Source organism: Magnolia sinica, chromosome 8 (genome assembly GCF_029962835.1).
Source record: "Magnolia sinica isolate HGM2019 chromosome 8, MsV1, whole genome shotgun sequence".
NCBI classification, from domain to species: Eukaryota; Viridiplantae; Streptophyta; class Magnoliopsida; order Magnoliales; family Magnoliaceae; genus Magnolia; species Magnolia sinica.
In genome coordinates this window covers 17,015,364-17,087,452 of record NC_080580.1, presented here as the reverse complement: position 1 = coordinate 17,087,452, position 72,089 = coordinate 17,015,364, and the positions used below count along the sequence as shown (strand labels likewise).

The 72,089-nt window shown below is 39.6% G+C and overlaps 1 protein-coding gene across 1 annotated transcript; it reads left to right on the top strand.

Annotated features, from left to right (window-relative positions):
- Positions 1 to 26,097: 26,097 nt before the first annotated feature.
- LOC131253004 (diaminopimelate epimerase, chloroplastic) lies at positions 26,098 to 63,169 on the top strand. Its single transcript, XM_058253821.1, has 9 exons — positions 26,098 to 26,407; positions 26,842 to 27,009; positions 28,436 to 28,506; positions 40,121 to 40,178; positions 41,369 to 41,548; positions 51,463 to 51,547; positions 59,367 to 59,426; positions 62,704 to 62,777; positions 62,899 to 63,169. Exons 1-9 carry the CDS (start codon positions 26,159 to 26,161, stop codon positions 63,013 to 63,015), a joined length of 1,062 nt encoding a protein of 353 aa, XP_058109804.1. The 5' UTR covers positions 26,098 to 26,158; the 3' UTR covers positions 63,016 to 63,169.
- The last annotated feature ends 8,920 nt before the right edge of the window (positions 63,170 to 72,089 follow it).

Genomic DNA, 72,089 nt, shown 5'->3' with positions numbered 1-72,089 from the left:
GTTATAAGACTCTCGGATATGCGGAGATTGTCTCACATGAGTACACGGTATGCGCATGATTGATGCATGACTGGATTGTATGACTCATGCATCTTACATTGTGTGTTGTGATTATTGTACGCCCTAGAGACATCAGGGTCGTAGCCTCCACAGGTATTTCGTGGATGGCCAGACGGGACACCGAAAATCTGTTCTACATGGGGTGCTATAGATATCCCTGGGTGAAAGTCCCTAAACCCTCTTGGTTCCAGAGGTTGCTCCAACGTCTAGACCGAGTGGATGCATGAGCGCATGAGGGCCGTATACCGTTAGGCCGCGTCTCCCACTGTGTCGTGGTCGGTTGAAAGGGGGTGCGGCCTTACCTGCCCGAGAGGAGGGGGCAATGCTAGGCTGAGTCTGACCAGCTCGAGGAATGGGTCCGCTATTGACTAGCCGAGCCCGATATTGGCAGGCGGATAGTGAGGTCTCTTCCACTCACCTTGTTGCGCGCGATGGGGCGGCAATCTGGTTTGGAGTGTAATAGACCCCGGTGATTTTCCAGAGAGTAACCGTACTGATATGTGGACTTATTGAGCAGGAATTGCATATTCATTCATTCATTCCTTCACTATCCACTCGGGCTGGTGGTGCGTAACTATTTGTTACGTGTACCTTCGCATGGCCAGGATTTCGGTTAGGCGCGCGACTAACCTGAGATTAGGAGTTTATCACATTGAGTCTGACTATCCAAATTTAGGTATGGGACTGGTTTGGATAGAAGTCTCTTGTGGTAGACCCCGTAGTCTGCGATACTACGTACTATCATCCCGACTTCACACTCCAGCATGGTCATTCCATTCGCACCGCATATCGCATTACATTCGCAATATATGGTATTTGGGGTTACTATGTTTATGCATTTATACGGCTTAGATACGACTGGCAGTATTCGTGGACTCATCAGGATTTGCATATTGCATTTGCATCATCGGCATCTGATATTTGGCTTGCTGTCTCCGCATTGCATAGCTGATCTGCATTGCTTCATCAATATATGATATTGTTTTTATTATATTTTTGCATCGCATAGTCTGGATAAGGCTGATGGTATTTATGGGCCTATCAGCATGTTTTCGCATTACTCTGATATCGTATGATTTATGATATTGCCAGTATTTATGACATTGTATGATTACGGGCTTATTAATATTTCCGCTTACTCTGATTACTCTGATATTGCTTACTGGGCACTTACCTTGCGCACACACTTTCATCACCCACTAAGCTTTCTATAAGCTTATGCACGATAGATGCGTGCAGGTGGCGTTAGGTTGCAGCAGCATTGAGCTTGGAGCGTGCAGCGGGCTTGTGGAACTTTGATTTTTGACATATGTATTTCCCTTTCAGCACTGTATTCAACTGTTTATATTAGTGGATATGTGATGATAATGTTACCTTTGTGATTTGGGTAAACTTGTGGTTATGCTTATTACGAGTTAAATGTACATTTGAAAATCCTCCTTGTAGAATCCCAGGATCGGAATCTGGCGTATGGACGCTGGGAGCCGAGAATGGGGTACTACGGAGGCTGTCGGCACCGAATTCGGTGATCGGGAATTTTATGAGCCCGGTTTCTGAGTTTGGGGTGTGACACTCAGCCTGCGCAAGACCTGCGCTGGGATGATGGTGGGGCCCATGATCAGTGTCAGATGACAAATCCACACCGTCCATTAGATTCAACTCGAAAAACCAGTTGGAATTGACTGGTTTTGGGTTATATTCGATGTGGTCCATGTGGTTTTCTGCTGTGTCGTCCGTCTTGTGTTTGGACAGTTGAAATCCGATACATTTTGCTTCTTAGAAAATTTTCACCTAGGTCATTGTTAGTGGACCTGTATAACTCTGATGGACGGTCCGGATCGAACCTTTGAATTGCGATGGTGGCCCACAACAATGGACCGGAGGTCCCTGTTTCAAACAGAGAATGGCACTGCTATTTTTGAATTGTAGTCGGTCAACACCATGTTGACCGACTTCACTTTCTTGGTCCACGGCGAGTCCTCGTATACATGGTGTACACGCACTGCAGCATAAGGTCCACTTTGATGTTTTCGTGAAATCTTCTCCGTCCATCAATTTTGTCATATCATTTAAACCTCAAGACCAATTTTGAAGCATATCCAAATAACAGGTGGGCCCAAAGTCAATGGTTTATGGGCCAATCTGTCCGTTGGGCCACTTTCATAGAGATCCAACAGCTGAAATTCGATGTGTACGGTTAATTTATGATCTACATGCCCTGTATGAAGTTTAGAGCCGAATGGATGGTGGGAACCTTATGATCTTGCATTCTGGCTGACTTTCAGGCCACTTGAGTTTCAGTTTCTCGATTTTCTCGGATCTCTGGCGTGTAAATCTGTCGATCTTAGTCCCCTGGGGTCCATCCCCTGCTTTGGTAAATTCTGAGCATTAAATTCATACTTTTAGCATTCTGTTTTAGTCCCAGCTCATAAATACACCTTGCATCACAAACACGATTAAATCAGACCGTTAAACAGTATCATGTTCATAAAATTAGGTAATAATTGGGGTCTAATATGCAATATTTGACCCTTAACAAGAATATAATGAAAAAATTCATAAATGATCAGTGTAAAAAAAAACCATAAAATAAAAGAACAAATGAAGAAACAAAAGATAATTTCATTTCTCATCTCCCGTAAATCCCCGCAAACCCTAGATCCTTACTCTTGTTACCGAAAATGTTTAACAAGGAGAAAAATAAGAAGAAAATTACAACAAAAAAAATGGCTAAGGGAAATGCCCCATTCATAAAAGTGAAAAATTTGCAAGACTGCAGTAGTATCAGGAACATGTGGATGCGTGACAAGAAGTACAAAACCAAGATGAAAGAAGTAGAAAATTGACGCTTGCAGCGGCAGCGGAATGTAGTCTAGTGAAAGATGGTTGTAGCGATAACTGCCCCTATCTACTTCAATAACGCTCCCATTTATTTGTTGTTTGGTTACTCAGACCATATCCTAACACACTTGTTCCTCTCTTTTTTATCATGCTTCTAATTTTATTAATGTGAGTTGAGAGATACTTGCAGTGATCACAGTCCCCAATCCACTTCAATATTGCACTCTCCCTACACAGCTATATATATCTTTAATACGAGTGTTAGATGTTTCTGATTTTATGAATACTTAGATTTGATATATAATATGTTTGCTGCCTAGATTAGATTGTAGTTTTCCAATCTAACCCAGGCAGTTAACATGTATTTTCATGGCATTTAAATGTTTTGTTAAAAGAAACTAATGGTTTAGTTCATGCATAGAATATTATGAAAAATCTCTTTAACGATTTGTATAAATAAAACAATACCTCAAAAGAAAAGAACGAATGAAGAAAAAAGAGTTAGATCCATTTCTCATCTCCTACAAATCCTTGTAAACCCTAGATCCTCACTCTTCTGACCGAAAATGTCTAACAAGAAAAAAGATAAGAAGAAAATTTTGGCAAAAAAAATCGGCTACGGGAAATGTCCCGTCTGGAAGAATGATAAATTTGTAAGACTGCAACAGTATCGTGAATATATGGATGCGTGTGACAAGAAGAACAAAGTCAAGATAAAAGAAGCAGAAATTTATCTCCTACAACAGCAGCGGAATACAGGCCAGTGAGAGATGGTTGCGGTGATTAACACCCCTATCCACTTCAATACCACTCTCATCTGTTTGATGCTTAGTTACTCAGAACATACCCTAACTCACTTATCCCTCTTTTTTTATCATGCTTCTGATTTTGTAAATGTGGATTGAGAGATACTTGAAGTGATCATAGTCCCCCATCCACTTCAATACTGCACTCTCCCTACACAGTTATCCATATCTTTGATATGAATGTTAGATCTTTCTAATTTTATGAATACTTAGAGTTGAGATATAATATGTTGCTGCCTACATTAGATTGTAGTTTTCCAATCTAACCTACACAGTTAACATGTATTTTCGTGTCATTTAAATGTTGTGTTAAACGATATTAATGGTTTGGTACATGCATAGAATATTATGAAAAATCTCTCAAACGATCAATGTAAATAAAACAATACCATAAAAGAAAAGAACAAATGAAAAACAAGAGATAGATCTATTTCTCATCTCTCACAAATCCCCGCAAACTATAGATCCTTACTCTTGTGACCAAAAATGTCTAACAAGGAGAAAAATAAGAAGAAAAATACAGTGAAAAAAATTGGCTAGGGGAAGTGCCCCATTGTAAGAGTGATAAATTTTCAAGAATGCAGCAGTATCATGAACATGTGGATGCGTGTGACAAGAAGAAAAAGGCCAAGATGAAAGAAGCAGAAAATCGTCGCCTGCAGCAACAGCGGAATGCATGCCAATGAGAGATGGTTGCAGCGATTAATGCCCCTATCCACTTCAATATCACTCATAATTGGCGATAATCTGGATATAATTATCGCTCAATAAGTCTTTATAGGTAACCGGCCAAGGCTCGGGGATAGTTGACAGTAATATAAAAATATTTCGTAATAGCCTTTTCAGAATATATAATTTTGAAGATACTTTTTAAGGTTGTAGCAATAATCTCATTGCAATAATAATCTCCGGCTTGAGTGTTAATATATAATAACTCGACCACGGTAATGATTCTGGCCTCTGTATTAACCTGCAAAAATTGATATCAACAATTATCATCTCAAGAAATCAACAATTACCCTTTTCAGAATCAAAAGATCAAGAGTTCCGCACAACTGTTCAGAAGGATGTGAAAATTGTATCTTTATCTGATTTCTTTATTTATTGATCACTCCTCATTATTACTTCACTAGAGAATGAATGTTTATGAAAACATATGATTGAAATACTACTTGTTTTATTACTTTATTGCATAACAATCCTGTTTCCTTCTTACGCATAAGCATGATGGGTTGTGCCACTAATAAAATAACGCCTTATTTCTTGAAGGGTTACCGATGTCGTGCTTCAAGTGGAAATTATATTAACTCGTCATTCCTTTCTTTCAATCATGTTCTTCCATTCCAATCTCACCATTGTCAATCATTCTTTGGAGTATATCTTTAATAACATAGCAATCTTCAATCTAATGCCCGAAGATACGATGATAATGACAATATCCCTTTTTTCTCATTTTCTCTGTTTCTTTACGATATTTTGATGGAGGTAGCTTAATTTCCTCTCTAGCTAACAATTGATTCATCATAGGGAGTATATCTACTTTTGTGAATGCCCATTTCTTGCGAGTTTTATATTGCCTATATTTTTCATATATCATCCCAATCGTATGACCTTTCCAATTTTCTTCACCGCTTTTTCTTTCTTCCTTCTGATAATCTTCTTTCTTTTCTTCTTTGCTAATGACATTGGATGATGTTTCATAAAGATTCTGATATAATGACTTTATGTAAAAAATGAACACTTTTTCAACCATCTTTTAAAGAGTATGAGCCTTAGTAGCAAGATCATGAAAGGTTTGCAAATCTACACAAATCAAGTTACATGCCACATTTGGTCTTATACTTTCCAAACATAACTTCACCTGATTTAATTCTCCAGGAAGATATTGACATGATGCCCCCAAGTCTTTCCATTGACTGATGAATTCGTCAACTGATTCGTCTTCTCGTTGGCGAGTAGAAACTAATTCAGTCAAACTGACTTCTCTGTCAGAAGAGAAAAAGTTTGTCATAAAAGTATCTTGCATCTGTTCCCAAGTATGAATAAATCTCGGGGTTAAAGCTGAATACCATCTAAAGGCTTTCCCTATCAAAGATGACCCAAATAATCCACATTTGGTCTTATACTTTCCAAACATAACTTCACCTGATTTAATTCTCCAGGAAGATATTGACATGATGCCCCCAAGTCTTTCCATTGACTGATGAATTCGTCAACTGATTCGTCTTCTCGTTGGCGAGTAGAAACTAATTCAGTCAAACTGACTTCTCTGTCAGAAGAGAAAAAGTTTGTCATAAAAGCATCTTGCATCTGTTCCCAAGTATGAATAAATCTCGGGGTTAAAGCTGAATACCATCTAAAGGCTTTCCCTATCAAAGATGACCCAAATAATCGCAAATAATACTGAAGAACTCTAGAGAAAATTTTCATCATTGTTATGAAATGCACCATATGTTCTTCTAGTGACTCATCCCCATTAAACTTTTGAAAGTCTGGGTGTTTGAAATTAGTGGGAAATGACATTTCTTCTATTTTAGGGGGATATGGTGTCTGGTAGCGAAATTTTTTATTCTGACCTCGTTCCTTCTCTAGATAAATGGTTTTGGTGACCATCTGTCGAATTTCTCCTTGTGTTACGATTTGAACAATATTAGGCGTCGGTTCATGAAATCTAACCATTCATGGTTGTGACCTTTCTACTATTGTGGTTTAATGTTGTTTAGAAAGTCATTGTCAGAAGATTAGGGACTTCTTCAGCCACGTGCTCATTTGGTGAAAGCCAGTTGGGTTGATTAATATCTGCCGACAAGTTTTATGTTTCTTTATACTTCCATTGCATTGATATTGAAGGAGGAAGAGAGCACTGTATTGCTGATGCAGTTGAGGAAGATGAATTGTTATTTGATTCGAAACTAGTATACTGCCACTTCGAAGGACCAACTGACTCGAATCGCAATATCCTTAGTGTATGAGTTCGTGTTAAATTCTTTGAGGGGGGGTTGTAAGAGAACATTCACTCGTCACAATGACTTTTCCTTTCTTCTTCTGAATTCGTAATGATTCTGTGGAAGATGTCTTTATAGTTGTAGTTGGTGGTACTGGAAGACATTCGAGAGTGACGGACTTTTCAGTCCTTCTTGAATGAAATGATTACGTGACTGAGGTAACGCTGTGCCTCGTGACATTTCGCATAATCGACCCTCTAACCATACTTGGCGGGATGGTATTCCTTGTGGGGACGGATCGAACCCTTCGTCTTTTGGATATCACTATTATCCATCATTATCTTGTTGCGCTACTGGTGAAGCAAAAACCATTATGGAAATCACATGACATCGCCTACTCCTGATCGTATCTGATTTTACTTTATCTGGTGCTTTCTGTAATAGTGATCGTGTATTGTTGATGTAATCCACTGTGAATCCGTTGGGTGTGATGTAGACAACCACGTTAGTCGGGAGAAAAGCCATTGCGGTTGTATAAGGACGGAATACCTGTTATTCAAAACAGAGTATCAGTTATTTTAATTAAATAAAATTGTACTTTATTTTAGAGATGAAGGAGATGATGTTCCCATTAAGAGTCGCCATTTTGACTTCTATACAATGCCAAACGGTGATGAAAATCCTCTAAATATTTTCTAAGTTATCATTGAATAATAACAGATCCCCAATGGAGTCACCATTTTATTTCGACAAGAAATGAATGTGTTTCGATAGAGATTGTATCATTCAATAATAACAAAGAAAATAGAAGAACGTTCATCATATATTTTATTTATTCTGAGTTTGTTTACATACTCGTATCTCCCTTGATTTTGAAATAAGTACAAAGAATTAGTGCAATGAATGAAAAGGAGAAGTAATTGAATGACTATATATATATATATATATATATATATATATATATATATATATATTAGAGGTCGGAACATGAAAGAATCTATAAAACTGCAAATAATAGAGTTGTGGGGACACTTGTAGTGCCCATGTACATTTTTGTTGCGCGGGTCCGCATAACACACCTTCTCTGCACCTGCTCCTCTCTCTCTCTCTCTCCTTGCTTGTATTTATAGGCTTTCCCACATGTGAAGCCTCGAATTATGTGTCATGGGCCCATTTCCGCGCAACAAACCTGCGCAATAAGTCTATTGTTGTGAGGATTCGCGTAACATGGTTATTTGTTGCGCGGGTCTGCGCAACAAGTTTGTTTGTTGCGTGGGTTCACGCAACATGGTCGTTCTGCACGCAACTGCATCTAGGAGGTCATTATGTGTGCAACTGCACTCTGGGAGTTTGTTTCTGCACAACTGCACTATACGAAGTTTGTTTCTTCACAACTGCACTCTGGGAGTTTGTTTCTGCAACAACGAGGATTGAGAAGTCCGAAAATGCACTTTTTTTAGTGCACCAACAGCTGACAAACTCGTATAACAATCATTTGTTTATATATTTCGGCATGCTTTAGTTTACTGCAGTCATTAAACTTTGGGTTATATTCTTATATGATCTTTTCTTGTTCCAATGCATTGTTTAAATATATCAGAAGGTTTTTGTATGCGATATGGTACCATCCAAGTTTCTCAATAGGTATGTGTCATATAACTTTATGTATTACTTGATACAATAATGTTATGTACTATTACCTATCACATGCACTCTTCTATGAATGAAATATTGTATTATTTCATTTTTTATATAATTTGAGAATGTGGTTTAATAAGCCAAATTTAATTTTGATTTTTGATTTTATTTATTTATTTATTGTAGTTCTACGATGGCCTGCAAATATTATATAGTCACTGTGGGGAGGAGGACTAGAATTTTCGATGATTAGAGCGAATGTTAGTGACATGTGAGTGGATATTCCGACTGCTCATTTCACGATTACAAGAAATGTGATGATGCCTTGATTGCATGGCATCAACACATACAAAACCTCACCCAAGCTGAACCCATGACTAACCATTAGAGCTACAACACCATGTCTGTCCAGGCTATGTTGCGCGATGCAACCACAAGAAGCTCTAAACTCCCCACACCCCCAAGTACAACACCCATGTCATGCATTGAAATGGGGGACTCATTCTCGAGCACACCATGTGCTTGTGAATGCGGAGATATCGACCGTCTCCTTAAGATGATGCTTGCGTCTTTCATTTTTCAGGTCGCGTTTTATGTGGTCTTCTTCCTTTAATGATTCTTTTATGTTTTTTTGGACCGCCTTAATACACTTTTGCATGTATTTTATGTTGGACTGGTATTATATTTTGGACATTAGTTATAGATTTAGACATGTCAACTAATGGCTCCTTGCATAATAGTCATAATGCAATTAAAATGAAAAATTGTTATTAAGTTAGTAGCTTCTAATGTCATTCTCATATAGTAGTTTACTGCTCATGCCCATCAGATTGTGACCGCCCAGATCCGTTGTCCCGGATCTTTGCTACCCCCAGTAATGAATTTCTGGCAATAGGCACATAGTCTGAAAAAGAGTGATAACTATACTATTCAAGAAATTTTATCAAAATTGAAAAGATGAAAAATGTACCTGTATATGAATACCATCGTGGACTGTTGATTCCTTGTCTGAGATCCGTAATCAGGTTCAATCTTATCACATTAACAACTGTATATTATCCAAATAAATATATGGATGCTGTATATCAAACATGCACGTAACGTTACGGTTAGAGGTTGGAATCGAGTCGAGTCGGACCAAGTTAGGGCTAATCCAACTTGATCCGATTTTGAAATAGGCTTGACTTGAACTCGACATGATTTGGTATCCAGTCCAGCATGCCTAACCCAATCTGAGTCTAGGTCTGGCCTATATTAATTTGGATCGAGTCTAACCCGGTCACAAGTACTGAGTCGGGTCGAGTCGGCACCAAGTCGGGTTGGGAGCAGCGGGTATCTATGGGCTGAAATCACAACTCAAGACCTAGATTCACTTGCAAGAATTGCAGCCTCTCCATCAGCATCTCAGATCTGATAGTTTTTTTTTTTTTTTTTTAATAATATATATGTACGAGTCGAGTTTCAAATCGAGTTGAGTCAGTACTGAGTTGGATTTCGATTTGAGTCAAGTTATTAAGTAACTTGAACTCAACTCGGTTTAAGTTTGTATTGGATGAAGTCAACTTTATTCAGCTCGACTCACTTACTTGGTTTAGATCGAATCGGATCTAAATGAGTAGGACAAGACGAGTTGTCTCATGCCCGACTCTAGTTATGATGTAAGGAGCCAATGCATGAGTCATTTCCAACCATAAAGGAGTGGTTGCAATGAGTCACAAATTGATTTCTGTATAAATATATCATAAAATGGGTGCTTGAGTACTATTTCAAAAAAATACTATTCATGTACGATGTCTCGGTGAAACCAAACGGTGGTTTCATTAATCGGTCTTGTTTCTGCCCAGTAAATACCCGGCATCCAAACACCCGCTAGAACCTATTTCCATTTCCACCAAACCCTTCGTAACACTTGATTTGACATACGGTTCCAACCAAGTCAGAACAATACAAGAGAATCGAACAATCTAAACATGCCCTAAAGCTTATCCTTTGGTCTTCATGAGATTAGAAGAAACAATGATTTGACCCTAATTACTCTATGCCATTGATTCTTAAGTTATAAAGGTAATTTGATTAATTCAGTTTATGTACATCAGATATTCAAGATTCAGTCCATTCGTCATGTTGATTTTAGGTGGATGTTCATCAAACTATGGTTATTCTGATTAATCGATGGTAGGTCGCCTAGATCTTAATCCTTCATGGATGAATTATAGAATTAGACCCAAAATTTAGGTAACGCGTGTAGTCAACAACTTCGAAAAATAAAATAAATCAAACTTGTATAATTCTTTTAACGATAACACCCGTCCATTTATTAGAATTGAATATTAAAAACTTCTGGATGATAAAATAAATTATTTTATTTTATCCATGAAACTTGAGTGAGTAAGATTGTTGGTGCATGGATCATACAAAGTGGGGCTGTAATATCAACTGTTTGGATCATCGAGCAGCGGGCCCCACTCCCCAACTTACACCACCTGAAAACGGAAATTCTTGGGGACGGCTGAGGTCGGTGGATCCCTTACTGTGGGACCCACTGTGATGCATGTTCCTTACATCCACGCAGTCCATCCGTTTTTACAGCTCACTTTAGGCATGACCTAAAAAAATGAAGCAGATTCAAGTCTCAGGTGTACCACACCACATGAAAAAGTGGTGATTGACCATTAAAAACTTCTCGTGGGCCACAAAAGTTTTGGATCAACCTGATACTTGTGTGATCCCTTCATCCATATCTTTGTGACCCTATCAACAGGTTGGATGACAAATAAACATTTCGGTCGCCATCAGGAAGTTTTTAACGATGGGCATTCAATCACCAGCGTTTCCCGTGGTGTGGTCCACCTAAGGCTTGGATCTGCTTCACTTTTGGGATCAAGCCATGAAATTATCAGTAAAAACGAATGGGTGGCGCGGACATAATTCACATACATCAAGGTGGGTCCCACAGTCAGTGATCAACTGAAGCCGCCTTCGAAATTCTTCGTCCTGACCATCCAATTGTCCTGTTCCCGAGTGGCCCACCTGATCAGCAGATATGATTAGTTATTCGGGACATTCCGGGCCCATCCAATAACTCGGCGCGCACGTGTGCCTTATCGGCTGTCCTGTCTTGCCCCCACATCACCCGCACGTGAGTACGAACCAGATGTCCACCTCCCACGTGCGCATCTCAAATAAACCTGGCCAGTTCCACCGCGCAGCAGTTCAAAGACACTTCTCCCACGTGCGAATCTCAAATGAACCTGGACGCGGATTTCCTGCAAAAGCCTGTGCAGGAAGTTCCTGCACTCGAAACCTAGGCGGGGCCCACCGTGTTTTTTGTGAGAAATCCACCCGTCCATCCGTTCTTTGAGTTCATTTTAGTACACGAGACCAAAAGTGAGCAGGATCCAAGACTCAAGTGGGCCGCACTAAAGGAAAAGATGGGTAGGGAAATTCCTAACGTTGAAACCTCCATAGACTCGACAGTGATGTTTAAATGCCATCCATACCGTTCATAACGTCATTCCTACCGGGATGAACTGAAAACACAAATATTATCCTGATTCAAAACTTCTGTGGCCCCACGAATATTTCAACTGTGGACGTTCAATCATTACGTTTTCGGCCCATTTTAGTATTGGATCCAGTTCTTTTTTTCCTCGCACTCTAAAATGATCTCACAAAATGGATGGACGGGATGGATTTCTCACAAACATCATGGTGGGCCCCACCTAGGTTCGCAGCGCACGAACTTCCGGCAAAAGACTTTGGCAGGAAATCCGCGTCTAATAAACCTGGAGAAATTTACGACTATGGACCCTACCTTTTATCCAATGGTTTTTATGAAACAATACAAACTTAATATACGCACTTAGACCTCCTCGTACGGCCACCGAATTTGAGGACGAAAATACCCCTGCCTTCCTCTGGCTGGCGTGCAGAGACGAGCGCTGACGGACGGTCCGGCGATGGGGAACTCAGGTGGGACCCACTGTGATGTTTGTGGGAAATCCTCCCCGTTTAAGTTCATTCATAGGGTCACAAAGACCTGGATGGAAGATGAAGAGGAAAAACAAATTTCATAATGATCCAAAACTTCTGTAACCCCGAAAAGGATTTCAATGGTACACGTTCAATTACCCACTGCCATTTACAGTGTGGTCCACTTGATAGCTAGATTTGTCTTATTTTTCATCTCAAGCCTTAATACGAGTTTACCAAATAGATGGACGGTTTGGATATAACACATACCTCATAATAGGACCCACAAAAATGGGGATCACAATAGGGAAGAAAGAAGGAAAAAAAAAAAGGATCTAGCTGGTTGGGGTCGACCGGGTTGGGGGCCGGTCGACCGGGTCATAGCTGGGCCTATGGCTACGGATTATAACCGTAGCCATAACTGTAATGCTATGCACTTTTTTCTTATTCTTTTTTTAAAATTTAAAAAAAAAAAAAAATTTTACATGAACTTTTTCCCCCTTACATTTATCTCTAATACATAATTATGTAAATATGTATATGTAAGTATATAAAAATATTTTTCTATCTTTTAATTCATTTCTTTGTTTATTTATTTAACAAGCATATCTCCTAAACTAGAATGATTTACTTAACTTACCACATTTGATTTTAGGGTAGGAGAAGCTAATTTAGCCAACCAATCTAGTTATCTCCTAAACCTCTTGTCAGTTTCCCCCGCTGATTTTCTAGCTTCCCCCACTGATTTTTCAATTTGCCCTGCTGATTTTCTAGTTTGCCTTGTTGATTTTCTAGTTTGCCCCGCTGATTTTTCAGTTTCCCCCGCTAATTTTCCAGTTTGCCCCGCTGATTTCCTAGTTTGCCCCGCTGATCTTCTAGTTTCCCCCGCTGATTTTCCAGTTTGCCCTGCTGAATTTAATGATTTGCCCTGCTGAATCTCATGTTTCCCTCGCTGAATATCAAGTTTGCCCCGATCAATTTCATATTTTTCCTACTAAATTTCATGTTTTCCCCATTGAATTTAATGTCTCCCTCACTGAATTTCATGTTTGTCCCGTTCAATTTCATGTTTGTCCCGCTGAATGTCTAGGTTCCCTCCCTCAATGTCTAGGTTCCCTTCCACATATGAGGTTTTGGTGTATACATATTGCGATGAAAACGGAAGGGTATTACATAATCCGATGAACATGATGTATTACAAATAAAACACCATTGTGGGGCATAGCAAGCGTAATCGGATTATGTACTGAGTTAGTCAGCATGCTCCCATTGTACTAAGTAAACTCAGTTGGGCCCACATTGAATGTATATAGTATATCCATGCCATCCATCCGTTTTTCCATTTATTTTAAGGGGTTTAATCCCCAAATTGAAGCATATCAAAAGATCAAGTGGATCATACCATGGGAAACATTGGGCATAATGATTTCCACCGCCGAAACCATAGTTGGCCCAACAGTGATGTTTATTTGTTATCAAACCTATTCATAAGATCATACAGACATGAATTAATTGAAAACACAATTATAAGCTTGATCCAAAACTTCTGTGGCCCCTAAGAAATGATCAACATTAGAAGTTCAATTCAAAATTTCATGTGGTGTGGTCCATTTGAACATTGGATATGTTTACGTTTTTCGGCTCAAGCCACGAAATTATTTGTTAAGTTTGCCCCGCTCATTTTCATGTTTGCCCTGCTGATTTTTCAGTTTGCCTCGCTGATTTTCTAGTATCCCCCGCTAATATTCTAGTTTGCCCTGCTGATTTTCTAGTTTTCTCCGCTAATTTTCTAGTTTGCCCTGCTGATTTTCATGTTTTCCCCGCTGATTTTCATGCTTGCCCCGATGATTTTCTAGTTTGCCTCGCTGATTTTCTAGTATCCCTCGTTGATATTCTAGTTTACCCCGCTGATTTTCTAGTTTGCCCTGCTGATTTTCATGTTTCCCCCGCTGATTTTCTAATTTCCCCCGCTGATTTTCATGCTTGCCCCATTGATTTTCTAGTTTGCCCCGCTTATTTTCATGTTTCCCCCTCTGATTTTCTAGTTTGCCCCGTTCATATTAGTTTGCCCTGCTGATTTTCTAGTTTGCCCCGTTCATATTAGTTTGCCCTGCTGATTTTCTAGTTTGCCCCGCTCATTTTCATGCTTTACTTCATCGCTTTCACCTTCTCCATCAACCCAAAGACACATATTACCCGAAATTATGTACATTGAGTCTGGGGCTTACTAAAACTGAATTTCATGAGTATGGGGCATAGCCTAACACATGTGCATTGATTATGGGGCCCACCAAAACTGTATTTCAAAGTGTGGGGCCCATTAAAATTATTAAATCCACTTGAAATGTGGGACCCACTTGAAAATTCATGCTTGACCAGCTCATTTTCATGATTGACCAGCTCATTTTCATGCTTACCCCGCTGATTTTCTAGTTTGACCCGCTCATTTTCATGATTGACCCACTCATTTTCATGATTGACCCGCTCATTTTCATGCTTACCCCGTTGATCTTTTAGCTTGCCCCGCTCATTTTCTAGTTTCCCCCGCTGATTTTCTAGTTTTCCCCTCTTATATTTCATGGGAAATGGGAAATGAGATGTTTTGATCTTTCAATAAAACAGATTTTTTTAAAAATGATTTCTTGAAAAATCTGATTTCATGGGGTTTACAATGTTTAGACTTCAATTATCCGTTAAAACTCTTCTTCAGGAATTCCAACGAACGAAAGAAGTCTAACCACAACATTCTGTGGCTAAGTTAAAGAAGTCTATGCTTTTAGCTAAGCATCTAAAATAGCTCACAAGAACTATCTATTCCACCTGACCCTGTATATTTATCCAAGTCATTGATACGGAGGAAACCATCATGAATGGGTCATGTCTAGTTTAATTGTCTTGTTCCTTGTATCCATACCTTATCTGAATTACACAAGCAAGACATATAGAGCTTGTAGTGCTAGATGAGCCCGCTAAGCATGCATGCAAATATGCCACTATCTAATACTGAGTGAAATAGGACATGTTTGAGTATTTATTACCGACAATAGGGCATAGCTCACTGATGCATGATTACACCACTCATATGCTAGCAAAATCATGCCTAAACTGGACTTGAGGCCTAACTATTGCACATTATCTGTAAATAGGGTTGTACATCTAGCTTATGGACCAGTTTGGGCATACCTGAATTGCAGGTGAGGACCCCGTGCATCTACTACCCAGATTGAGAATGTGATGGTAACGGGTCTGATCTGTTATCCTCACATTCATATTTGTTGGAAGTGTTTAATGTAGCTTGCCATCTGCATTTTGCGGGATGCACTATATAGATGTGCAGTTGGTTGGGCCTTGTTCAGTTCAATTCTCATTCTGGGGTACATGCAAACAGGACCCAAATTTAGTCCCTTACTTAGAATACTTGCATTGATTTCATATTCTAGCTTTGATGAGCTGCTGGAGTTGAGTCAACGGGGAGATAATAGAACAATAGACATGCTTATTGGAGACATCTATGGTGGTATGGACTATTCCAAGGTATATCCTGTTCTTTTCTTTTCTACCTAGACCTTTTCTCTAAGTGAAGTTACATAAAAACTAAAACTCTGCATGGGTAGTGATGGTATGGGAGTTAAGATGCTGATATTGTGAAATTACAGGATAAGAGTCTCAAGAAACCTACTGTTTCCTGGGGCGCAGGAATTCATGCATGTGGAGCCCTTGGTTTGATCTAGACTGTTAATTTGATGGACCTTGCTGCGGATGGGGGATGCCCCAAAAATCTTTGGGGTTGGAGGATCTTCATCCATTCTTTCAACAGTTACACTTTACTGTTTATATGTAGGCCTTTGATCAAAGAATTAGGATCTTGCAGCCTGGGAGATTTGATTCCTCTCCTATCCACAGAGGGCTTATCACGTAAGCACTCGTAGACCCCACATGTCTGGGTTGTTGCACCTCAACAAACTGTATGTTTGCTGAAGTTCAGTATCCTATGATTCCTGACTACAAATGCTTATTATGAAATGTTCCTTGTCCGCCTTGACCCATGTTCCTAATAAGTACAATAGATTAAGTATCTTTATGGTGAAAATCTGCCGCTGAACAGATGAACCTGTTTGAAGTAAGTTGCGTAATGCCGGGATAGGCAAGGAGCTATGAAATGAGGCCGTTAACACGGCTTGTTATTTAGTGAACCGATCCCCATCTACGTTGATAGATTGTAAAATCTTAGAGGAAGTATGGAGTGGTCATGAAGTTGACTACTTGCAGTTGCACGTGTTTGGTTGTGATGCTTACTCATGTTCTATCTGTTGAGAGAGATAGGCTAGACCAAAAGACGAAGAAGTGTACTTTGTTGGTTATGGTGATGGTGTTAAAGGGTATAGGTTGTACAATTGGGTTTGGTGAAAAATCATATAGGTTATACAATTGGGTTTGGCTAAAAATCATATAGGTTGTACACTTTTATGAGTTAGTCAGTATGCTCCCATTGTACTAAGTAAACTCAGTTGGGCCCACATTGAATGTATTTAGTATATCCACGCCGTCCATCCATTTTTCCATTTATTTTAAGGGGTTTAGCCCCCAAATTGAAGCATATCAAAAGATTAAGTGGATCATACCACAGGAAACAATGGGCATAATGATTTCCACCGCCGAAACCATAGTCGGCCCAACAGTGATGTTTATTTGTTATCAAACCTATTCATAAGATCATACAAATATGAATTAATAGAAAACACAATTATAAGCTTGATCCAAAACTTCTGTGGCCCCTAAGAAATGATCAACATTAGAAGTTCAATTCAAAATTTCATGTGGTGTGGTCCATTTGAACATTGGATATGTTTAGATTTTTCGGCTCAAGCCACGAAATTATTTGTTAAGTTTGCCCCGCTCATTTTCATGTTTGCCCCGCTGATTTTTCAGTTTGCCCTGCTGATTTTCTAGTTTCCCCCGCTGATTTTCTAGTTTGCCCCGTTGATTTTTAAGTTTGCCCCGCTGATTTTCTAGTTTCCCCCGCTAATTTTTCAGTTTGCCCCGCTGATTTTCAAGTTTGCACCGCTGATTTTCTAGTTTGCCCCGCTGATTTTCTAGTTTGCCCCGCTGAATTTAATGATTTGCCCTATTGAATCTGTAGTTTGCCCCGCTGATTATCTAGTTTGCCCTCCTCAATTTCATGTTACCTCCACTGAAATTCAAGTTTGTCTCGCTGAATTTTATGTTTTCGTAATGGGGTTTAGGCGTGCTTCTTTGAAGATGACAACTCTCTTCAAGAAGAAAATGTGACCAATTACACAAGCAGGACATCTAGAGCTTGTAGTGCTAGATGAGCCCGCTAAGCATGCATGCAAATATGCCACTATCTAATACCGAGTGAAATAGGACATGTTCGAGTATTTATTGCTGAGAATAGGGCATAGCTCACTGATGCATAATTACACCACTCACATACCAGCAAAATTATGCCTAAACTGGACTTGAGGCCTAACTATTGCACATTATCTGTAAATAGGGCTGTACATCGAGCCGAGTCGAGTCGAGGTGGGCTAAGCTCGGCTTGACTCGTCCATGCTATACTCGAGTTTGAACTCGAGCTTGAGCTTGCCTTCGAGCTCAACATTGAGGCTTGGCTTGTTTGCCAAAGCTTTCGAGTCGAGTTCGACTCGAGCTAGTGGTTCGAGTCGAGTCGAGTTTATCTTGAGTTTTGAAACTCAATTGAGCCATATGCAAACTAAATTGTCTAAAAGTTATGCAACTTACCTATAACCTTGGGTTAGATGAATTCCCTATAATCCAAAGGGATGCAGATTGCCCACAACAACTTAGGGGTAGGAATTCCTTACTATTGAAAGCTATGTGGGTCTCATGTCAATTCATTTTGACTACTCTTGTTATGATATAGGACAAAAAATGAGACAAATCTAAGAAAATGAATTGACTACTCTCATTATGATATAAGACAAAAAATGAAACAAATCTAAAAAAACAAGTGGGCAAGACAACCATCCTGGTCGACCCCAACTAGCTGACCCAGTTTATCAAGTCCCTGGACCAAGGTACCTATGGATACGGATTCGTGGTACCTATGGCTACGGTTATAATCCGTAGCCATAGAGTCCATTAAATCCATAGCCATAGGCCGGCTTACTTAAAAACAAAATCAGCGAGTTGGGGTCGACCGGGTCAGAGCTTGGCCTATCGCTACAGATTATAACCGTAGCCATAACTGTAGTGCTATGCACATTTTTCTCTTTTCTCTTTTTATTTTTTTATTTTTATTTTTTATATGGAGAACATTTTCCCCCTTACATTTTTCTATAGTACATAACTATGTAAATATGTATATATAAGTATATAAAAATATTTTCCTATCTTTTAATTCATTTCTTTGTCTATTTATTTAACAAGCGTATCTCCTAAACTAGAATGATTTACTTAACTTACTACTTATGATTTTGGGGTAGGAGAAGCTAATTTAGCCAACCAACCTAGTTATTTTCCAAGATTCCATCGGGTCGACAATGGTCATAAGGTTCGTGATCATCCTATTTGTATTTTTCCGGGCATGGATCATCCACAGTGGAGCCCATCTGGCTAACATTCTAGATCATAAGACCATAGCCTCCACTTATACGAGCTCATGACACAAGGATACTACTTTGAAGGAGATTTTGCTAACAACATTTCATGGGTCTCCTTTGATTCTCATTTGTGGAACGATGTTCTATTGAAACACAGAAACAACTTGATGTTCATCAGGATGTTTATGTTAAAAGATGCCGTAAGAATTCATATTCATTTAGAGTGTATTATTCCAAACCTTACTCATCTTCTAAACCCATACCTAAAGACACATATTACCCAAAACCATGTACATTGAGTCTGAGGCCTACCAAAACTGAATTTCATGAGTATGGGGCATTCATTCTCCACTGTTTTCTATCATGTGGCCCATTGAGCTTTGGATCTACATCATTTTTGGGTACATGAGAGTGAAGTATAATAAACTACATGCTGGATCAAATCCTAACCACCACACCATAGTAACCATCGAGTATGTAGAGGTAATTGTATTATTAATTCCTAGGTCCATGAGTACTTTGGCCACCCATCAACAAACCCCCACAAGAGCCTATGTGGCAGATAAGTTTGATATCTAAGCCATCCGTTTTTCCATCTATTTTAAGGGGTTGAGCCCCAAATTGAAGCATATCAAAAGATCAAGTGGATCATACTATGAGAAACAGTAGGCATAATGATTTTCATGTTTGTCCCGCTCATTTTCATGTTTGCCCCACTGATATCCTAGTTTGCCCTGCTGATTTTTCAGTTTGCCCCGCTGATTTTCTAGTTTCCCCCACTGATTTTTCAGTTTGCCCTGCTGATTTTCTAGTTTGCCCCATTGATATTCTAGTTTGCCCCGCTGATTTTCCAGTTTCCCCCGCTGATTTCCTAGTTTGCCCCGCTGATCTTCTAGTTTCCCCCGCTGATTTTCCAGTTTGCCCTGCTGAATTTAATGATTTGCCCTACTGAATTTCATGTTTTCCCTACTGAATTTCATGTTTTCCTCGCTGAATTTCATGTTTGTCCCCCTCCCTCAATGTCTAGGTTCCCTTCCACATATGGGGTTTTGGTGTATACATATTGCGATGAAAACGGAGGAGTATTACATAATCTGATGAACATGATGTATTACAGATAAAACACCATTGTGGGGTGTAGCAAGCGTAATCGGATTGCGTACTGAGCTAGTCAGTACGCTCCCATCGTACTGAGTAAACTCAGTTGGGCCCACATTGAATGTATGTAGTATATCCACGTCGTCCATCCATTATTCCATCTAATTTAAAGGGTTAAGCCCCAAAATTGAAGCATATCAAGAGATCAAGTAGATCATACCACAGGAAACAGTGAGCATAATGATTTCCACCATTGAAACCATATTAGGCCCAACAGTGATGTTTGTTTGTGATTAAACATGTTCATAAAATGATTAAAACGTTGAGTCCCTGTTAAATTCAAGAGCAACTAATCAAATAACAAGCCTTTCTTGTTACATGATAATATGGAAGAATGTTACTGAAAATTCAAAATAACTTGAAAGAGTTATGGTGTAATATGCATACTTTGGCATGTCACATCTCAACTTGATAGGTATCATTTTTGCATTGATTAGTGGATATTATTAATACTTCTCAAATTGATTCGGAATTTTTTAAAAGAATTTTGCAATGGAATTGGATGGAATGTGTTCTTTGGAATTGGATTGAGTCCACTATCAAAATCAGTCCTATACGCATGCGTAATTTCATTTTGAAATTACATTGATTTACGAGGTGCAGTGGGTTTTTACTTTACATCGTATCCTATACTATTGCTACTGAAATGATGTCTTGGGTTTGTTGCAATTTTGAAAATAAATTGAGGACTTTTTCTCTTTCATGGCAAGTGATAGGTCTTAGGTGGCCATGATTGTTGGCTATGAAAAAGATGGACTTCTCCAGAATCTCAAGAATTGCATTGTGTGATCGCCATATACAATCAAAACTGCATGCCTGTATTTGTATCTGTATGTGCATATGCATATCTATATATTTCTATAAGTATGTATGTTTGTATATGTGTATGAATTTACAAATGCATCATCATCACCATTATTATCTTAGTCTTCTCCTAAGAATTTGGGTTGACTTTTAGGAAGTACATGGCAGAGGTTTCTACATGGAGCACTCTTTATAACCAACTCCAACCATGTGAACTACCAAAGCAACCAGAGCAACATTCATCACATTGGGCATTTATTGAAGCCAGACAACTGCAATGTGCTTATTGAAACGAACATTTCGAGCATGATTCAAAGCATTCCTTAGAAGATTCATAAAGTATTTTTTTGGGACACCTCCATAGTTTAGTAGTGAAATTAAAGTCTTATTTATGTACGTTTTCCTTGGTATCGATCCCTAGTGGGGGTGGCTAACATGGAGGGTGTGTACTAGCATGGGTGTTTACTAGCAAGCTAACCCACATTTCCATGCATTTCATGGTCAATTTGCTTCACTTCATGGTCATTTCCATGCATTTCATGCTTGTCCCGCTCAATTTCATGTTTCCCTCGCTGATTTTATAGTTTGCCCAGCTCAATTTCTAGTTTATCCCGCTCAATTCCATGTTTGCCCTGCTCAATTTCATGTTTCCCCCGCTGATTTTCATGTTTGCCCCACTGATTTTCTAGTTTGCTCCATTCATTTTCATGTTTGCCCCACTGATCTTCTAGTTTGCCCCGCTGTTTTTCTAATTTGCCCCTCTCATATTTCAGTTTGCCCCACTGATTTTCTACTCTGCCCCGTTCATTTTTATGCTTGACCCGCTCATTTTCATGATTGACCCATTCATTTTCATGCTTGCCCCACTGATTTTCTAGTTTGGCCCGCTCATTTTCATGCTTGACCCGCTCATTTTCATGATTGACCCGCTCATTTTCATGCTTGCCCCGCTGATATTCTAATTTGCCCCGCTCATTTTCTAGTTTGCCTCGCTCATATTTCACGGGAAATGGGAAATGAGATGCTTTGATCTTTCAATAAAACAGATTTTTTAAAAATGATTTCTTGAAAAATCTGATTTCATAGGGTTTACAATGTTTAAACTTCAATTATCCATTAAAACTCTTCTTTAGGAATTCCAATGAATGAAAGAAATCTAACCACAGCATTTTGTGGCTAAGTTAAAGAAGTCTATGCTTTTAGCTAAGCATCCAAAATAGCTCACAAGAGCCATCTATTCAAACTCAGTTGTATATTTATTCAAGTCATTGATACGGAGGAAACTATCATGAATGGGTCATGTCTTGTTCCTCGTATCCATACCTTATCTGAATTACACAAGCAGGACATCTAGAGCTTGAAGTGCTAGATGAGCCCACTAAGCATGCATGCAAATATGCCACTATCCAATACCAAGTGAATTAGGACATTTTCGAGTATTTATTGTCGAGCACAGGGCATAGCTCACTGATGCATGATTACACCACTCACATGCCAGCAAAATCATGCCTAAACTGGACTTGAGGCCTAACTATTGCACATTATCTGTAAACAAGGCTGTACATCGAGCCAAGTCGAGTCGAGGTGGTCAAGCTCGGCTTGATTTGTCCATGCTACACTCGAGTTTAAGCTCGAGCTCGAGCTTGCCCTCGAGCTCAACATTGAGGCTTGGCTTGTTTGCCAAAGCTTTCGACTCGAGCTAGTGGTTCGAGTTGAGTCGAGTTTATCTTGAGTCTTGAAACTCAATTGAGCCATATGCAAACTAAATTGTCTAAAAGTTATGCAACTTGCCTGTAACATAGGGTTAGATGAATTCCCTATATTCCAAAGGGATGTAGATTGCCCACGACAACTTAGGGTAGGAATCCCTTACTATTGAAAGCTATGTGGGTCTCATGTCAATTCATTTTGACTACTCTCGTTATGATATAAGACAAAAAATGAGATAAATCTAAAAAAATGAATTAACTACTCTCATTATGATATAAGATAAAAAATGAGACAAATCTAAAAAACACAAGTGGGCAAGACAACCGACCCGCCCAACCCGGTCGACCCCAACTAGTTGACCCAGTTTATCAGGTCCTTGGACCAGGGTACCTATGACTACGGATTCACGGTACCTATGGCTACGGTTATAATCCGTAGCCATAGAGGCCACTAAATCCGTAGCCATAGGCTGGCTTACTTAAAAACAAAACCAGCGAGTTGGGGTCGACCGGGTTGGGACCCGGTCAACTGGGTCAGAGCTTGGCCTATCGCTACGGATTATAACCGTAGCCATAGCTGTAGTGCTATGTACTTTTTTCTCTTTTCTCTTTTTATTTTTTTATTTTTATTTTTTACATGGAGAACATTTTCCCCCCTACATTTTTCTATAGTACATAATTATGTAAATATGTATATATAAGTATATAAAAATATTTTTCTATCTTTTAATTCATTTCTTTGTCTATTTATTTAACAAGCGTATCTCCTAAACTAAAATGATTTACTTAACTTACCACATATGATTTTGGAGTAGGAGAAGCAAATTTAGCCAACCAACCTAGTTATTTTCCAAGATTCTATCGGGTCGATGGTCGAAAATCCATTTAATTCAGTTCGTGGTCAATTTCAATCACTTCGCGGTCAAACTAAAAATTCGGTGGGGCAAATTAGAAATTCAATGGGGCAAACATGAAATTGAGCAGGGCAAACATGAAATTAGGGCTGAAAGTCGGGCGGGTTGGTGCTCAAGCCTAACCCAACCCAACCTAAGTTTTATCGGGGTTGGTGTTTGTATAGCCCAAGCTGGAGATCGGGCCCGATATACCCTGCCCAAGCCCAACCCAATGTCGGGGGTCGGTCGGGTTAAACCCGCTCAACTTTCAACCGCACAAGAAATTGAGCAGGGCAAACTAGAAATTCAGCAGGGCAAATATGAAAATGAGTTAGGCAACCATGAAAACAGCGGGGCAAACTGAAATATGAGCGGGGCAAACTAGAAAAACAGTGGGGTAAACTAAAATATGAGCGGGGCAAACTAGAAAAATAGCGGGGCAAACTGAAATATGAGCGACGTAAACTAGAAAAATAGCGGGGCAAATTGAAATATGAGCGGGGTAAACTAGAAAAACAACGGGGCAAACTAGAAAAACAGCGGGACAAACTAGAAAAACAGCGAGGCAAACTGAAATATGAGCGGGGCAAACTGAAATATGAGTGAGGCAAACTGAATTATGAGTAGGGCAAACTAGAAAAACAGCGGGGCAAACTGAAATATGAGCGGGGTAAACTAGAAAAACAACGGGGCAAATTGAAATATGGGCGGGGCAAACTAGAAAAACAGCGGGGCAAACTGAAATATGAGTAGTAAATAGAAAAAGCAGTGAGAAACTAGAAAAATAAGGCAAACAAATATGAGGGCAAACTAGAAAAACAGCGGAGCAAACTGAAATATGAGCGGGGCAAACTAGAAAAAAAGCGGGGCAAACTAAAACATGAGCGGGGCAAATAAGAAAAACAGCGGGGCAAACTAAAATATGAGCGGAGCAAACTAGAAAAATAGTGGGGCAAATTGAAATGTGAGCGGGGCAAACTAGAAAAACAACTATAAAAACAGCTGGGCAAACTAGAAAAATAGTGGGAAACAAGAAAAAGCAGTGGGCAAACTAGAAAAATAATGAGACAAACTGAAATATGAGCGGGGCAAACAAGAAAAACAACGGGGCAAATGTCGGGTCTCATTTGTCCACGTCATTTCCAAGGACTCAAGCTAACAAGATATGCCGGATTTCTCTCTCCCAAATAGACTGCGTGCTATGCTGCATGGCTTTTTAAAAGGAGTAGTCCTATATTTTAGCTTAGTTTTTTAAAGAAAAAAATAAAGTTCTTTATGATGAATAATCACGTATATAATTAATAAAATCATACATAACAAAAATAAGTCCTATATTAAAATATAATAAACTAATGTAATAACAAAAATATTAGCACGTAATGGATTGGCACGTAATTGAAATAACAAACTAATGTAATAACAAAAATATTAGCACGTAATTGAAATATAATAAACTAATGTAATAAGTCCTATATTGAAATATAATAAAAATGAAGTTCTTTCTAGTTTTCCCCGCTCAATTTCATGTTTGCCTTGCTCAATTTTATGTTTGCCCCGCTGAATTTCTAGTTTAACCACGAAGTGATTCAAATTGACCACGAACTGAATGAAATTGATTTTCAACCAATGACCAGATGGAATCTTGAAAATTAACTAGGTTGATTGGCTAAATTAGCTTCTCCTACCCCAAAATCATATGTGGTAAGTTAAGTAAATCATTCTAGTTTAGGAGATATGCTTGTTAAATAAATAGATAAAGAAATGAATTAAAAGATAGAAAAATATTTTTATATACTTATATATACATATTTACATAATTATGTATTATAGAAAAATGTAAGGAGGAAAACGTTCTCCATGTAAAAAATAAAAAGAAAAAAGAAAAAAGAAAAAAAAGAAAAAAGTGCATAGCACTACAGTTTTGGCTACGGTTATAATCCGTAGCGATAGACCCAGCTTTGACCCGGTCAACCGGGTCCCAACTCGGTCGACCCCAACTCGCTGGCTTCCCTTTTTTTTTTTTTTCCTTCTTTTTCCCTGTTGTAATCCCCACCGATTTTTTTGAGTCCCATTATGAGGTATGTGTTATATCCAAACCGTCCATCTATTTGGTGAACTCCAATTAAGGCTTGAGGTGAAAAATAAGATAGATCTAGCTATCAAGTGGACCACACTGGAAAAGGCAGTGGGGAATTGAACGTCTACCATTGCAACCCTTTTAGGGGTTACACAAGTTTTGGATCATTATGAAATTTGTTTTTCCTATTCATCCAGGTCTTTGTGACCCTATGAATGAACTTAGATGGGGAGGATTTCTCACAAACATCACAGTGGGCTCCACCTGAGTTTCTAATGGTTGACGCTCATTCAAAATTGTTTCCTGTAATGTGGTACAGTTGAGATTTGGATATGCCTAATTTTGATGTCATTCCATAAAATGATCTGGAAAAATATATGGACGGCATGGATGAAAAGTATACATCATGGTGGGGTCCACAGACCACCGACCGTCCGCCATTAGCTGGTGGCAGGGGGAGTACCGAATCCGTTTCCGTCAAAAGGAGGGGTATTTTCGTCCTGAAATTCCGACTCCGTGCGAGGAGGTCCAAGTGCGTATTCTAAGTTTGTATTGCTTCATAAAACCGCTGGATAAAAGGTGGGGTCCACAGTCGTAAATTTCTCAATAAACCTGGCCAGCTCCACCGCGCAGCAGTTCAAAGACGCCTCTCCTCTCTTCAGTTTCCAGCCATGGCCGCCTCTCTTTCCTTCTCCATCTCCTCTTCTTCTCATCGCTCTCTCATTTCCTTCAAATCTCCTCTCAAACTCAATATTCCCAGATTTGTCCCTCTACTCCTTCGAAATCATGTCCCTCGAATCTCCTCTTCCATGAGCATCGAAGCCCCTCAGAAGATCTCAGAAGAATCGTTCTTAGATCGAAAGGAAAGCGGCTTTCTCCATTTCGTCAAATACCACGGCCTTGGAAACGATTTCATCTTGGTATGAAAGAAACGCTCCCTTTCGTTGTCTTGCTGCTGTTTTCTATACATCGAGTTGGATAGAAAAAAATGGTCCATGCCCTCCATAATCTGGTATATGTGTCCATGTTCATGTTAATCCAAACCGTCTGTCCGGTTATTCGAACTATGGATAGGGTACAGCTCGGAAATCTCACCCATCAGGTGGTCGAAGCGGTAGGAATTCGTCAATTGGGAAGAATAGGACTAAATTGAAGGGAGCTAGTTGCACCCAACGTGTGGAAAATCCATTGGTTGGACGGTTATGATTGTTTGGTTTTTGGACTGTGATACATTCCTGTTTGGGCCCACGGGGTGAACGGTCTGGATCACTGAACCGTAGTGTCTTCTTTTCCAGTCTGTTTGATTTGGCTTACTTGTTTAGTCTCTCATTTTTGTGGGGCCTGCTTCTTGTAGGTTGATAATCGTGATTCGTTGGAGCCTAGGGTGACGCCGGAGCAGGCGGTGAAGCTATGTGATCGGAATTTCGGAGTGGGTGCCGATGGTGTGATTTTCGCAATGCCTGGAGTCAATGACACTGATTACTCTATGAGGATTTTCAACTCGGATGGTAGCGAGCCTGAGGTAATTGGTTATCTGAAAATGGGAATTATTTGTTTATTTACTAGGGTATAAACTGAAATGGGCTTTGAATTTAGTTATTTATGTGAAAGAAGTGGACTGATGTAGTTGCTTATGTGTGTTGGATTAAGCACATTTGCTTAGCATTTGGAGTATGAGGTGGAAATGTGGAGCCCAATGGTTAAACTTTGGTTCATACGCCCATTTTGATAATTGGGTCACAATTAAGGTATTCAATAATGGTGTTGCGGGCCTTGTGGCTGTTATGATATGTCTGCTATGGCTTGTAACATTCAAACTTTATTTATTTAATTATTTAATTTTTAAAGTAAGAAACTGTATCAGCAGCAGCCCCCCCCCCCGGCGAATGGGCATACCACCCTGTATCATGTAATGGGTCCCACCATTACCGTTACATAGCGGCCCCTGTTTTGAATACCATGGTCACAATTCCTTTGCAATTGTAATGTTTTGTGTAGTGAATATGATCAATGCCATTTTGATACCTATATTCTCAGTGAACAAACGAGATTGCACATTCCAAGGGACTCATGGGTCATGGCTCACATGTGACAATGTGGCACTTGTGTGCGAGATTCAAGCTACTCATCAGGCAATAACTACCAAATTGACGCTGTGGCCACTGGCCAAATAGATATGGCTGTTTGAACATCAAAGAGGCCAAACATATACAGAAAAACTTAGGGTTAGAAGAGAATGATGTAGCATGGTTGTGGTCTGCCCAACCGACTAGTGCAATCTGATTCTTGGAAAGGGAACTTGGAGGTTGATTCTTTAGCATGGAATGATAGATTGAGACCATCCATTGTCATTGGGGATTTTTTTTTTTTTTTGGACACGTAAAAGCAGAATTAGGGAATTAAACACACTACCCTTGCCAGAGATTAAAAAAAAAACTTAATTGGGGATAGCTTTCCCCATTTGATTTTGATTATTTTTCTTCTTTTTAATACAAAAATTTCTTTCGCCGACAATAGTGGCACATATCATCTTTATTCTTCATATTCTAAACTCAACACATTTAAGAAAGTTTGCAGATAGAAAATGTTGGGGCTTCTTTACTTTAAGCTGTAGTTCTTTTGAGGATTGTGGGTAGGTGGAACTGAGTTGGATCAGTGAAAGATGTGAAATTGTCATTACACTATGCACATTGTGCCTTTTTTGATACACTTAAGGCTGTCTGAACATGTGTTTTTACACATTTCCATTGGTGATTGCTTGCCCTATTGAGATAAAGTAATTTATTTATATAAAAAATGCGATTTCAAATGTAGTTTTTGGTGATTGAAATGCCTTCACATGTTCATATCCATTCTACTTGCATCTCTATTTCCTGTTCAAGTATACGTTGTTTGTACATTATGCTGATGCATTTTAGTACTTCTTTGTCCACATTTTATGGATGCAGATGTGTGGTAACGGAGTACGTTGCTTTGCTCGGTTCATTGCAGAGCTTGAAAATTTGCATGGAAAGAAAAGGTGTTATTATATGTATTTTTTCATGATTGGAATCACTTGTATATATATCTTGTTGTTTACATAGTTTCTTTTAGTACACAGGAAGCCTTTGCAGTCACACACACACACACGGAGGGAAGGAGGGTACATAGTTTCTTTTAGTACTCTGAAGTCACACACACACACACACACAGAGAGGGAGGGAGGTTACACAGGAAGCCCGTGCAGTCACTTACACACACACACGGGTTTATTGGTCATGAGATCCTTATCCTTAGTTTTTTGTCACTTTTCTGGTGGACCAATTTTGAGGCATCAAATGATGACAGAATGACATGATATTGGTCCCATTTTATAGGCTATTGAGTGTTCTTTCAAACGAACACATGATTATACAATTTTGAAACCATCTGAGTGACTTATGACCCATTTACATAAGGTCCATAGAGTTGTGATGATATTCTAGGGCTATTTTAATCTTTTCTCCTATGTTAGGGTTTTGTCTTTGTTAATCCTACATAGGGGATCATTTTGTATGTGTTTTGAAGTTTTTTACATGAAGAAATAAAAGTTAGGTTCCTTTTTCCTTACGTGCTCTAGGAAGAAGATTTTAGAGAGGGGGTTTGTGTGATCTCTAGCATTTTGCTGGAGGATTGTTAGGGTTCTTCCCTACAGCTAGTGTTCGAAATATCGGTATCACGCTACATATCGCACCCTTGGGATATGGATACGTATCGGTTATCGCATGGGATATATCGGTTATATCATGTAATGTATTGCTATTGTTGGAAACATGGGGAAACATTGGAAATTGGTCGATAATGTAGGGGCATTTTCACACCGGGCTCGAGTGGGGTCGCTTGTGGGATGCAGGGGCACGCTCGGGGTGGGCGGGGCCCACGGGGGAGGTCTCGTGTTCGAGACTCCTCACCGGGGGTGATTAATGTGCATTTCACACCGGGCTCGAGTCGGGTAGCCTGTGGGATGTGGGGACACACTCGGGGTGGGCGGCCCGTGTGAGGCGTTACCCATGTGATTTGGGGCCCACGAGGGGGGTTCGACTGAGGTCCTAACCCATGAGATGTGGGGCATGGGCTATGAGATAAAGGGATTAATTCGCCATGCTCTAACAGTTCGAGCTTTTAGAGCAAGTGGTTAATTGTCCCGCATCAAATTGGTATTAGAGCGGGAGGTCTCGTGTTTGAGACTTCTCACTGAAGGTGATTAATGGAGGGGCATTTTCACACCGGGCTCGAGTGGGGTCGCCTGTGGGATACAGGGGCACACTCGGGGTGGGCGGGGCCCACGGGGGATGTCATGTGTTTAAGACTCCTCACTGGGGGTGATTAACGCGCATTTCACACTGGGCTCGAGTGGGATAGCCTGTGGGATGCGGGGACACACTCGGGGTGGGCGGCCCATGTGAGGCGGTACCCATGTGATTTGGGGCCCACGAAGGAGGTTCGGCCGAGGTCTTAACCCATGAGATGTGGCCATGTGGGGCCTTGGCTATGAGATAAAGGGATTAATTCGCCATGCTCTAACAGTTCGAGCTTTTAGAGCAAGTGGTTAATTGTCCTGCATCAGTCGAATTTTTCAATGAAATTTCAGTGATTGTTAAAAAAGACAATATACACTAACAAATAAAAACATTACAATTTACAAAAAACAAGTGCACATAATAGGTTTTCTTTGTATGGGGTCCTAATCTATGCGTTGTCTAACTGAATTGATGTAAGTAAATTCATAAATGTAAAATGACATGTGAAAACACAAGCAATACATTCAAAAGCAAAAGAAGAATTACTAAATTAGGTTACATACTGATGGGGACATCAGGTGCGCACGCACACGTACGCCGCCCCCTACGTACGTACGCAAGGAGGAGGGCCCCCACCGTCTATCTGGATCAATGACGACATCCAGGGATGGCCTCCTAGCTAGAAGACTCAGTTTTGGTTCGTTAGAGTGGGCCTGGTAGTCAAGTAAAGCCCATCATGGGATCTCATGATCGTGGCCCACTAGTCGGATTAATCTCATATTTTAGGTTTTGCTTATTAATGTTATTTAGAGTATCATGGACACTTTAGATTTCTTTGATTAGGTTTTATTTTGGTTTACTTCATCGCCAAGTAATAGGTTGCGCACATGGCGCGATTTTTGGGGCATAGGGTTTTCTTATAAATAGGCACCCCTTGTAGTTTTTTTTTTTTTTTATTGATTGAAGATTAATAAAAATTCTTGCGTTTTCCTCCTCTGAGTTCTTGAGTTGTGGAAATCCAATTGGGTGCGAAGCCATTCCTTTATCGAAGGGCTAACTACCGTGGTGTGAAGCTACATCTATCCCGATCCGCTCCTATCTTCTCTCATCCATACTTCTCACCTTCTACAATCATCTTCGCTTCGAATTCGTTAGTTTTTGCAGTAGTTTTTCTCCCTATAGTCAGTTTCCAGAATCTGGCCCTGCAGCAGGGTTGAAACTTCGGCGAAGCACCACGCACAAACTGCTTATCCAATCGACACGCAACTCGGGGTTTTGAAGCCCTCCCATGGCCGACCAGAGCCAAGGAGGAGCTTTCCCCGTTTGGTGCCCCCTCGCACGTGCGGCCAGGCCCTTGTACACGTGCGACAGGCCTGGCTCGCTGTTTGCACGCGGGGACTATTTCCAAGTTTAGATTTCCTGCCTATTTTACCCCTCTCATACCTCTTTCATCTAACCCTAAACCTTGATTGCAATACTTTCAGTTTATTTACCTATTTTCTAATCCTAGGGTTTTCTGAATTGAAATTGGTGAATCTCTTGGATTAGGGACTAGTTGCTGTGCATGTGTGGATGATTTTCACTTTCCTTTGAATATTGTTTGGCTAATTATTTTTATTGATCCAGCACTAGCATGTGTAGGTCTAGACCCTCATAGATTTCCCTTGTTTGAATGTTTGAACTTTTGTGTGGGATGTGAAAATTTTATGTGCATGTTTCTGAATTAGTTTGATCTAAAGCCTGAGATCTTGCATATCATAGTTAATTTTCATGTCCTGCATCAAATTTGGTATCAGAGCGTAGGGTTCTTATAGGGGAATGCATTACATGTTTAGGGTTTAGTTGTTTATGACTTTATGTCCGTTACGCATCAATTCTCATCATATATGGCTGTTTAGAGGTCCATAAACCCTGACATAAGCTGTTGAAATTTTCTGTTATCCCCTTATTTGAATTATTTTAGAAATTAACTTAGCTTTCTATTTCTAGGTTTAGAAACTTTCCTTTCTTGTTTTTAGAAACTAATTTTTTTGAAACTTTCTTAATCTGTTTTTAGAAACTAATTTCCTTTCCTTTTTCTTTTTTAGAAACTAGTTTACTTTCCTTTTTCTTTTTTAGAAACTAACTTATTTTCTATTTTTAGAAACTAGGTTGTTTTTTTTTTTTTTTTAGAAACTTTCCTATTTTTTTTTTTTTCGAAACTTTCCTTTTTCGTTTTTAGAAACTAGGTTTTTTTTCAGAAACTTTCTTAATTTGTTTTTTTAGAAACTTTCCTAATTTGTTTTTAGAAACTTTCCTTTTTCTTTTTAGAAACTAGGTTTTTTTTTTAAATTTTATTTATTTATTTTAATTTTCTTATATTTTGACAATTACATTGCTGAATTTTGGTAGCGTCGGTAGTTTTCCTCATATAGAGTCTCATAGGATCATTTAGTCCCATTTAGTCGTAGTAGAAGGTCCTTAGGTTGAGTTAGCAGTTGTATGCTCACACGTACGGGTCGTGGTTTTGGTTTGCACCCTATACTAAATATAGAGCAATTGCAAGAGTCATTAAACAAGCTGACCTAGTAGTTTGAGTCTTTGGGTAAGCGCTGGGAACAACATATAGATCAATGCTTTGAATAATTTGATGTGCGCATTACCCAAGTAGATGCCTCTGCCGGGACAAACCCCACCATTGGGGAAGATGTCCAATCTCAGGTAGGTAGCCAGGAGGATAAACCAAGGAATGGAGGTGGCCAAGGAATCGGTTATGGGCACGCACCCGTGCACCCACCCCGTGAGGTACATCAAGTAGAGTTACCCACTGAGGCCATTCCGGAAGTGGATGAGTTTCGTGATATATTTCCTGATGATCTACTAGATGAGTTTCTCCTTATGAGGGATATACAGCACACCAGGACGTGGGACACTGTACTACCTATAGCCGAGTTTGCGTTTAATAGTTTTTTCGATAGGTCCACAGGTTTAAGTCCTTTTGAAGTCGCTAGTGGTTATAAACCGAAGAAACCTATTGATCTTGTCCCTATGTCACTGTCCCATAGGCCGTCAGAGTCTGCAGAGTCTTTTGCGAATCACATTCATTCATGGCATCAAGAAATCAGGCAGAAGATCATGACTAATAATGAATATTACTCGCTTTTTGCAGACCAACATAAACGTCTCAAGGAATTCAATGTAAGAGACTGTGATGGTTCACATTAGGCCAGAGCGGTATCCTCGGGGAGTCGTTCATAAATTACACGCGCGTAGCGCTGGACCATTCCAAATTATAAAACGAAACGGTCTCAACACGTATGAGGTAGATCTTTCACCTTCTATGAGAATTAGTCCCACATTCAATGTGGAGGATCTAGTTGCATTTCAGGGGACCACTGATACATTGTTCGGCCTGTCACCTAATCATCCTGATTCCCCAAACCTTTCCCTTAATCCATGGCCCCCGCCCGACTCATCTTTCCAGCCTCTATGTCCCATACCTACTCTTCTCGATCCATTTTCCTAGCCTCTATCTCCCATACCTACCCGTCCTGACCCATCTTCTCAGCTAATACGTCCCATACCTACCTCTCCCGACCCATCTTTCTAGCCTCTACGTTCCATACCTACCCTTCCCAACCCATTTTCCCAGCCTCTACCTCCCATACCTACCTGTCCTGACCCATCTTCCCAGCTACTACGTCCCATACCTACCATTTTTGACCCATTTTCTCAGCCTCTACCTCCCATACCTACCCATCCCGACTTATCTTTCCAGTCTCTACCTCCCATACCTAACCTTCACACACCCAGAGAGGAAATAGAGGATATCTTGGACCATCAGTTAGTTTCAATGTCAGACGGCGGGTTTCAGAAGTACCTGGTTAATTAGAAGTCACGCCCAGCTTCAGACAGCACGTGACTCACTGAGGAGGAGCTTTAGAGACTTGATCCTGACATCTTGGAGCGGTTCAGGAGTTTTATTTCTCTAGTGGTGAAATCTTTGCAGCCGGGGAGAGTTGATGGGGACATCATACACGCACGCACACGCATGCCGCCCCCTACGTACGTACGCAAGGAGGGCCCCACCATCGATTTGGATCGATGACGATATCCAGGGAGGGCCTCCTAGCTAGAAGACTGAGTTTTGGTTTGTTGGAGTGGGCCCGGTAGTCAAGTAAAGCCTATCATGGGATCTCATGATCGTGGCCCACTAGTCGGATTAATCTCATATTTTAAGTTTTTTTTATTAATGTTATTTAGAGTATCATGAACGCTTTAGATTTCTTTGATTAGGTTTTATTTTAGTTTACTTTATCGCCAAGTAATGGGTTGCGCACATAGCGTGAGTTTTGGGGGCATAGAGTTTTCTTATAAATAGGCACCCCTTGTAGTTTTTTTTTTAATTTATTGATTGAAGATTAATAAAAATTCATGCATTTTCCTACTCCTCTGAGTTCTTGAGTTGTGAAAATTTAATTGGGTGCGAAGCCTTCCCTTTATCGAAGGGCTAACTATCATGGTGCGAAGCCACATCTATCCCGATCCGCCCATCTTCTCTCATCCATACTTCTGACCTTCTACAATCATCCTTGCTTCGAATCCGTCAGTTTTTGCAACAGTTCTTCTCTCTACAGCCAGTTTCCAGAATCTGGCCTTGCAGGAGGGCTGAAACTTTGGTGGAGCACTACGTACAAACCGCGCATCCGATCGACACGCAACTCAGGGTTTTTGAAACCCTAACATGGCCGAACAGAGCCAAGTAGGCGCTTTCCGCGTTTGGCCAGGCCCTTGCGCACGTGCGACAGGCCTGGCTCGCTGTCCGCATGCGGGGGACTATTTCCAGGTTCAGATTTCCCGCCTATTTTACCCCTCTCATACCTCTTTCCTCTAACCCTAACCCTAGATTGCAATACTTTCAGTTTATTTGCCCATTTTCTAATCTTAGGGTTTTCTGAATTGAAATTGGTGAATCCCTTGGATTAAGGACTGATTATTGTGCATGTGTGAATGATTTTTACTTTCCTTTGAATATCGTTTGGCTAATAATTTTTATTGATCCAGCCCTAGCATGTGTAGGCTTGGACCCGCACAGATTCCCCTTGTTTGAATGTTTGAACTTTTGTGTGGGATGTGGAAATTTTATGCGCATGTTTCTGAATTAGTTTGATCTAAAGCCTGAGATCTTGCATATCATAGTTAATTTTCAAGTTCTGCATCACATACATGTTTGATTTTATGTTTGGGCACTAAGATTGCAACCGATTTGTGAGAAATTGGGAAATTTTTTATTTTTTCAATTTTTCGCAACTTCGTCCTTCTCCTCAAGATCTCAAAATCGAAGCTCCCAATCCATGATTTTTCATGCAAAACATGAAAATTCATGGATTTGTAACAATTTGACATTGATTTAACATAATTTACAGAAAAAAGGATCGAAAATAAAAAATGCTCACCGGATCGAACATGTGAGATATATCTCACTACATGTGTTTCGTATGGCACAGGTGGGATACAAGATATATCATGGAATATATCGGCCGATATCGTCGATATTTAAAACATTGCCGACGGCCTTGTTTATCTTCCTTTGATCCATTTGCATCCCCTTTGGGGTTTGCATCACATCTTGTGTACCTGGGAGCTCTAATTTAGTAAGAGTGCCCTAACCTTTTATTAGAATAGATCTCGTGTGTTTTTCTCTTCGTTTAGTTTGCTTAACATGTTTTTACAATCGGTTAGATCCTGTTAATTTTATCTTTCAATTTTTTCTTCTTCTTCGTCTTCATCCGGCTGATAAATTTTTGGGGCCATTGGAAATATTTCTGTTATTGACCGCCTCTTTAGCGTCTATGTTTTTGCCTTTGCACCTTTCATTCTCATCCTGATCTGTCGTTAAGTCACTGCCATAGGTAGAAGCCCGTCATTGTTGTAAACATGGTTGCCATTGCCGTTGGAGATTCTTATCTATGTGGTGGATTGTTGTCCAAATGATGTCGTTTGGGCATGTTGAAGTTGGAGGAGAGGCCGATTAGGCCATGGATTGATGTTGTATGCACAATTTATATCATCCTCAAAATACATGAGTTTCAACCTTGTCCCATGCTAGTTGTGAGCGTAGTCCCCCTCTCAATTGTTGTCAGTGTAGTTTACTCATCTGTTGTGCAGTATTGCACTTGTGTCTTTGAGAGGATTTTGCATGTGAATGGCAATTTGGTGGCTCAATGGTCGTGAAGGTTGGGTGGCCTACTGTTTGAAGAGAAGATCCAATGCACGTCAAAATCTCAATTTGAAGACAAGTTGCAATTGAAGATCTTGAACCTCACCATGTTGAGTTCGAGAGGGGTGTTGATAGTACAAACTTATCCTTTTATCATGTCATAATTTATGTTTATTGTATTGTGAGTTTAGTTTGAATACATGTGGGGTAGTGGGTTGTAACTCCTATCTATTTGAAGGGGCTTTAGTCATCTAGTCTTGTAGTGGTGTGTGTAAGCGGAGTACCTTGTGCATCTCAAAGCTCTAATCTAGTAAGAATGCCCAAGCCCTTCTTTTAATATAGATCTCTTAGTGTTCGTTTGGCATCTTTACTCTAATTCAATAAGAGCTACTCCAATAAGCTCCTTTTGTTCTAGCTATTGTTTTAAATAAGCTTGTTTGGTATAATCACATTTTCAAGTCCAAAAAAGCTCTTATTGAAATAAGCACGTTTGGTAAAACCTTCAAATAAGAACTTTTTTTAGGGGTAGTTGACGTCATTTTTAAAGATTACAACAACTCTATTATAAGAGCATTCCAAATGGTTGTTTTGGTGGACATCACCATAGATGAACCATGCCCCAAGTGACAAAAGGATGGATAACTACAATCTTCATATTTTAAGACATTTGGGTCATCCATTATGTCGTACATTAGATGTGGATCAACCATCATATGGAGCCCACCTTTGATGTGGACTATCCATTGTGTGAGCCAAACCTTCAAAGTGGGCCGTCCATCATACAAGGCCTGTCTTGGATGTGGACCATTTATCATTAGGGGCCCACTGTAGGTCATCCATCATGTGGGGCCCACCATCAATGCTGATTGTCCTTTATGTGGGGCCCTTCAATGTCCACTACACATCACCATCATGTGGAGTCCGTGTTTGATGTGTCCATAGTGTGGGCCCTACCTTCGAAGTGGATTGTCCATCAAGTGGGGCCCACTTTTGATATCCACCATTCATCGTATGGGGGGCACCTTCTATGCGGATCATCAACTTTGGATATGGGTCATCCATCATGCGAGACCTTGGATGTGGACCGTCCATTAGGTGGGGCCCACTTATTGTGGACCCTCCATTATGAGGGGCAACACTTTGATGTGGGCCATCCATCATGTGAAGCACACTCCATCCATCATGTGGGCCCACCTTGATGGGGACCATTCATTCTGTGGGCCCCCCCTTCAATATGGGTCATTCATCATGTGGGCCCACCTTTGATGTCCACCGACCATCATGTGGGCCCGCCTTCAATGTCCACCATCCATCATGTGGGTCCCACATTTGATGTGGATTGCCCATCAAGTGCGATCATAACACACGTGTGCTAGCACTTGTGTCGATCCACCAACCATACACTATTCTATGCGAACTATGTTAACTTACGTGAGCATAACCACGATATTAGGTTCCTTGGTCAAATTTACTTGGGGTGTAGGTGTTGGTTTCTTTTTTTGTTTATAGCACTCTCTTGCAAAGTGACCTGGTTTCCCACATGCATAGCAATAAGATGATTTATCCTAGTCGTTATTTTTCTGGTTCTTAGCCTTGGGTTTGTGGTTTTTTTTTTTTTTTGGAACTAATTGTTTTGGTTTGGCTTTAGGTTATTGGGTTTGGGTTTTCCTTTTTGTTGGTTCTGGTTGTGTTTTTCATTAATCATCAAGACCTTAGATGCATCATCTTTCTCGTCTTTTAATTTATCTTGGAGTCTCGCTTTTTCCTTGATTCGAAGATGTACAATTGGTTGTTCCATCATTAACTCTTTGGTTTTATGCTGAAGGGAGTTTTTGAAATCTTTCTAAGTAGGTGGTGATTTTTCAAAATGGCAACCACTTGGAAGAGTTCTTCTAACTTGATTCCCTCAGACATAATCTCATGGGCTATGAGATTAAACTCATTTGCCTATTGCACCACTAATTTCTCGTTAACTATCTAGAAGGTATCGACTCACGACATATTTTTCACACTCGCCTCTTCGGTTTTGTACTTATTTTTCTAGCGCCTTCTAGATTTCAGCAGATGTTCTATAGTCGCAGTAAAGGTCATGCTATTGGTTTGACATGACACTTAAGATATAGTTCTTGCATAAATAATCGGCTTCATCTCATTTTTTATGAACCACTGATAGCTCTGGTTCAAGAAGACCTGATGCCCGAGGTTGATCGATGACATATGCAACTTTAAGGGTGTTAAGGTAAAAGAATAAGTTTTCGCTTCCACGTGTTGGCTGTAAAAAGCTTCAAGGCAAATAGACTTCTCACTTGAATTTCCCCATGTCATGGGGCACATATATCTCAAGGCCATAAAAAACTTCAGGGTGAATGGACTTCTCACTCGAATTTCCTAATGCCATGGGGCATAGATTTCAAAATTGTTGTAATTAAAGCAATGGAAACGGGAAAATACGAATATAATGAAACAAAATTAATGGAACTTCACACTTGCATTGGAGATCTGTAATGAGGGTAATAACACAATCGATGATGATTTGGAATGGCTAGGCCGAGGGGCATACGTGGTCGCTATCTTTGAGATAATTCACACCCCTCGGTGTGTTGAATTGATGCAGAAGGTTGTTTAGGCTCTATCTCCCAGGATACAACTCCCCGACAGATGGATGTTTGCAACGTGCATTGGTTGTGAGAATCCCAACGCTAACACCGACACCACACAATAACAACACTATCTTTTTTTTTTGCCCAAATTTATGTTGTTTGAAATAAGTGGGGATCTGATGAAAAGAGAAAGGAAAAACATCTTTGCATTGTTTTGTCTTTTTGTGAAAACCTTTAGTCCCACATTGGATAGAATGGAGTATTGTAAATTGGTTTATAAGCCTTTGCCCTCTATAAAATCCCTTTTGGGGGGGTGGGGGTGGGCGGGGGGCATTCCATATCATCATCGATCATGTTATTGTCACCATCACAAATCTCCAGTGCAGGTGTGGAGTTCTATTAGTTCCTTTTCATTATATTCTTATTTTCCCATTTCCATTGCTTTAGTTTCTTGGTATCGGGAGTATTATTGTTGGTATTGGGGATATTATTGATGGTGTCGCTGATACCAATGAGCTTTTATAAGGGATTCTTCTAAAAATATCATTGGTATAGATAATATTCCCAAATATCGCTGATATTATCAAAATATCGATGATTTTTAGAAAATTTTAAAATGCCAGCAGTTTCTCATTGCTGACCTGGCGGTATCGAGGATATCTGCAACATTATTGATAATATTGCTGGTATTAGGAACAGTAGTTTCAGTTCAAAATCTGGGCCAAGACCTACCCCATTGACAGCCCCAAATAGAAATATTTCAAGAACCTCTCAGAAAATAAGAAAGAAAAGAAAAAGCAATATTCCAAGGAGTTTGTGGGAAGGGAGTTCCTGGTGCTGCTACAAGTCTTTGCCTTGCTGGAACTTCGAAGCTTGGGTCAAATTGGCTCATCTTCAAATTCATGGCCTTGAACAATCTCGGTTATTTCTTTTCTTCTCTTGTTGCAGCATGATCTGCATTAATTGTTTGACTGATCTATGCACATCAAACTAGCTGATCTTCCTCAAGACCTTGACATATCCAAGTTCAAGGCCTTGAACAATCGCAGTTATTTCTTTTCTTCTCTAGGTGTAGCATCATCTGCATTAATTATTTGATTGACCTATGCTGATCGTGAAGTTTCTGATTCTGATGTGCATTTTGACATGACCAAATCAATTGTGTTGTATCACATATCCTCCATGTGCACCTCCACAAGTTACATGGTGGCTTCAATGACATCCTCTATAAAACCTTCTCTGCCACCAGATAGAGACCTACGGTGCAAAGAAAGACACAAAAAAGAGAAAGAGGAAGAGAGATTCTTAAGCTACCTTTCTTTACTAAAAGCCAATACATATAATAGCTCGTAGCCTTAATCCATCGTAAGACCAACTCTAGCAACCAGCCTGTCTTTTCCTCATGCAAAAGGAGGAGAGATCAGTGTTGACTAAGAAAATTTGGTAGGTAATTCAAGTTGACTTGAGCAAGTCCCAGGTGGCTTTTTCATTAGTCTTTTGTTTAAATTCCTTTGTCTATTTTATATTCTAGGAGAGTTGGGTTATTTCAACGAGTGTGGTTTTTGTACCTTGCAGTTTTACCATTCACACTGGAGCTGGTCTAATTGTTCCTGAAATTCAAAGTGATGGGAAGGTATACATCCTTTTGACTATTGAACTCACAGTGCTTCTGAACAATAGTTGTTTAACGTGTTGGATCATTATGGACTCAAATATTTTCATGTGTGATAATAGCAAGAGTTCTCGTTCTTATCATTAATTGCCATGCTTCAAGCTTGTGAGGGCTTTTTATCTTTCTTCCAAGGTCATCCTCTTGTTTCATGAAATGTAAAAGCCTCGGTATTTTCACTAGCAAAAAGACATCATAGTCCCTAAAAGAAAAAGAGAGAAAAAAAAGAACATTGTAGAGTCCGTGCCTTTTCGTTTGACATAGAATATGTCAACATGTGGAAATTGTCTGTATTTATTGCTGGATATATATGTAGTTCAAGGGGATACTTGTTGCATTTGTGATAACTTAAACTGCTGATGGTTCTTGCATTGCTATTACCATGAACAAATTCTTGGAGTTTCATTGACATGGATTAGCTGGTGGATCTGCTCTAGGGAGCTAGAGGTCCAGCTAGAGCATCTTTCTTCTTGGAAATTTGTCAGTATTCATAACAATGGCCCAAATTGAGGCAGAAACTCGGTTCAGGTTCACTGCAGAAAAGTTTTAAAAATTGAGGAAGTTTTTGATTTGTGTCGTCATTGCCGGTCCCAAGTGAGATATAGGAGGGTGGTTGCATCAGGTTGATAGTCGACCTTAAAACTTTGGACGCAGCTTTTTCTTGTGAATCCTGACAATCTGACGTTTCAAGCTGGTCCTTGATAGAGTGGAATAACCGAACATGATTTGTGTAGCCGACCCCAATCAGTTGGATACAGCTCAGATAATGATGATAATGGCATCTTTCTTGACACCCATGTATCCTTTTTCCTAATTTCAAATACCTCAAGTGAAGTGTTTTAGTCTTAAAGGTGGTTTTGGAAACATCCTCCCATTGGAGATTAGATGATCAGTGTGTTACCTTTTATTGATATATGCATCTTATCAAAAAATTTCCCCTTTCCAGGAGCCACTATTTGCATAAATAGTGGTACCCTCTATTTCTGCTTTTGCTAATTCAGTACTATAGACTTGTCTATTATAAAAAAGTAGAAAAAATTGCTACTATCAATCAAGGTTGGTATGCATATCAATTCCCTTTTTCTGTCACACCATTTTTGGTTCTTCAGAGTATATTCTGTCTAAATGCTGCTTATTTATCTCTGCATTTGCAGGTTAGAGTTGATATGGGCCAACCGGTACTTAAACCATCAGATGTACCTACCGAACTACCAGCAAATAAAAATGGGGCTGTTATTGGAGCAGAACTAGTAGTCGACAATGTTCCATGGAACGTGACATGTGTCAGCATGGGAAATCCTCATTGTGTTACGTTTGCAACAAAAGAAAGCGCGGTAGGTTTTTCAGTAGAAAAGCACAGACTTGATGTCTATTCTTAAGTTTATTTGTAGGTATTTGAGCTCATCCTCCTGTTTTTCAGTCAGTTATAAGCTATATAGTCCCTCATGGTGTTCTGATTCTCTTTTTATGCCAATTTTTTTTTGCATAAGTTACTTTTTTCTTGTTTCAGCACACCAAATGGTTTCAGCACACCTCATCCAGTTGTTGTCTAGTGGTGCCCCTCTCGGAAAACCTAAATCAAATGGGTATGAGGGAGTTTGGAGTCCCATGTTTCTTGCCTCAAACGGCCCCTTGTTTTAGGCCGGACTTTCCTTCGGGCATGGTGATGCCAGACCTAGGCCTATTTTACCCAACAAATTGTTTTGCACCATATTTTAGAGTCAATTGCTAGTGCAAAATCTAAATCCATTCTTTGATTGGTCCCACCCATGCCATTAAAACAATGGGTCTTGGGAGTTGGAACCTCCAACCTACTGCAGCCATGGACAATATATTGTGCCATTTTGTCTACTTTTTTCCCCTTTAAGGAGACATACATCGCATGTTGCTGTAGAAATCAAGGGAATAAGGAACATAGAAAACGTTCCCATCCCTTCCAATCACATGACACTTTTTTTTTCCTTGCTAAAGAAGAAGGAACCATACACGGCATCTTGCGTTAGAAGTCAAGGGAGTAAGGAAGATAGAATTAGTGTTTGAAATATCAGTATTGCGTTACGTATCACACCCTTGGGATACGGATACACACATGGGATATATCGATTGTATCGTGTAACGTATCGCTGTTGTTGGAAACATGGGGAAACATTGGGAAATTGGTCAATTTTTTTCAATGAAACTTCAGTGATTGTTAAAAGAGACATTAATACACACTTATAAATCAAAACATTACAAAAAAAAAGTGCACATAATAGATTTTCTTTGTATGAGGTCCTAATCTATGCGCTGTCTAACTGAATTGATGCAAGTATATTCGAAGTCTATTAATAGAATTTATAAATGTAAGAAGACAAGGTTTTAAATATCGATGATATCGGCTGATATAACCCATGATATATCTTGTATCCCACCTATGCGATACGGAACACACAGGTAGTGCCAATATATCCCACATGTTTGATCCATTGAGCATTTTTAATTTCTAATCCTTTTTTTTTTTTTTTTTGAAATTATGTTAAATCAGTATCAAATGGTTATAAATCTATTGGTCCTTTATGTTTTGCATGAAAAATCATGGAGTTGAGCTTTGATTTTGATATCCATTGGTTCTTCATGTTCTCCATGTTTTTTTTTCAAAATTTTCCTTCAACTAGCTATTAATTGAAACTACTTTCGAAGTATTTAGGAGTATTTGATTAGATGATGATCACATACACTCTAATTTCAAAATTTGAGTGTAGGTGGTCCGATTTGGGGAAAATTCAAAATTTCCCAAATTTCTCTCAAATTGCTTGCAATGTTGCACTCCAAACTTGAAATCAAGAATGCGGAGGGCTGATTTACTGATTTCTTAAGTCCTTGTCAATTTTCGAAAAATAAGAATCATTTTAAATTAAAAATTAATAAAAAAATGGTTAAAATATTAATTTTTTTTCTCAAAATTTCCCTTCAACCAGCCATCAATTGAGACTAATTTTGAAGTATTTAGAAGTGTTTGATGAAATGATCATCACATACACTCTAAATGTTATACATTCAATTTGAATATAGTTGCATTAGTTTAGTTAGACAACGCATAGCTTAGGAGCCTATGCAAAGGAAACTAATGCGGACATCAGTGGTGTACCTTTAGAGTGTACCAGAGGAGGCATCGCCAACAGACTACCGGTGCAAAGGAGTTGATGTGGATGGACGTTAGGTGCATTGGACCCATTTTTTGACGCGTTATGAGTGCAGGAGCGGCATGACCACACCCTGACCATAGATCATGGGTCGGATTTCACACCTTACTACACGGGTGTTTTAGTTTTATGCATTTTTGTTCTTTTTTCTTGTTTCAGGGGCTTTATTGCACTTTCTTTATTTTTTCGTCTTTTTCGTTATTTTTCTTATTTTCAGGGGCTTTAGTGCACATTTACTTTTTCCATAGTCTATATATACGTTGTGAGAAACCCTATTTTCATTATTATTGAATGAATAAAAATTCGTATTTTTTCCTCTTTATTCAAGAGATTAGGGTTTCAGGATTGATCCTTGGGTGTTGAGGATTCCATCCCGATTTCAGGTTTCTTTCTTTCTAAATCTTTGAGGTGCAGGAAAAGGTAAGAATCATCCTCTTTATTTTCTTTTGACGACAAAAGGACCTGTACTTTCTTTATCTCGAACCCTTCATTCTTCACACCTTTCGTTCCTATCTGGATATCCTTTCTAGTTTGAACGGAAAAGTGGGATGGTTAGTCAGTAGAATCAGATCCAAACTTGACTGTGGGCTGACTTATGGTAGATCTGGGATATCCTCATATCCCTAGGTCCTCCCTTTTTACTGTTTACGTGATCTTATGCTAAGGGGTATGATCCGGACGGAATAACTTCATCTTTGTGTTGAGATTTACCTAATCCCTTTGATTGAAAACGGTTAGTTAATTGGTGTATTTATTTGAACATTCTTTAACCTGATTATACATGCATCTAGGGTTAGGTCATCACATGTTCCTGCATCAAATTTGGTATCAGAGCCCAATTTTAGCGTAGGCCAGTTTATTGTCAATCCGTCTTTGTAGGGAAATTTTTTTACAGAAACCATTTGCCCAATTTAAAAAACCCGTGTGACTAGCTCTGGGTAGGGGACATATTTTGTTGAGTTTAGTCATTCCTTTTTCCTAGGTTTTGTTGAGTCCTCATATAGATCTAGGCCATATAGGGTAGTTGTATTGCATTGGTATCATCGTTTTTACCACTTTCTCGCACATATATCTAGGGCCATTCACTCGTCATTCCTAGTGTATGCCCACGCGCACTAGTCGTGGGTTTGGTCTCCATTACACCATGGACTCCGATCAATTTGCGAAGGCTATGGAGGGCCTAACCAAGAGAATGGATCAACAGTTTCGAACCTTAAGGGATGATATCACGTAGCAGTTTGCGCATCAAGATGGTAGGTTCACGCGTCTAGAGGAGAGTTGTGCGTCTAGAAGCTGGTATTCCAACTGCCACTGTAGGTGAAATCCAGGTGACCCCTGACACTGAGGTTGTTGATCAGTCCCAAGTTGTGGCCCTAATTCGCCTAGGGATGGTTTGGGCGCAGGCCAGGCCCGTGGGCCTAACAACAGACATGATGGGGTATATCCATTACCACCCATACACAATCGTCATCCTGTTCTTCCTGCCCATTGGGAGGGCCATGATGGGGTATGTCGTCAGCACCCCTAGAGATATCATGAGCATGAAGACCCTTTTTTTAGGGTCATGAAGGGCATCAAGGTTGACGCCTCCAGTTTTGATGGGAGATTGGACCATAAAGTTTTTTTTTGACTGGTTGCCAGACATGGACCACTTCTTTGAGGGGCAAGATCTGTCAGACCCACGACAAGTCGGGTTAGCCAAGATGAAATTGGTAGGCCAAGGAAAACTATATTGGGGAAATGTGGAGTGTCACCGTGAGCGATCTGGAGAGGGGCCAGTTCTCTTTTGGATTGAGATAAAAGAGTTGTTGTGAGAGAAGTATGTTCCCATTTCTTACAGGCAGAGGTTATTGGATCAATGACATATTTTGCGCCAAGGATCCATGACGGTGACGGAATATATTGCCAAGTTCGATGAATATATGATGAGGTGCGATGTGGATGAGGACCCTGCTGTGGTTTTCTCCCGTTTCCATATGGGCCTCAGGCCTGAGCTTCAGTAGGAGTTCATGCTTCACATGGTTACCAGTCTGGAACATGCTTATCAGGTGGTGCAGGAATTGGAGCACTGTGTGCCAGTCCAATGTGAGGGGGATTGATTTTCGACTTACTATGCCTAGAGTAGCTCCGCAGGGAGTGAGACCCCAGGTTGGAATTCAACCTAGAGCTCAACCTATCACCCTGCCAATCAACAGAAATCGAAGTAATAATATGGCTAGGCCAAGTACTAGGCCCGTGATGCCAGGGCGGTGCTACGGCTGTGGTGGCATGGGTCACATCGCTGTCGAGTGTTCAAATAAGGGTGGGCGCATCCGAACACTCCACAGAAGAAGTGGCAGATAAAGTTGATGGTGACCAGGATGATGAGGAGATCATTATCCCCTCCCTTGACCCGGCTAGTGATGCCGATGATGATACTATGGAGACTATCCCACTTGTAGTGGTGAGGTGCGCCTTGACGCAGATGAAAGATAGAGAAGATTGGCGCAGAACCATCATTTTCTAGTTACTTTGACTCGCCTGGGGTTGTAAAGTTATCATAGATAGCGGGAGCTGTGAGAATGTAGTTTCCCCAGTTACTTTGACTCACCCGGGGTTGAAGCCAGTCCCTCACCCCAACCCATAAAGAGTTTCTTGGGTGGGTGCTACATCCCTCCCTGTGAACCAGCAATGCCTTGTTTCAATTGAGTTTGGACCATACAAGGACAAGTTGTGGTGTGATGTGGTCACGATGGACGTTGGTCATATCATCTTGGGAAGGCTATGGCTCTATGACAAAGATGTCACAATATTTAGGTGTACAAATAATTGTGTATTTAAGCATGAAGGAAAGAAGCTTGTCTTGAGCCCGCTCCCTCCCAAATCGTCACCAGGAGCGAAAGATGTTGCGTCCCCAGGCGGTCTTAAGAGTCAAAGGGCGCCTCAGTCGAAGTCTCTCCACATCATAGATGCTAAGGAGTTTGAGAGAGAAAGGCGGGGACTATGGTGTTCGGCCTGCTAGCTAGGGAGAGTACACCTGAGGTTGCTATGAGATACCCCAGGAGGCTTGTTTGGTCCTAGAGGAGTTTCGGGATGTCTTTTCTATGGACCTTCCAGATGAGCTTCCACCGATGGGAGACATTCAACATGCAATAAATCTCGTCCCAGGGGCGACCCTACCAAACCTCCCTCACTACAGAATGAACCACACTAAGCATGCCGAGTTGAAGAGGTAGGTGGACGAATTGCTTAAAAAGGGATTCATTTGTGAGAGTATGAGACCGTGCGCCGTGCCCACGCTTCTTACACCCAAGAAAGACTGCATGTGGCGCATGTGTGTTGATAGTAGAGTCATAAACAAGATCACTATCAAGTATCGGTTTCCCATCCCGAGGCTTGATGACATGCTTGACATGATGGCCACCTCTACTATCTTTTCAAAAATTGACCTCAAGAGTTGTTATCACCAAATTCGTGTTCGCCCGGGAGATGAATGGAAAACTGTCTTCAAGACGAAGGATGGGCTGTACGAGTGGCTAATTATGCCCTCCGGGTTAACCAATGCCCCAAGTACGTTTATGAGGGTGATGACCCAGGTGCTGCAACCCTTTATGGGCGAGCTTTTAGTTGCGTACTTCGATGATATCCTCATCTATAGTACGTCCCCTAACCATTACATCAAGCACTTGAGGTAGGTCTGTAACGCCTTGCGCGTAGAAAAGCTCTACGCGAACCTCAAGAAATATTCTTTCTTGACCTCCCGTGTTATCTTCCTGGGGTTCGTTGTATCATCAAAGGGTATGTCTGCAGACCCTGAGAAAGTCAAGGCCATTGTCAATTGGCCTGAGCCGCGTACCATACACAACGTGCGGAGTTTTCACGGCTTAGCTACGTTCTATCGACGGTTCATCCGTGGATTTAGCTCGATTATGGCTCCTATCACAGATTGCATACGAAAAGGAGAGTTTCAATGGACTAAAGCTGCGACACTGGCTTTATCAAAAATTATAAAGAAGATGACAGAAGCGCCAGTCATGCGTCTACCTGACTTTACGAAAGCCTTTGAGGTAGCGTATGACGCGTCAGGAATTGTTATAGGTGGAGTGTTAAGCCAAGAGGGACATCCTGTGGCCTTTTTCAGTGAAAAGCTGAACAAGGTTAAACAACGCTACTCCGCTTATGACAAGGAGTTCTATGCGGTTGTGCAATCATTGGGCCATTGACGACATTATTTATTACCACAAGAATTTGTCCTGTTCTTTGATCATGAGGCCTTGAAATATTTGAGCTTTCAGAAGAAGTTGAGCCCTAGGCATGCCAAGTGGGCACAATTTCTTCAAGAGTACATGTTTGTGCTTAAGCATAAGGCCGGAAAAGATAATAAGGTTGCAGACGCGCTTAGCCATCGCATCATGACACTGCGTTCCATGAGAATTGAAGTTACAGGCTTTGAGCATCTCAAGGGTGAGTACTCAAACTGTCCTGATTTTTGGGATCATTTATGCGTCATTGTCTAGTGACACGCCCTCGAGGAGTGCGGAGTTCGTCCTTACAGATGAATATCTTTTTAGAGGGGACAAGCTCTGTATCCCATACACATCCCTCCGCGATTTTCTTGTTTGGGAGCTGCATGTTGGAGGGATGGCAGGTCACTTTGGTCGAGATAAAATAATTGCCCGTGTATCTGATCGTTTCTATTGGCCTAATCTCTAACGAGATGCGGCTAAGATTGTAGGGCCTTGTCGGACATGTCAACTGGCGAAGCAGAGGAAGCAAAATACAGGTTTATTTATTCCTTTGCCAGTTCCACATGCCCTGTGGCAAGATGTCAGTATGGACTTCGTGCTTGGGCTTCCCAAGAATATTCTTAAGCACGACTTCATACTTGTGGTTGTTGATCGATTTTCTAAGATGACCCATTTCCTACTCTGTTATAAGACCTCAGATGCCTCCCACGTTGCTAAGTTATTCTTTCCGGAGGTTGCGCGACTCCATGGAGTACCTAGATCTATCGTGTCTGATAGAGATACTAGGTTCACTAGTTATTTTTGGAAGACTCTATGACATCTTTTGGGTACGAGGCTCCAATTTTCTTCAGCATATCATCCCCAGTCAGATGGTCAAATAAAGGTAGTGAACTGTAGCCTAGGGAATTTGTTACGATGTCTGGTTGGAGACCACTACAGGACCTGGGACACTGTTCTTCCCACAACAGAGTTCGCGTATAATTCTTCAGCGAATAAGTCCACAGGAATGAGCCCATTTGAAATTGTTTCAGGTCTTAGACCCAAGCCCCCATAGATTTGATCCCCATGGCTACTCGACAGCATCCTTCAGAGTTAGGAGAGTTCTTTGCCTAGCATATACATGCATTGCATAGTGAGATCAGGAGGAAGATTAATTCAAGTAATGAACATTATAAACTTTCTGCTGACAGTCACAGGAGATTTAGGAAATTTCAACCTGGAGATGACGTCATGGTTCGTATTAGGTCTGATCGGTTTCCACCTGGATCCGTGAAGAAGCTTCATGCTTGTAGCATAGGCCCACGTAAAATTGTAAAAAGGTTGGGGTCTAATGCTTATGTTGTTGATATCCTTGCTACCATGGGCATCAGTTCCACATTTAATGTGGAGGATCTAGTTCCCTTTCACGAGCCATTACCTCTATCCACTAGTTCCCCTGTTTCTTCTCATACCCCCCTTATATATGGACCTTGGCCACAGCCTGATCTTCCTTTACCCATTTTACCTTCTCTTTCACCTGCACCGAGAAGAGACGAGATAGAGGAAATTTTAGACTCCGAGGTGTTTTCCACTCGCTCCAGGGGTTTCCAGAAATTCCTAGTCAAATGAAGGAACAGGCCCATTACAGATAACTCTTGGATCACAGAGGCAGAGCTGCAGCGCATCGACCTCGATTTGCTCGAGAGATACAGGAGTTCGCTTTCGCTAGTGGCGAATTCTTCCTACCCGGGGAGAATTGATGCAGACATCAGTGGTGCACCCTTTAGAGTGTACCAGAGGAGAAAGCGTCGCCGACAGAGTACCGGAGCGGAGGAGTTGATGTGGATGGACGTTGGTTCCATTGAACCCATTTTCTGACGCGTTACGAGTGCAAGAGCGACATGACCGCACCTTGACCATAGATTCATGGGTCGGATTTCACACCCTACCACACGGGTGTTTTAGTTTTATGTGTTTTTGTTCTTTTTTCTTGTTTCAGGGGCTTTATTGCACTTTCTTTATTTTTTTCGTCTTTTTTTGGTTATTTTTCTTGTTTTCAGGGGCTTTAGTGCACTTTTACTTTTTCCATAGCTTATATATACGTTGTGAGAAATTTGTATTTTTTCTTCATCTTTATTCAAGAGATTAAGGTTTCAGGATTGGCCTCTGGGTGTTGAGGATTCCACCCCGATTTCAGGTTTCCTTCTTTATAGATCTTCGAGGTGCAGGAAAAGGTAAGAATCATCCTCTTTCTTTTCTTTTGATGACAAAAAGACTTGTACTTTTTCATCTTGAACTCTTCATTCTTCACACCTTTCGTTCCAATCTAGATATCCCATTTCTAGTTTGAACGGAAAAGTGGGATGGTTAGTCATAGAATCAGATTCAAACTTAACCGTGGACTGACTTATAGTAGATCTGGGATATCCTCATATCCCTAGGTCCTCCCTTTTTACTGTTTACGTGATCTTATGCTAAGAGGCATGATCCTGACGTAATAACCTCATATTTGTGTTGAGATTTACCTAATCCCTTTGGTTGGAAACGGTTAGTTAATTAGTGTATTTATTTGAACATTCTTTAACCCGATTATACATGCATCTAGGGTTAGGTCATCACATGTCCCTGCATCAGAAACCTATTATGTGCGCTTCTTTTTTGAGATGTTATGATTTAAAAGTCTGTATTAAGGTCTTTTTAAAAAAATAAATAAATAAATAAAATAAATTTTAATAACAATTCTTGAAGTTTCATTGAAAAATTCAACCATTTCCCCCATGTTTCCCAAAAAGTGCGATAAATTACCCGATACAGCCGATATATCCTGTGCGATAACCGATACGTATCTGTATACCAAGGATATGATATGTAACGCGATACTGGTATTTCAAACATTTAGAAGACGTGTGGAAACACAAGCAATACATTCAAAAGAAAAAGAAAAATCGCTAGATTAGGTTATATGTTTGATTTTATGTTTGAAAACAAAGATCACAATCGATTTGCAAGAAATTAGGAAGTTTTGATTTTTTTTTGTTTTTTTCAATTTTCCGCAACTCGGCCCATCTCCAAATCTTGAAATCAAAGCACCAAATCCATAAATTTTCATGCAAAACATGAAAATTCATGGATTTGTAACAATTTGACACTAATGTAACATAATTTACTGGGAAAAAAAAGGATAAAAAATGCTCACAGGATTGAACATGCGGGATATATTGCACTACTAGTGTGTTTCGTATCGCATAGGTGGGATACAAGATATATCGTGGGATATATCGGCCAATATTGTCAATTCTTAAAAGACTGGATAGAACACATTTCATCCGTTTTGGACACATGACTCCCATCATTTTATCTCGAAGACTGTTGTTAAAGACGTCAATGTCAAAAAACGATAGTTACGCACAAACAGACAGGCACGTGCGCACACACACAAGACTATAGGCAAAATATGTTAATGTCGAAAAATAATAGCTACACACACAGACAGACGTGCGTGCACGCGCAAACACACACCCACCCACACCCACATAGACACAAATGGACGCACTCACATGTGTACACATGCACACACCCCACACACACATATACCAACACTCACAAGCCTATGCACACTCACACTCACACCCAAGCACACCCACACCCACCCACATATACACGTACTTGTATTATGCAAACCCTAAATGGTAAAGATAAGGTTATGATGATGATTATCCTTTTTCCTATTCTATGATGTCAGAAATCATGTATATACGCCCAAGTAAAGATGAAGATTTATCTTTTGTTTAGACAGTGACATTCCCATCATTTATCATGCTTATATATGACTGTTCAATGCCTCATAATAGCAGTGGACAGGCTTTGCAGGTTGCTGACTTGAAGTTGGGAGATATCGGTCCAAAATTCGAACACCACAAAGTGTTTCCTTCTCGAACTAACACAGGTCAGCTTACTATATTTCCTTGGAGGCATTTTGAATGTGTTCATGTGTGTGCATTGCAACAAGTTGATTGTTCAGTGTCTTGGAATGCAAGTTTCATCAATATTGGTTGCAGACTATGATCAATAGACTGGATGCAAACTAGATAATTAGATATTTATGTTTCGTTTTCATTGGAAAATAAATGATTTTTTTGGAACTCATGCATTGAATTTTCAGCATTACAATTTGCCTTTAATGTGCTAGCATATAGAAACTATAGTTTTTGTTGATTCTTCTTAATAATTCTAGTGTTCCATACTTCCATATCTTTGATTTTATCCCTAAATCCTTTTTCTTCCCTATGAATTCTAGTTCTGACAAGAAGTCTGGTTCCTGCTCTTCCTATGCTATCATATTTATATATTGTACCAATTTAGTGTGTATGGGTTATGAGATTTCATTGATAAAAAGCCAAAATCAATAGGGTTATTGAACGTTCCCACTAACTTGCATCATCACCTATAGGAAACGCTTCTATAATTAGGTGGCAGTTTTTTGTATTTATTTGTTTTGCTCCTTCCTTCCTAGAGGAAATTGCTTTGGATAATGAAGAAATTCTCACGTCTGTCTTCAGTCCCATCACCCCAAGTGTAACACATGTAATGGAGGCTCTGGCTTTGAGAGAAGCTTTTTGCTTTTTGACCTACAAGTTCAATAGAGAGGTTATTGTGGAAGGAGACTTGTCGAACGTAGTTAAGTGGGCAAGACCATGGGGGTTTGAGTCATGGGAGCTATGCCATGCCTGAACCTTTTATTTTAGCTTATTTTTTGGGTTTGTGTGAGATTTTCATTGTTTGGTGAGCTTGCCTTCAAGGTTGTGGTTTGTTATAGTATATATGGGCTGCCATGGGCCTTTGTTCCTATTAGTTTTATGCTATTTCTCAGGTTTTTTCCTGTTTCCTATTTTTCCCTTGTACTTGGGAGTATTTTATGTAATTTGACGTATTTCGTCTTATAAATACAATAAGGTTGGATGTTCAACCCTATTGTAGTCTTTCCTTTCTTTCAAAGCTTTCCTACTTTACGTGGTATCAGAGGCTAAGGATTTTTCCTAGAGTTTCTTTGTTCCTTCCTCTCTTAATCTTTCTCCTTCAACGTATATTTCATTTTCAATCTCTTCTTGTTTTCTTTTCTTTTTCTTCTTCTTTTATACATATATTTCATCTTGTTTTGAGGGCCGTGGGTATTTTTTACCCACCAATTTGATTTGGTTTGAGAGGAGACCTGCGGCCGGAGATTTTTGAAGTTTTTTGAGATTTGTGGTGGAGTACAAATTTCGACTAAAGTTTTTGTTGAGCTTGAGACTTACGACCTTTCTTTTTGGACGATCTAAGAGAAGATTTTGCTGGACAAACAGTAGAAAATAAAATAAAGAAGAAATGTAGAGAAGAAGGAGAAGAAGGAAAGGAGAGAGGGAGAAACGGCTAAGGCCGTGTTGTGTATTTTTAAAGACCAACACACACACACATATATTAGCTTGAAGGAAATGCTATAGTGCTCCACAAGAGTACATGACAACCATACACACGGACACATAAAATTACATATATTTCCACACTCCTCAAGTCGGAGCATGTATAACGATCATGCCCAGCTTGGAATACATATAAATAAGATAGGGGACAGGTTCGGGGCATCATTATCCAAGTTCATGTGAGTGTTAGGGGAAGGTCCATGAAACGATACAAGATCTTCCACATTAAATGTGGAACCGATACTCATGTTAGGTGGAAGATCTATCAAGTAAGTATTCGAACCCAGTCTTTTCAAGATTTTATATGGTCCAACGTTACGGGCTTGCAATTTTTTAATGGTTCTCTGTGGAAACCTTTTTGGATGTATTTTAATTATGACTTCATCACCATAGCAAACTCTTTAAACCTATGGTGTGAGTCAGCAATCATTTTGTATGTTTCATTACTTGTATTGATTCCTTTTCTAATCTCCACATGCAAGTCATGCATATATTGTGTAGATGCATGTGCAGACTCTAAAGGCCTATGGAACACAGACATGGGTATGCAATCTGTAGGGGTCCTAGGCTCATCTACTTGTTTGTCCAAATTCACTTCCTCCCCAGGACTCATTTGATCGTGATGAAGGTTTGGTAGAGTCAATACGTGAATGTCCGGCACGGGTGTAAGCTCATCCAGTATGTCCTTTGGAATAACGAAATTGGACTCCTCCAATATCGGACTCACCTCAGATGGTAACTCTACACTACCCTTGGGTGTAACCTCAGGTGACATCTCCATAATAACCTTAGGTGTGACTTCACTTGCCACGTGGGCATACAACGTCAAATCAGTTTTAGTCTCTCTTTCAAACTCATTGGCATTAACTATAGGAAGAGACTTAAGTTGGAGTTTCGTCACACCTTCAGGACCACGTTTCTTGACGTCCACATTCTTTTTCGAGGTGCTTTTGGGCGGGAGAGGCTTCAAGACAATCCTTTTGCCTCCATATAGAAACGAACATGTATTCGAGCGACCGAACAATGTTGCGTCCCTGTCATACAACCAAGGCCTGCCCAAAATGATGTGGCCTATATCCATAGGCAAAACATTACACCACAACGTGTTCGTATAGGAACAAAACTGGATGGGAATGGGACAAAGTTGAGAAACTAGAATTGAAGATGTGTCAACCCATGAGACTTGATAGGGCTGAGGGTGAGGAACGACTAGCATACCTAAGCGATCCACAGTGTGAGCAGATACCACATTGATGCAACTGCCACAATCAATGATCACCTTGCAGTTTTTGCCACCATATTGGCATAAGTGTGGAAAATTGAATTCCTGCGCCAATCATCACTTTCTACAATTTGGCTTAAGGTGCGGCTAATAATTGTAAGTGGCACAGTCTCAACTCCTTCAATTTGATCCTCGGCTTGTGATTGGACATCTTCCCCAGTGTCGGGGTTTGCCTGAAGGGAGGCTTTAAGCCGATTGATACGCGCATTGGTCACAGTCAATTGAGTCGCTGTGGTCATATTGTGCGCTTCAATAGCCGTCAGACGATTTTTGATAGCGTTAGACGATTGTTGATAGCGTTAAGGGCTCGGCAATTTGTTCTAGATTCATAGTGAGATGTATGCAAAAATCACGTCCTGAACAAGTGGGCATACACAAGGACATTCTAAAGGAAACCCTAGGTCCTAGGACAATGTGATGACAATGATAGTACTAACCTAGAGTACGCTAGACACACTAACCAGAAAATTCAGCAAGTCACTATCCTCAAATCTTATGTTGAAAATTCAGCAAGATAGTAATCCGAGGGTGCTAAACTGAAAATTCAGCACGGGTGTAATCTGAAATTTACAAACTGAAAATTCAGCAATGTGACAACCTGAAATTACTATGCTGAAATTTCAATAATGGTATAAGTGGGGCCGAGAACTGATAATTCAACAATAAGATATTCCAACAAAAATTCAGCAATATGATCCTATATGCAATCCATACTCTACTAACCCTAGATGTGACTCTAGCCTAGATGCAACACAAAAATCCTATGCTAAACCTATTCTCTGATACCAAATTTGATGCAAGACACATGATTTAATGCTAGCATGCAATGTGGAGATTATGAAAGAGTCTATAAAATAATTCAATTAACAAAAGATGCTAACCTATCAATTAATTAAGAGTAAACAATATAAAATAAAATCTGATTTAACCTAAATCACATGCCTGCATGCTAAGAAATCACATAAATCAATCAAAACTAGAACTGATGGAAGGATAGAACTTTCAAATTAGCATAGGCACGTTTCACACTCAATAGACAGATTTGTAGGTTTTGTGATTAGGGTTAGGAAATGGGAAAATTTGAAATTAGGAAAATTAGAGTTAATGAGAATTGGAGATTTTGGAATTAGGGTTTTTAGAAATTGGAGAAAATAGAAAATTGAATATCTAGGGTTTAGAAGGTTGTAATGGGAAAGAAAAGAAGAAAAGAGAAGAAGAATAATAATACCTTTCGAAGAAGAGAGAGGAAGGATGTAAGAAGAAGAATACCTTTCGAAGATAAGAAAGAGGAAGGATGTACTTTGAGAAATCCACCACCAAACAAGTTTGTACCCTTCCACAATTCAATTGGAAGGGAGAGTTTATTTTATTTTATTATTATTTTTTTAAACCATAGAAAACAATGAGGAAAATTCCTTCACACAAGAGAGCTTCTCTCGTCTTTTTTTCTTCTCAAATCTCCACTAGGGTTGGAACTCCACTACCCTTGTGGTTTTATAATTAAAAAATTTGGAATTAAAATTCAGCATAATTACAATTATGCCACTCACTTAAGTAAAGTGGCCCATCATCCAAAATAAGAAAATTAAAACATTTATTGTGATCCCAACCATCAAATAAATCCTAAAAATAACAAAAAATATAAAGAAAGCAAGGGTAGAGTCCAGGGGGCCCAGATTAGGAAGATCTGGTTGGCCGATGGCCTGATCGACAATATCCAATGGTTGGATCGACACGAAATAGAAATCGTATGACTAAAATGATCTCCTAAGCATCCCACATGCATCATCCCAACATTGGGTCTTCCTGATGCACGTTTAATGCATGTTGGATCTTCAAAATGGCTCAGCTGGCCCCATATGGAACTCGTCTCCCATCCACAAAGAAAGTTGCTCTGATTTGGGTGGTCGTCTCCATCTTTGGTACACCCAAGTAGGTCCTCTGATGTCCCCATCAATTGGGTTAAATCCTTCTTTGCAGTCGTGACAGTGCGGGAAGTAATATCTCCTTACTGTGAATAAGTGTGTAAAGCCCCCATGCCCCCAAGGGTTAACATGTTTGTGTTGGTCAACATTTTAAATAGCAAATAGTGTGTAGCGTAGCGTTCAGCCCTCTGAAGTGTGAGGCGTAAGCTAAACTATACGCTACTTCTAGATTTTTAATCAAGGTTGCTCTTGGTTGCACCAATTTCATGATATTTTGCACAAAGTTAGATTGATTAATAGTGAAATTTGACAAAATTTCATGATATTTGGTGTAACCAAACGCAACTTAAAGCAATAGGAAAGGGCAATGATTAAGTATAAAGATAAAGAAAGAATAACAAAACCAATTTAACAGTGTTATTTATATTGAAAATAGAAAAATATAACAATTTTTTCAAAACATTAATTGATTTTAATGTTGTAGTGAAAAATAACCTGTAATGTGAGCTACGTAGCATGTGGCATAGTCTATGTAGCGTGTAGCGTATGCAAATTAATCATGTAGCGTAAGTTACATGTGACTTAAGCCATTTTCATGAGTTATGTAGTGTTAAGTCTAAGCTATGCTATGTGGTCTAAGCTACGCATCACATAGGGTAGCTATTTAGAACACCGATGTTGGTTGCTACAACTAACAAACTTCTTACATTAGACAATTTAAAGAAGCAAAAAATGGCTTTCCAAAACTTGTCCGTAAGGATGAGGAGCCAACTGGCCCGTTGTTCTTTCATTGCTTTGTGGCTAGGGAGGTATGGGTAACAAATGTTTTAAATATCGACGATATCGGCGTATATATCCCACGATATATCTTGTATCCCATCTTTGTGATACGAAGCACACTGGTAGTGCCGATATATCCCATTTGTTTGATTTGGTGAGCATTTTTAATTTTTGATCCCCCTTTTTTTTTGGTTGAAATTAATGTAAATCAGTGTCAAATGGTTACAAATCCATTGGTTCTTCATGTTTTGCACGAAAAATCATAGAGTTGGAGCTTTGATTTCGATATCCATTGGTCCTTCATGTTCTTTTTTTTTTTTTTTTTTTTGAATTTTTCTTTTAACCAGCTGTCAACTGAGACTAATTTCGAAGTATTTAGGAGTATTTGAAGAAATGATTATCACATATACTCTAATTTCGAAATTTGAGTGTAGGTGGTCCAATTTGGGAAAAGTTTAAAATTTTCTCAATTTCTCCAAATTGCTTGCAATATTGCACTCCAAATATGATATCAAGCATGTATGAGGGCTGATCTAATAATTTGTCAAGTCCTTGTCAATTTTAAGAAAATAAAACTACTTTTTTAATGAAAAATTAATAAAAAATTATTATTATTATTATTTTCAAAATTTCCCGTCAACCAGCTGTCAATTGAGACTAATTTCGAAGTATTTAGGAATGTTTGATGAAATGCTCATCACATACACTCTAAATGTTATGCATTCAATTTGAATATAATTGCATTAATTTAGTCAGACAACGGATAGCTTAGGACCCTATACAAAGAAAACATATTATGTGCGTTTCTTTTTTGACATGTTATGATTTAGAAGTGTGTATTAAGGTCTTTTTTTTTTTTTTTTTTAACAATCCCCGAAGTTTCATTGAAAAATTCAACCATTTTCCCAATGTTTCCCTATATTTACCAAAAAGTGCGATAAATTACCCGATACAAATGATATATCTCGTGCGATAACCGATATGCATCTATATCCCAAGGATGCGATATGTAACACAATACCAATATTTCGAACTGTGGGTAACTACGATTTGGGGTAGCTTGGTATTTTAACACCTTAGTTGGAAGGTGGAATGGTTGGCTGGACCATTCAATGGCAGCAAGGAGTCTCTTTGGAAGATGTGCTTGTTTGGGCATTTATGGGGTGCGTGGAAGGAGAGATGCTAGAATCTTTAAGAAAGACAGTTCACTGGTTGAATTTATGAGAAGTATCTTTCACGAGACTATTAATTGGGTGCTTGCAACACGGATTTCGAGACTGTTCCAAGGCAGAGCTCTTGGGTAACTGGGAGGGTTTGTGGCTAAATGTTTCTGCCAGTTTCTTTTGCTCCCAGCATTTCATAATTTTCTTTCACTGGTTTTGCTTAGGCTGGCCTGATCCTTAGTGACGTGAGGGTCACTTGTATTTGGTTTTTGAGCCTCTTTTCAATGTTTATCTTATAGTAATAAAATCTTCGACTTAAAAAAAATGCCTGTGTTGCAAAACAGTTACCAGAAATGGATAAGCCATACCTTTCATTGCAATTGGAGGGTATCTTGGACATGCATGTGGAGGGGGCCAAGCAGAATGCATATGGTCTTTAAATACTTTTTAACTTATAGATCAAGTATTGTTGTGTGGAGGTGTTGTGCTTCTCCACTTATTGCTAGAATATGGTCCCAAATTAAGTTGAGTTTTATGTGAAATGATTAAAGTCATGATCCTGAATTGTCCTGATTAGTGATTCACGATGTCTATGCCTGTGCGTCTGCTGTTATTTGCATTAGAGTAGATCATAGTTCTAAACCTCTGTGACTCAATTCAAAACTTGGCCATTTCAACTTGACTCGACAAGAATTGGAGCGGAGTCCCTAGTAATGTCTCTCGTAAGCCTGACCCAGTTGACACACAACCCAACTTGTTGGGTCCACTACTGGCACAGATACTCAGCTGACTTGTGGAGACTCAAAGCAGGTCACTACGAGAGTCATCAGTTCTATTTGTAAAAGTTGTATAAAAGGGCTGGCAAGATTTGATCCCACAACTTTGACAATGAAAGACATGCAGCATCACCACAATACTGGAACGTATTTTACATATTCACAACCATCTATTTTTTTTTTTTCTTTCTTTTTTTAAAACCGAATTAGCAAGTACCAATGTAAGTCAAGTGAAGACTCAGTCGAATCCTTGAGTTGATCCGACCCAGCTAGACATAGAGTCAAGCTGTTATACACACACACACACACACACACACACACACACGTGCTCTTCTGCCTTTTTAAAAATGTGCCATGAATTTCTTTGTTTTATTTTGCAGAATTTGTGCAAGTTTTCTCTCGTTCGCACCTGAAAATGCGTGTTTGGGAGCGTGGTGCAGGTACGAATTTTGGAATGAATTTTGTGCTGGAACTTAGAATTTTTTGTTATTTATGTTAATTAATTGATGGGAATTTATACATGTTTGTTGAGTTGGTCAATCATGCCCGGTAATCATATGCTGTTTCAGTAGAGTCAAATTTTGCGACTGCTAGTCTTCTCATTATGCAAGCATGTCTCTAATGTTGATCAAAACAGCCTGCTAAGTCTACTTGCTGGTGGGTCATGTGTGTATCACACCCAGGCCATTCATGAGGTGGCCCACCATTTATGTTCAGTAAATCCAGTCCATTATCAAACGCATTGCACATGTATGACCTTCAGCCACTTTTTGTCCCTTTTTGGTCCATATGGCCCTCTTGTTCGACCAACTTGATTTTTGTGCCACATTGCATACATTCAGGCCTACCCAATGAAAGGCCAAGATCTCTAATGCAAATGCCAGGCTCGAAGATGTTTCTACTTTGCACTTTTGGCGAGTGTTTGCATTTCTCCACTCAAAAACAGAATCTCTGTGCATGAGAACACCTGTATATTCAGAAAACCACAAAGGGGCGTGTTCAGATTCACTAACGTAGTGGAACTAACCAAACTGTAATTTCTGGCCTTCGAATTCATATTGAGGGTCTGGGCTCCAAATTTCAATTACATTGTCACAATTTGAGTATTGATTTTTTGGAATTTCCTCTTAGTTCAAGTAACCTGAATTTTGCAATACAACTCACTTTCGCATCCAAATGCAATCAAAATCTGGAATCTGGATGATGCATCCTCTAGCTCCTTAATTGCATTAGCTATGAGTGATTAAAAAGACAAGCCGAAGTTCCATCATGAGCTGACCATGGTCTAGGATTAAGCGGGTCCTGATGAGCCATGATCATCGTAGCTCATAAGAAAACTTTAGCTAATTCCAGTGTGTGTGTGTGTGGGGGAAAAAGGTACTATGCGCTCGAGCTGATGGGTCCGTCCCATGAGGTCGAGCTGTGTGGGCCCCACCGTGATGCATTTCGAACATCTACCCCGTCAGTCAGATGCACCATTCCATCGTGGGCTTAGGTCTCAAAAATCAAGTCAATCCGTGACTTGTGTTGGCCACACCACATACAGAAGTGGAGAGGGGCCGTGCACCATTAAAACATTCATAATCATTTTTTGGGCCCACCGAGATGTGGTTTGCAAATCCAGCCCATCCATTATGTGTGTCCCACTTGGATGAGGGTTTAGACCAAGTTTCAGCAGCATTCAAAACTCAGGTGGGCCCCACCAAGTGCTTTTATATGTTTTTGGCATGTCTTCACATGTTTTTAGATGGTATGGTCCACCTGAGTTCCGTATACGTCTGATTTTTGGGATATCCCATAATTTAAAGGGGACCCATCAAATGCACGGTGTTGATGGTCGACAAGCATCACGGTGGGGCCCACATAGCTCGACCTCATGGGAGCTTATTGTGAGGTTGAGCGCATAGTACCTTTTCCCATATATATATATATATATATATATATATATATATATATATATATATATATATCTTATTCTCCTTTCTATTCCAGCTAATTCCAGCTCATAAAAACACGCGTGTGCGCCCACACACAGATATATATATATATATATATATATATAGAGTCATGCTCCCCTGCGCACCTATGCACGTGCGCACCTTTGCACACGTGCCATGGGTGTCTAATCTGAACGGTCCATGTGATGCGGAATCCCATAAAACCTCACGTGACAAATTTTCACCCTGATCTAATATTCTAGTGGGCCATAGCAAATAGAAATGAAAATCAAGGGAGGAAACTGTTTTCATTTTTCATGGCCCATCAAAGTTTTAGATCAAAGTAAAACTTGGGCTTGGGGGGTTTCAGGAGGTGCTGCTTCACATGAACGGTTCAGATTTTGGATCCACATCACGTATGATGGGTTCTCAAAAAAGTTCGTACGTAGTACGTACGAACTGGTTCGCAGGTGAGCGTTTCCGTGTGTATATATATATATATACACACACACACACACACACATACGCACACACACATGTGAGCATTCCTATTTATGTGTGTATATAGGAATGCTCACCTGCGCACCTTCTTATGTGAGCATTCCTATATATGTGTGTGTGTATGTGTAGGAATGCTTACCTGCGCACCTTCTTACCTGAGCATTCCTATATGTGTGTGTGTGTGTGTGTGTGTACACACACATACATATAGGAATGCTCACCTGCACACGTGTCATGGGCACAAAATCTGAACGGTCCATGTGATGCGGCACCCCTTGAAACCTTACCAACCCAACTTTCAACCCGATACAAAACTCTGGTGAGCCATGGAAAAAGGTAACCGTTTCCTCCCTTGATTTGTATTTCTCTTTGCTATGACCCACTAGAGTTTTGTATTAGGTTGAAAATTGGGCTTGTGAGGTTTCAAGGGGTGCCGCATCACGTGGACCGTTCAGATTCTGTGCCCATGACACGTGTGCAAAGGTGCGCACAGGTGCTCACATAAGAAGGTGCGCAGGTGAGCATTCCTCCATATATATATATATATATATAGGAAATTGTACTATGAGGTCGACCTCATGGGAACTTCCCATGAGGTCGAGCTGTGTGGGCCCCACCATGATGTGTGTCGAACATCAACACCGTACATTTGATGGGTCCCCTTTAGGTTGTGGGATATCCCAAAAATCAGCCGTATACAGAACTCAGGTGGGCCATACCATCTAAAACCATGTGAAGACATGCCTAAAACATATAAAAACACTTAGTGGGGCCCACCTGAGTTTTGGATGTGGCTGAAACTTGGTCCAACTCCTCATCCAAGTAGGACACACAATGGATGGGCTAGATTTGTGAACCACATCTCGGTGGGCCCAATAAATGATTATGAAGGTTTTAATGGGAGGGTAACCCATCTCAACTGTTTTATGTGGTGTGGCCCACCCAAGTCACGAATTGGCTTGATTTTTAAGCCCTTGGCCCACCATGGAATGGTGCATCTGACTGATGGTGTTGATGTTTGACACATCACGGTGGGGCCCACACAACTCGACCTCATAGGAAGTTCCCATGAGGTCGATCTCATTGTACCATTAACACACACACACATATATATGTATGTATGTATATATATCTATATATGTATGTGTACACACACACACACACATATGCGTTTGTGTCCGTGTGCGTGCGTGCGTGTTTGTGTCCTTTTCATTACATCACGAAGGTTTAAAAAATGAGGAAAATTAGGTCGGTGATTTTGACAATATTCCAAATGCAGGAGCAACGCTAGCCTGTGGGACTGGGGCTTGCGCAGTGGTGGTTGCAGCGGTTCTCGAGGATCGTTCTGAGAGGGTGAGTCTAGGATGCTGTGATTTGAATATAGTTGAAGGAGATTCTCTCCAGTCTATGTGCATCTACATTGTCTTCCTCATGCTGTTAGAAGTGTTTAATCTTTCATCTGCTTGTGAAACAGAAATGCACTGTTGATTTACCTGGGGGCCCATTGGAAATTGAGTGGCAGGAGGAAGACAATCATGTTTACATGACAGGGCCCGCAGAGGTAGTGTTCTATGGATCTGTTCCCCTTTGATTCATTGATCAATGGGATGGCTCTCAAAGATGTTTAGTGAGAAAGGGACATCCATTGCACTGGAATTTTGTAGATTATCTCTAGCTCCTCTGTTTTTTAGCGCCTGTATGTACTGCTTTGCACATTCCACTATTTATATAGGAATTATTGGTCATTGTTACTTTCCTACTATCCATTTGAAAATGCTCTAGTTAAATTACAAATATAAGGCCCCTTTTATGCTCTCATGAGAAATATGAGTGGGACCCACTTGTTTGGCATTTGCCCAAGTGCACTCGCAGGCACTTCTAGAAGTGTTGATGTGGCGTGGTACAAGTGTGATTTCCAAACTGGTCAGCAGGTGGGGCCCTCAGCATGTAGGTTCCCTCGGCAAAATTCAGACCGGTTCTTCCACCCGGTGGACCACGATGTACATTTAATGTGGGCCATGCTACAATTCTGTTTAAGGCTTAGTTTCTCTTGTAAATGCAGCTTGCTTGATGATTGGATCAACTTGATTTTTCAGTGGGGAATCTACAAATTCAGTGGGACAGCCTGACGGACAGCTTGGATCACACAAATCAATGGCATGTGCTTGGTGAAGTCCAAATGCAATTCATTCATTTTGAATGTGGTGCAGGTGCAGGGTCTGCTGCCCATATTTGTCTTGTATCTTGTGTCGAGGCATGCTATGCAGGGAGATGGAGGCACGCTTATATCCACCATAATTGCGGTACACTTATATGTCAATTGGAACTGTTGATCTGGTGGGCCATCATACGAAGGGGCTGTAGCTCAAGAATAATCGTGAACGGGCTATCTTAAGCATCTCAGTGGCAGGCTGCAAATGGATGGAGCAAGAAAAAGTGCCAGTCCATAGTGAGTGAAAGTTGCGGTGATCGATCGGCTAGAATTGTCAAAATACAATTATTTTTGAGCTATGGCATGTCCACTCAGTGGCCCACCCTATCAATGGTTCCAATTGCAAGAGATGTGTGCTGCATGTATGGTGAAGATGCAGCTTCAGTGTCTTGACTTCATTTGATATAATATTAGCTGAACAAGGAGCCTTTATAATCTGAGTGTGGAATCCTGTTTCATTTTCTATTTGAAAAGGTGGGGCCCAGTTCTTTTGGTTTAACCAGTGTTTGGTTATTGTTTTGAATGAAAGGTGAGTACATAGAGTTAGGTTTGTTGGGTTGGAGTGGATTCTTCGAATGGAAATGGCCAACCAGACGAGGTATTGGAGGACCACAGGATGAACTACTCTCAGCAGATTTAAAAATAGCAACTTGCTTATGTAATTAGCTATCTATCATGATTCATGGTACGGCAGCATACGGTGGCATGCGGCAGCGATGATGGCATTGTCCTTTAATATAAAAATGTAAATTGGGCGGCTGAAGATTAGTTATTTTTCATTATCAAATACCATTAAGATGAACGGAGGAGAACGACCAATGAGTATGGGACGAATATACACAAGCAGGTATGTATGTGACATTCGCCGACTATGAATGTGTGGCTGTGCACGTGAAATCATGGGTGAGATTGCTCTTTGGAGTGTCTTTCCGCGGAATCTGGCAGGTATTTGCATAAAATACTATGATACATTGTGTTTGGATGCTCAATTGAACTGAATTGCAATAATTCAATTCTAGTCGGTAAAGTGGAAATGGCTTCATTTGGGTCTGGCCCCACTCAAGCCCACCTTGAAACTCATGGAATTGGAATTAAGTTTGGTGACGATAGAGATAGAGCATCCAAACGCACCCATATTATTTTAATCCGTTTTTGCCTGTTAAGCTCGGCGAGCAAAAATGACTCATAAATTACACGGATGCTCATGTATCTTTTTTTTTTTTTGGCTACACGTGCTTCCCATTTCATGCTCATATCATGGCCGTGGGATGATCTTCCTATTCATCATTATGTGGTTGAAGTTGATATTTTGTTAATCAACGGTGTTGATGCAATTGGATCATGACCCATTATGGTTTGCATCAGTTCAAGACTTTGGGGCCATGTGTTTGGGGTTACTTTCCTCCACTATGTGAGAGCAAGACTAGGGCCCACCCACGTTTTGCTGACTACTTTTAAATATAAGGATATGAACTCTTGTATAGATTGGATGTGTATAATCTAGTGGACTTCAGAACTGTGGGCCATCAGTTTTTGGACCCATTGGATGAGTGGTCATGTGTGCTGTGTCGGGTAGCCATAGGTCTACGTGTAATTGCTTATGTATGTGTGTTTTTGGAGTCGGATTAAAGAACCAAAAAAAGAAAAAAGAAAAAAAAGATCACCCAAATCTCAAGATGGATGAGGAGATATTTTTTAGGGGGAATGCGGGCCGGCCGCCAATGGGTCGGGTTCGGGTCGAGTCCTATAGTACCTGTACCAGGCTAAATCAGTTTCGGGTCTTGCCAGGTTCAAGTCTCATTCTCATAGAGCCACACCCGGGTACCCATCAAATCTTTAAATCTAGGTTTTTACTTGGATTTGTGTAAAAAAAAAAAAAAAAAACAATTTACATATGGTCAGAACAACCTGATGGATGGATTAAATCACATGCACATGTGCCACTTTGACACGTTTGGTAAATGGTCTCTCTTACATGTGTGTGGCTTAGGAAAGCTTAATTCATTGCTAGAATAATAAATATCTCTATTTATATAATGCGAGTAGGTCTTGCACATTTGCCTTAGCAATTAGTTATTCTAAGAAGAGAACATTAAAAAATTTCAGGACATGGTAAGATATTTCAAGTAAAGTTGCATATATTTAAGGAAATTGAAAAATGTAACGGGTGTCCATTCAACATTCAATGATTCATATTTCACCTAAAGCTCTCAAACAACAAAAAGTTTACGCGTGAAGGACTTGTTTGTGTTGACTCTTCCCCAAAGACACCGATTCTCTCTTCCTCTCTTTCCACATGCATTGCACGTGCCATAGCCTTTTTATATTTAATATACATAATAAAATTAACTAGACCCCACCTGCACTCGACTTGACCCAACCAAATCTGATTTAACCGGTCCAAGTTTATGGACCCAACTCAAAATCAACTAGAGCTGAATTTAACTAAAGAAGAGACATGGACTCGACCCATATTCCCAATGGGTCCAGGAAAAATAGACCCTGACCTGTTAAAATTGGGTCAGGCCCTATAGTAGTACCTGTACCTGGCTAACCAGGTTCAGTTTCTTGCCAGGTCCAGGTCTCATTGTCAAAGGCCCAGGCCTGATTTTGATTGGCTTCAGTACCTGTTCAGGTCTTTAAATCTAGGTTACAACTTTGGTTTGGGTCAAATAAGGTCATTGATGTAGTTAGGCCCACTGAATGGATGAATTAGATGACGCACATGTACGCCTTTGACACATCTGGTGTGGAAATGCTCTCTCTTACATCCCTGTGGCTTAGAAACCTTATTACATTTGGAATAGTTAATATATATTTAAAATTATTTTAAAATTCATTGGACCCCACCCAAACCCAACTTGACCTAACCAAAACTGATTTTAACCTGGTCCAAGTTGATGGACCATACCTAAACCCGACCAGACCCAAATTTAACTGGGTCCAAAAGGCCAGATTCGGACCCAATTCCATTTCTTGACAGGTCCAAAAAGTTGGACCCTTACCTATTAAAATTGGGTCGGGTACATTACATAGCCGGCGCAGGTATCCACTAACAACCCTCACTTTAGAGGAAGGTTTTTCCTTGGATTATGATATTAAAACTACTGCAAGGAGAGGTTTTAGGAAAGGGGAAGAATATTAATTGATATTGATACTCTGGTAGAGAATAACATTTGATAAGCATGCATTCAAAAATTGTAGACACGGTGTATACTTATTCAAGCTAGGAAATACACTGAAAATGTGTCATCATCCAAAAATTATATTTCCCGGCCAGTCGTAGCCACTAGTTAGAGAACCCATCTGTTAAATTCAAACTATTAGATATTTTTCATTTGAACCGTCAATTAGATGTCCACTAATTGGCTATTAATAATGATGTTTGTATTAAATTTTTATTGGGTTTTAGGCATATAGCCTCTCCCTTTTTGCTTACTGTTAATAACCCACTTACACGTGTATTTGTAAACACACATCTTTTATTCTTTGAGGTAAAAATAGAGTTTTTGACATATAACCCTCTATTTTTATTGTATGCTAAATGAACATCATCCTTTTTAATATAGCTAAATAATCTCTTTTCTTTTTTCATTTATCATTATGAAATACCCCGTGATTAATTTTCATAGAGTTGACTCTTAAAGGAGACTATTGACCATTAACTTTGACTAAAATAATGTTAGCTTTTGCCTTTATTTTTATAGAGATAACAGAAATTCTCAATTTTCCCTTATGTAAATATAAAAGAGTTATTCACGGCATTTTAGCAGTTTGAATCTACTGTTTAAATGGTCTAAGATCAAAGGCCATATATGGTCCACCATTGGACGGTTTGAATTATGTGGCAGTGCTGGGACGCACATAACTAAGCTATTTGGATATCACCCAAAATGAAAGTCTCTCTCATCTCTAAAAAGTCTAGGGTAAAAGAGTTATTTTATATGGTTATTAGTCAAATTTAATGATAATAGTTTCATTTAACAATCAACTCTAATGGAAGTTAAGCATATGGTATTTTATGACTATGTATGAAAAAGGGGATTACTTGGCAAAGGGATGGTGGTATATGTCAAAACCTTGGTAAAAACATCATTATGTGTTTTTTTTTTTTCCAACGACGATTAGTTAGCCATATGAATTGATCAGCAAGCTATTCCTTCTCAGTCTCTTACTTCTTGTTCCCATCTTTTACACACACACACACACACACACACACACTCTCTCTCTCTCTCTCTCTCTCTCTCTCTCTCCATCCAATGACCATCTTCGTACCATCTTGCTTTGGCACTGTCTCACACAACCATCCTTTGTGTAGAAAATAAAGCACTTTTTTATAGCTTTGTTTTCTCTTTCTATGAAGGAGATATGTGCGAAGATATATCTTTTTCTTGGGGGTGTTTTAGATGGCATTAGGGATTAGAAAATTGAGCCCATTCCAATATAGGAGAATGAAGATAAGAAATGAAGAAAATGAAGAGGGGTTAATAGAAGGGGAGATCATAATTTTATTTTGAATAAGGGCAATATCGTCTTTATTTGAAAATACTTAATGACATTACTTTTTCCATCGAAAAAGCAACCTAAGGGTTAGTTGGACAAGAGGGAAAAGGAAGGAAAAAAAAAATATAAAAATGGAGCATTTATTTATATAATGGAACATTTTACTTTTTTTGATTTGCCAGGAGCATAAGATGTTTCACATATCAATCATTATCCTTTTCCATAGTCAGATTCTTCGTTTATAAGAAGCGAGGAGAACTACTTGAATAGAATATGAAGTTCTCACTTACTATTCAAACAAAACCCTTAAAATCAAAATCCATAGAAATCTATATTTAAATAGTGCTATAGAAATCATCTTCGTGTGATCATTACACATTTAACTTCTTTTACTTTGTATTCCCTTCTATCAAACAAATCCTAATAAGGCATGTTTGGATACGTTAAATTCAGGGAACAGAAAGGAAAACAATAATAATTATCCAATGAAAATTTATATAAAAACTATAAAAACATAGATTTCAATTTTGAGTTCTTGTTTCGTTAGCAAATAAAAATTTCATAATCAACTAATTATACTAATTTATCTTCTTGTGGAATATAACATTTTCTTTGTTTTCCAAACAACACAAATTATTATATTAAAGAAGAACCCTTTTTTCCATTCTTCAGCATAGAATCTACACCTTTTAACCATAGCCTAAGAGTTAGTTGTACATATACTGAAAAAGGTATGGAGGCTTTTACATATACATATACATATACGTGAGGAGGTTATTTGTAGTATACAAAAAGGGTGTTGGGAAACCGTGGAAGTAAACCTCGAATTCAGATCACACGAAGATAAGCAAATGCAAACAAAGTGTGTACAAGTCCATATGAATTTTAGGTAAAAAATCCTCATAGGAAAAAACTACGGCACAAAACGATGAACAATCACTATGAAAGCGAAAAATAAAAGAGATGGATGCACTTATAATTCCGAAAATTCTTGTTTTCTCCTCTCAAAACCCTAGAAATGACTTAGCCTCGATTAGAATACCCTAATCCCGTATTACACCTATATACATAATGTTACACTGAGAATAAGAAGCAAAATCAGCGCAATTACGTAAAATTGTGCGCATTGTTGATCTAAGTATCGATCGATTGACATTGATCGAGTAATCTTCTATCGAACACGATCGAGCTCTCATGTTGGATCAATCGAACATGTCCTAAATTGTCCAAGAGTAAGCTGTAAAAAAATGGAGTTTCTCGATCGATCGAGCGAGGGGTTCGATTGATCGAACTCCCTTGCTTCAGACATTGAAGACATCCTAACAACAATCTGCACAATGGCTTCAATCATCATAACTACAGCTCCAAGCTCCATCCCTAATCGCATCCATTAAAGCTTCACTATCGTCGCATTTCGTGCACACTCTATCTTCATCAAACCTTTGCCAAACCTAGAGAAGTCGAACATAATTTAAAATTCTTTAAGGGAACTACATTTATAAGCATATTCATCAGATTCATGCTCGTGTGGATCTTTTCAAAAGCAACATCGCATTCCTCAAGCATATGTTGGATAAATTAATGACGATCATCAATATATTTAGTTCTAAAATGATAAATTGAATTCTTTGTCAAATTGATCGTGCTTTATCTGTTACAATTAATTGGCACAACCTTTTGCTGAAGCCTAAGCTCATTTTTCATCTCTCTTAACTAAGCACTTTCATAGAATATCTTTGTCAATGCCATATGATCAACTTCGGTTGTGGAAAGAGCAACCACAGACTGAAGCTTTGACATCTAACTGATTGTTTTACTCACTCGTACAAATGAGTAACCGAAAGTTAACATTTTATTATCCGCATTCATTGCATATTCTGAATCCATACACTCCACTAGTTTTTTCTTATGATTTTTTGAATATCAAGATGCAATCAATTATACTTCATATATAATAAAGTAGTCATTTCACTGCCTCTTAATGTTGCTTGCCAGGGTTTGACATGTATCTGCTCACAATACTGACTATATGTGAAATATCCGGTCTCGTAAAGACTATGTCATACATTAAACTGTCAACTGTGTTTGAATGAGGCACACGAGACATAAACAATTTTTCCTCATTTGTAATGAAACATTGCTCTTAAGAAAGTCGAAAGTGAGCAACATGGGGTGTGCTAAGTACTAACTGGTTTAGACTTATCCATCCCAAACTTCACTAACACATTCTTAAGATATTTTGTCTAAGATAACTATAACTCGCTTTTCTCCTTATCTCTATATATATCAATATCGAGAATTCTCTTTGTAGCTCCTATATCTTTCATTTTAAATGTTTTTGATAACTGAGTCTTCAATATATTAATCTCATACATGCTATGGTTAGCGATAACTATGTTATCAACAAATAATACTAATACAATGAATTCTTCATCACTCAATGTATCAAAGTAGACAAAATGATCATATTCACTCTTGTAAACCATTAACTCACCATGAAAGTATCAAATTTCTTATACCACCACCTAGGTGACGGTTTCAGATTGTACAACAACCTTCTTAACCTGCAAATCTTGTTCTTTGACCCTGGTACTCGAACCTTTTTGGTTGCTTCATGTAGATCCTTTAGTCTAATTTCCCATATAGGAAAGTAGTCTTTACAGCCATTCTTTCACTTCCAGATTGTATTGGGCAACCAATGCCAATACAAAATGAGAGATACCTGCTTCACCACAGGTGTAAAAATCTAGCTAAAGTCGACACCCTCATTTTGCGCATAACCCATCGCTACCAATTTTGCCTTGTATCTGTCCCGTTTCTTTCAGTAAATCCACTTACAACCGATCATATTATGCCCAACAGGAAGCTCCATCAACTCCCACGTTTCATTCTTGTACAAAGAGTCAATCTTGTTTTATATTGCCGTCATTCACTTTTCAACATTTATGTCATCCAGTGCTTTTTAGAAGGTAAATGATCCCCCTCATCCGTAATGAGAGCGAATGTAATATTTAAGTCTTCTCTATATGTCGCCGGTAATTTGTGATCTTTTAGTATATTTCTCCTCATAAGTGGTTGCTCCACTTGCTCTTGTACCTCTTCCTACGGTTTGGCTTCTACCCGTGTCTCACATTTTTCGATTCTAACGTCAATTGTTGCTGATTAATCTATTTCTTTGTATTCATCATTGCGGAACAAGGAACCCTCATCAAACCTAACGTTACGACTTAACGTGATATTCTGTGTGACCTGATCATACAATATATATCCCTTTACATCATCACTATAGCCCACAAAGGTATACTTCTTCACCATTTGGTCTAACTTATCTCTTTCAACTGACGATAAATGAGCGTAAACATCACAATTAAATACCCACAGCCGTGAGTAATCTACATCACGACCACTCTACACTTCTTCTACAATTTTATAGTCTATCAGCGTAGAAGGGGACCGATTCACTAAGTAACAAGCTGTATTGACATCCTCAATCCATAGATCTTTGCCTAATACAACATTACTTAACATGCTTCGTGCTCTCTCCAAGAGAGTTGGATTCATTTGTTTCGCCACACCATTCTATTCTGGTGTATGCCTTACGATCCCATCATCTTTGTAAAACTGATTAAATTCTTTCGAAGTAAATTCTATACTATTCTTTGTCCTTAATATTTTCAACTTCTGTCCTATCTACTTTTTTACCATCACCTTCCACATCTTGAAGATGGTGAAAACATCAAATTTATACTTCATAAAGTAAACCTAAAATTTTCTAGAGTAGTCATTTATAAATAAAACAAAAAACAATGACCCCCTCTAGAAATAATGGTCAACGACTCTATATATCAGAATGTACATAATCAAGCACACATTTACTTACGTGTTTTCTAGACTTGAAAGATAAACGTAATTATTTATCATATATACAATGCTCGCATATATTAAAATCA

What these genes read in the sequence shown, in the direction of transcription:
- LOC131253004 (XM_058253821.1), top strand. Translation starts at nt 26,159, where the DNA reads ATGGCCGCCTCTCTTTCCTTCTCCATCTCCTCTTCTTCTCATCGCTCT. An exon ending in TCCTTCTCGAACTAACACAG is followed by an intron (nt 51,548 to 59,366) that starts GTCAGCTTACTA and finishes TTTATTTTGCAG; the next exon opens with AATTTGTGCAAGTTTTCTCT. An exon ending in TGTTTGGGAGCGTGGTGCAG is followed by an intron (nt 59,427 to 62,703) that starts GTACGAATTTTG and finishes TTCCAAATGCAG; the next exon opens with GAGCAACGCTAGCCTGTGGG.